This window comes from Chanos chanos, chromosome 5, assembly GCF_902362185.1.
Source record: "Chanos chanos chromosome 5, fChaCha1.1, whole genome shotgun sequence".
Classification (NCBI taxonomy): domain Eukaryota; kingdom Metazoa; phylum Chordata; class Actinopteri; order Gonorynchiformes; family Chanidae; genus Chanos; species Chanos chanos.
The window spans coordinates 5,063,516-5,132,904 of record NC_044499.1 but is presented as its reverse complement, the minus strand read 5'-3'; the positions used below and the strand labels follow the sequence as shown (position 1 = coordinate 5,132,904).

The window sequence follows — 69,389 nt, the reverse complement described above, 5'->3', positions numbered from 1 at the left end:
TTTCATCATATATTTATTTGTTTATGTGCTGGAATACTTTCCAGTAAATAAACAATTTAATATATTACCAAAATATAACAGGAGAGTGTTGGTCTGCCATACCTCATAGAACATGTATGCTGAGAGACACACCATTGCAAAGTTATACACAATCAGGACAGGTTTGATGCTGATTGGCCGTCGGTTAGCCATCAGCTTTGGGCCAAGCCATATGATAAGCAGGTAGCAAAGAAAGATGCACGTGATTGGCACAGGAGAATAGACCAGGAACCAATTATCTGTCCTCTTGTCTGCAGGAGAGAAGTACACCTTTAAACGTCTTACTCAGATTAACTGATAGGAGTCTTTTAATTAAAAAAAAAAGGTATTGTATTTTTATGAAATATTTCAAAGTACTAATATAACTTTTGTGTGAATATCAGACTGAACTAATTTTGTAATAAGAATGCCTTGCATGGTAGGAATGCTTCAAAATGCTTTAAAACTGTGATTTTGAACATGTTAAGTGCTAAAAAAATATATGATGTGTAGTTGTTGATTTAACTGAGTAGTCATTCTTGATTTTTAGTTTAGTTTCTTTTATGCAAAAAAAGGTTCTGGCTAAGTGCGCTGACAGCAGGAAGGCTATGGGATTTTTGTATACCTCCATTCTCTAAAACCCAGTAGTAAAAAAGCTGGAGTCTCTGCCACACGGAGATTGTTTGTGATACCTGTGTTAAGAGATTGTCATCAAAATGAGCTACTGTTTCATAGATTACGAAGGTTAATTTGTGGGTTAAAAAAGGAGACTACCGTATCTTCTTCGCAAAGACAATTCAAATGCCTCACCATTGCTGTCTTCATGATCCAAGTGTCCAACGATGTTCAGACGATGCCATCTATTGACGAGACGAGTATCGTGCAAAACGACAGCGCGCTAACCTGTGTTTTAATAAGAAGGGCGTTTTAATACGATTTTTCCCCCACTAAACATGAAAAATTCTGCACTTACAACGCCGAGACACGCGTTTAACAGAAGTCACTGGGTCATGAATACGATAAGTAGTTTACTGAGAGCATACTGCCTCAAGTAGGATTAACGCAATCCTTTACACAACTTTGCCTCTTCAATCTGCGCACGTTATTTCGAGAATTGCATGTCTGCGAGTAATGTGCACATCATAAAAAATACTGCATGGAAACACGTTTTAATGTCAAATAAGTAAGACACGAAGACGTTGTTAATTGTATAGTCTCCTCTTCTGTTTTGCTGAAAGATAGTCTGATTAATTTATCTGCACCATCAAGAGTCAAACCGATGAAACGTCCGCCTTAAATTAAATTAAGTAAAATGACATTTAGAGAGCGCACTAGACCGGTACTGTTTTGGCCGCATAGTCGTTCTTAAATGACTGAAAGACAAAAGAAGAGAAATTAGTAATTAACAATTAATCCTATTTTAAAAAAAGGGGGATGTTTTGCTTATATGGGCTAGTTCGAGCTATTACGTTTGAGAGAAACAAATATCCACGCGAGCTAGAAACATAACTGAGTTCTCAAGCAGGTTAATATGCGTTTGAATCCGTTGTGACAATCGGCGAGTATGGGCATAAGCAGATGGTTGACTTTATTCAAGGCACAAGAGCCGGATCTCCCGGCTTTGGGATCATCACCTGAAGCCCCCCTTCGTGATGAATGAAATTGTAAATCCTATGCCTTTAGTATAAACACAAATGTCATTTTTTTTTAAATAGTGCGACAAAAACACTGATAAACCAAACGTCTGCATTAATAAAATGTTATTAACATTTAGACAAACAAAAAAATTGTTTTGCAGATCAGATGACAATGTTAGTACATTAATGTGTTATGAAGCAACATTTTAGACAACAAAAGGACAAAAATCATTTTATTTCAGTTCATGGAAGAGGTCAGAATAATAACAGTTGCTGGTGTCTCAGGATCCTAATGGAACAATAAACATTTATGTTGCCCCCCCCCTTTTTTTTTTTACATTTTCTTTTAGGGTTTCAGAAAATTTGTACACTATTACAATCTACCCTTTTCACTTAACAAAGCTTCAGACTCAAAAACACAAGTTATATAATTAAGACCCTTCTAGTACATTCTTAGTCCAATACATTCTTATCAGTTACGTGTGAAGAACGCTCCAGCTCAGAAATTCCCCCACGGAACAAGCTCGGCATCCGTGTACAAACACCAGAGTCAGGTTTACAGTGCACACTTCATCAAGAGCAGCCAGGAGAAATTCAGGACTAACACATACACTCACACGTGACCCCCCCCCCCCCGCTACACACACACACACACACACACACACACACACCCAAACACCCAAAAGTGTGATATGAATTGCTGATTTCAGTTTGAGTCCAAAGCAGGTTTATAACATTGAAAAGTGAGACAGTTAATCAAAGAGATCTATATAATACTATAATTATGATAGCTGAAAAAGACCAAGAGTAAAAGTTAACGCTAGATGACGCACGTTTCATTCAGAATACATATTCATATAGATATAATCATAGGACAAAAGTCCAAGCTACAGTCAAACCAAACCTAAAATAAAACCTCCACTCACTAACATTAGGACATGGGTGAGCAAGCCTTCCTCTGCAGACTTAATCATGCCAACCTCCCGACAACCCCCCAGGCATCTACAGGCAGGGTCCACAGGGCCTTTGACCCCCCAGGCATCTACAGGCAGGGTCCACAGGGCCTTTGACCCCTCAGGCATCTACAGGCAGGGTCCACAGGGCCGTCGACCCCTCAGGCATCTACAGACAGGGTCCACAGGGCCTTGATCTGCTGGACGTGGACAGGTGTGTTTTGGGTTCTGTTGGTACTAAGTCTGCAGTGGAAGGCTTGCCCACCAGTGCCTGGGGACGATGGTAAACTTTAGCGGGGAATCTTTAGCGAGGCTATACAGAGAGCTTAGCAGATGGACCCTCTGGGCTTTCACTGTGGTCATGACTTTGGGAATCATGAGCTGTGTGTACGTTCCCCTGACCATGTCCCTGGGCCTCTGACAGGTAATGACTATGAGGACGTTCGTGGTGGTGATGATGTGTGTGTCGGGTGTTTGGGTGTGGAGAGACAGGCGAAGTTCCATTGGACCTTTTGAGTTTCTCTCCCATAAGCAACGTGTTGTTGACAGCAGCAGTAGAGTTCAGCTAAAAAGGGACAATATTTAGGTGTTACAGAAAACAATGTATGGATTTGATAACAATGCATAATAATAATAACAATGGAGATAAAGAGATAAGTTCCAGTTTTCTGAGACAAACAGACTTCATGTGAAAGAAAAAAAGACAGCAAAAGACAGTCTAATTAATCTGTATATAGAACAAGGCGTCATTGCGTTATATTGGGTTTTGTATGTTTTTAATACGACCTAAACGAAGGCAAAACCTGCTCTTGTGAGGTCGCCACAGCGTGTGTGTTTAGGCGATGTGAACTACCGCGCCGTGTGTATTTATGCGATGTGAACTAACGCGCCGTGTGTATTCAGGCGATGTGAACTAACTCAGCGTGTGTATTTATGCGATGTGAACTAACGCGGCTTGTGTATTTAGGCGATGTGAACTAACACAGTGTGTGTATTTAGGCGATGTGAACTAACTCAGTGTGTGTATTTATGCGATGTGAACTAACGCGCCGTGTGTATTCAGGCGATGTGAACTAACTCAGCGTGTGTATTTAGGCGATGTGAACTAACTCAGCGTGTGTATTTATGCGATGTGAACTAACGCGGCTTGTGTATTTAGGCGATGTGAACTAACATAGCGTGTGTATTTAGGTGATGTGAACTAACTCAGTGTGTGTATTTAGGCGATGTGAACTAACACAGCATGTGTATTTAGGCGATGTGAACTAATGCACCGTGTGTATTTATGCGATGTGAACTAACGCGCCGTGTGTATTCAGGCGATGTGAACTAACTCAGCGTGTGTATTTAGGCGATGTGAACTAACGCAGGGTGTGTATTTAGGCGATGTGAACTAACGCAGTATGTGTATTTAGGCGATGTGAACTAACTCAGCGTGTGTATTTAGGCGATGTGAACTAGCTCAGTATGTGTATTCAGGTGATGTGAACTAACACAGCGTGTGTATTTAGGCGATGTGAACTAACTCAGCGTGTGTATTTAGGCGATGTGAACTAACGCAGCACATGTATTTAGGCGATGTGAACTAACGCAGCACGTGTATTTAGGCGATGTGAACTAACTCAGCGTGTGTATTTAGGCGATGTGAACTAACGCAGCGTGTGTATTTAGGCGATGTGAACTAACGCGCCGTGTGTATTTAGGCGATGTGAACTAACGCAGGGTGTGTATTTAGGCGATGTGAACTAACGCAGTATGTGTATTTAGGCGATGTGAACTAACTCAGCGTGTGTATTTAGGCGATGTGAACTAGCTCAGTATGTGTATTCAGGTGATGTGAACTAACACAGCGTGTGTATTTAGGCGATGTGAACTAACTCAGCATGTGTATTTAGGCGATGTGAACTAACGCAGCATGTGTATTTAGGCGATGTGAACTAACTCAGCGTGTGTATTTAGGCGATGTGAACTAACTCAGCGTGTGTATTTAGGCGATGTGAACTAACGCAGCATGTGTATTTAGGCGATGTGGACTAACACAGCATGTGTATTTAGGCGATGTGAACTAACGCAGCATGTGTATTTAGGCGATGTGAACTAACTCAGCGTGTGTATTTAGGCGATGTGAACTAACTCAGCGTGTGTATTTAGGCGATGTGAACTAACGCAGCATGTGTATTTAGGCGATGTGGACTAACACAGCATGTGTATTTAGGCGATGTGAACTAACGCAGTATGTGTATTTAGGCGATGTGAACTAACTCAGCGTGTGTATTTAGGCGATGTGAACTAACTCAGCATGTGTATTTAGGTGAGGTGAACTTACGGTGCAGTTACAGATGTCTCTGACGTAAGTGGCTATGATGGCTGCCTCTACATACGGAAAGTGGAGAAAACTGTACGGCAGAACAATGTGGAAGGTCAGCAGGCCACACCTGCAGGGAGCAGGGACACACAGGGGCACACAGGGACACACAGGGACACACAGGGACACACGGGGGCACACAGGGATGGGGTGAAATGAATGAGAGGGGAGAGATGTGAGGATGGGGTAAAACGAACAAGAGAGGGGCAGGTTTTCTTTGGTAAATACTTTATGTCTGTACTTTATGTTTAGAAAAGATTTTATATTTGTTGTACTCTAAAAACTGCAAATTTTAACAGTTGAACAGTGTTGTCTGTCATAGAGCACCTTAAGAAGTCCACCACAGTGAGGGTTTTATACCTGTCGTACACCAAGAAGTCATCTTTCTCTCCCTGTAGGGCCTTCCAGACGTCGTCTTGCAGCGGAGTCTGCTGGTAAACTGGGATGTCCTTAGCCGCTCTGCGTTTTAACTCCCAGTACATGGCCCTGGACTCGGCGGCCTGCTCGTTCACGATGAGAAACGCCACCTCGGTCAACCCGCCGCGGGCCAGCTTGTCACGCAGGTTCCCTATTCTTTCACAGGCAAGAAAAAAAAAATAAAAAAAATAATCATTTCGATGACCAGGGATTCAAGCCAATTTTCTGTTCATTTTTCAAAATGCAGTTATAGAGCATAGCCGTATCAATACGTTATCCTAATTAGGTTGCGGAGGGTGCCTATCCCAGTGCTGATAGGGCGAAAGGCAGGGAAACACCCTGGACAAGTGACCAGTCCATCGCAGGGCAGACACACAGACAAACACACTCACACCCTAGGGGCAATTGAGAACCTCCAATTTGCCTGATTTACGTGTCTTTGGACTGCAGCATGCAAACTCCACACAGAAAATGTAATCTTAATATGTGTAGCCGGTGAAATCGTTCTTAAATTGTGTAGTGGATGAGTTAGATGCTGCAGTGGTCCTTTGAAAAACAGTTTTTGTGAAGTTTTATGATATTAGGAATATTTCTCAAGCATTGGCAAAAAGTGGTGGTCTATAGTTAACATTATTGATTTTTTTTTTTCCACAGCTGCCTATGACATATGTATCACACACACACACACACACACACACACACACAAACACACTCACACTCACAAACTCTCTCTCTTACTTGGCAGCCTGCGTGAGACAGAAGTGTCAGCTTGCTTTCAGCAGAGCGACGACCACCACTTTCCCCTGTAGCTCAGACATGGGAGCCTGTCCTGATATGTCCCAGCGTGGAGCAGGCTTACAGATCCGCGAGGCATTCCTGTCTCCCTCCACCTCCAGCGGTGAGGCCAGGAGCAACGCCGGGAGAGCCGACAGACACAGAGCCCAAAGACCCTGCATCATGGCAGCAGAACCTCACCTCCTACAATAGGCACAGCAAAAAAAAAAAAAAAACTCACCTCCTACAACAGTTACAGCAAAAACAAAACAAAAAAAACTCAACTCCTACAGCGGGCACAGGAGAAAACCTCACCTCCTACAGCAGGTACAGATAAAAAAACCCTCACTTTCTACAAAAGTTACAGCCAAAAACCAGACCTCCTACAACAGTTATAGCAAAAAAATCTTACCTCCTACAACAATTATAGCAACCCCACCCCACCCCTACGACAGGTACAGATAAAAAAAAAAACCTCACTTCCCACAAAAGTTACAGCACAAAACCACACCTCCCACAACAGTTACAGTAAAAACTCTTTCTGCATTTTTTCTGCCTTGTTTTATGATACAGTATTGATCCTGAGGAACACAATGGCCAATTACAATACTATTAAAATTTTTAATGTGAGAACTAGCATTGAAACTAAACAAAACTGTGGCACTTCTCAAATGTTCAGTCAGAAATGCAAAGAATGCACAAACCTCTCTCCAAGCCCTCTCAGTGATCAATGCAAAAACAAGTTTCATTGTTTACTAAGCACTTTTTAAAGGTTCATCCTGCCCTGAACAAACAGAGGCAGCCAATGAGGTGGTGGAAAGGAGTTTGGCCTTACTACACACATGTTTGACCACACTGCACATGTGATCTCTTCATTCTAGGATTACCTTGAAATCTGGTCAGTGAACCTTCGCCTAATGTCCACGTATAATCTGTGTTACAGAACCACAGCAAGACGGCGGTGGAAAGCGTTTAGCGAGTCAAGAGGTAAATGCCCTTTAGATTCATCTTCAACTGAGAAGAGTGGACGAGGTGAAAACCTTGGAAAAAAAATGCAAAAGAAAAGAACCATTAATATCTTGATGACAATGAATTGTTCCTACGTGTCTGTGTAAACATGAAGTGTGTTGTATGCTTTATTAAGATGAAAAAAGGAAACTGTTTAAACTTGTTTTGACCGCTACGCTGATGTTTGGAGGAATTTGTACCTTGGACGCACTGGACACACACCACTTAGGTCCCAGTTAGCTGACTGTGTGTGTGTGTGTCCCTTTTTTTTTTTGTTTCATGTCCAAACATTTTGTAACCAATGACTCGTGACTTGGACGTTGAAGCAGAGGGCAAGAAAAAGCGCAAGGGGGTGAACCTTACACCTTGCGTACCCCTCCCTCTGTTTTTATAAACAAAGCAATGTGCAGTTTCTGCATCAGTTACCACTCTGCTGTCAATCACATTTTGCCTGGCAGGAATGCATCAATAAACAACAGAGTCCCACATGTCCCCTTCCAAATACGCACACATGATCATTTCAAAAACTTTTCTTCCCCTCGTACATCTTGTCTTGTCTGAATGAAGCATTTGGATCTCAGGAAGCGCATATTTCAAACGTTCCGATTTAGCCAGCAGGACCGACAGGCACGCAAAAAAAAATCAATCGCAGTTGCACAAAAGCCCTGTGAGCTGCGTCCTTTGATTGATTGCGCCAGAGTCCAGGTGGGGTTGGAAACGGGCCTGGTTCTGTCTTTGGACAAGGCGAAGCGTATTCCTACAGGGGTGTGACTGAGCACAAGACACCCTGACAGCTCACCACTGGGACGGTGTGGCTTTGGGTCCAACCGTCTGAGTTCCTCATCCTCCCTCAAAGACCGTATGAAATATTACCACTCCCATAACATTCATTCTTTAGTAAAACATCCAAAAAAAAAAAAAACCCTTCAAGAGTGCATTCAACTATGCAGAGTGTGGTTTAACTGTTTTCTTTTGTTTTGTTTTTTTTAACTTCAAGTGTTTGGCTGCTGGAGACATTAAAAATTGAACAAATTTCATAAGAGGAAAATTGTTCCAATGTTTATCTTTCCTGTGAAATGTATTTTTTTTTGTTCTGTGTTCCTATGAATGAAACATATTTAATTTCTGTGCGCTAGCACCTTAGAAGACTTCAATCTGAAAGGCTATAATGTGAAGCTAAACGTTTCAGCGCTTCAGAGTCTGAGAGAATTACCAGACATGAAAAACTTTGGTATTTGGTAGTTAAACTACATCAAAGGGAAGAGAAAGCAAAAATGTCACATGAAAGGAATTTTTCATTTCACTGATACGACAGCCAAAGTAAAGACAACACCGCTCAGTTCCCAGGAGATGTTTTATTTCTCAGAATGCTATCTTTGTCTCACTGAAGGCATTTAGCAACACGGTGATGAACAATTTGTTTCTTCGGCAGTTTTGACAAAACGACGATGGTTTCTATCCAGCATGAGTCTCTATGGCAGAGGAGGATTTTTTTTTTTTTTTTATAAAAAAAACCAACCAACGGTTCAAAGGGCATTTCACTGTCAAATACTTACCTTTCAATTCTCCTGACAGAAAGAACAGGGAATAAGTAAATATCATGAAACACAAAGGGAAACTTACCCTCAGTCGAGGGAAAGAGTTATAAATGATTTAGTTCTGTGGCACTACATGACTAGTGAAGCTGTTGAACTTTGCACAGTGGTTGAATTTTTGTGTGTGTGTGTGTGTGTTTTTTTTTGGTGGACAGCGGTGTGCTGTTGTGGCTGATAAGTTATTTAAAGTTCATTTGTGAAAGGGTGCAGGTGTTTACTGACTTTGCATCGACAGGTCCTGTACAGTCAAAAACGCAAGGGTAAAAAAAAAAGAAAAAAAAAGAAACAACCACATCCTCTTTCCTCTCAACACTCAACTAATGTGTTATTGATGCAAGACTTTGTTTCAAAGGAAAGCAAGTCATTAATAACCTATCTAACTCCTTGAATGAAAAAAAAAAAAAAAAAAATTCAACTGAATGAAACACAACTGAATGACCAACCTCAGTTAAACCTTCACAGAAGACAGCAGCTGAAAATAACTTAATCACGCAAATGCTTCCCGACTTTCTTCTCATGGCATGAATGTATTGCTATAGATTCATTTCTGACGTGTAATCCAAGCCAACGTGTTTCAACCAGAAATAATTAAGTCATTCACACACACACACACACACACACACACACACACACACACACAGGACAAACCTAATTACAAAAAACACGCAGCTTTCATGTCATCACTCCGATAAGTCCCTCGTCATTGGCTGCGTTTCCCTCCGACCCGTTGCATTCGGTAAGGATGCCCAGCCCCAGCTCAGCCAGTTCCTCTTGCATGCTGGTCGTCACCATCATCTTAGGCTCCAGGCGATTGCACAGAGTCCTGTAGGAAGGAAGCGGGTATCCCAGCTCTCGGAGAAATTCGTACCCTTTGACCCCGACGGCGCAGCGGATCTTGCGAGCGGTCAGGACAGTGTCTTGGGACCAAACGGCCCGACGGGACCGCTTGGCCAGAGTGAGGGCCCGGATCTGATCCTCGTACAGGAACATCTGCAGACCCCTCTCGATTTTATTCAGCTTCTGAAGGCGCTTTTTCATATCCTCTGCCTGTATGACAGAGACTTCACGTTACGGATGAGCAACAGGACAACAATGTGGATAAGATAACCTAGTACACTTCTGTACTTTAGGTGAGACTGTGTGTACTGTTGTTATTGGAGGTATTTCATCTAGCGACTTTAGAGAAATAAACATTATCTTTAAAAAAAAAGAAAGAAAAAAAAGTTAAACAACACATAATATAAAGATGGAAAATGACTAAGGACATAGTCCCATTACAAGTGTGGTCCATAAAGGTTAGCTGTCTCCACATCTCTTTATTTGTTTAAACAAAAGGTCCCTTTGAGGGAACCAAAAATAAATGAATGTTTATGGAAGCACTTGCCTCTCTCTGGAGTCTGGCTATGTGTTGCTGCTGTTGCTCCAGCTGGGTCTTGTAGTGCTGACAGAGAGAACAAGGCCGTTCTTCTTCAGCCCTTTGAAGACCTGCCTCGTCTTCTAAATCCTCTTTGGGTTGCCTGCGAGCGTAACCATGGTCGCCAACATTCAGGTCCTTCTCCACTGAATGGAAGTTTAACAAGAGCCAGGTTCAAATTATGATAACACTTGACTATCGAGTTGACGACTAAAATTTGAGTTCTCGTATTTTGAAATTGAAGAAAAGCGTGGTTTGCTGGTTATTTTGTCAAACGCGGTACGCTAAAACTGCCTTTAATAAAATAAACCAAAAAAATCTTACCTGGCTCGTGTTTAATTGGTAATACAATATGTGGTGTGATTGGTGAGGGGGGGTCAGGCACGTTGAATAGGGTTGGTATAGCATTCGGTTTGAGTTTCCTTCCCCCTGCTGGCGATCTGGCGATTTCTTCAAATTGACTCTCTTCAAAATGGTCCTGCAAAGCGACACAATTAATGCATACAGTGCAGTAGTTGAGTTTAATGCCTGACGGACATCCTTTAAAACTATACAGGCAAATTATAATTCGCTCTCAGATAACATGTGCGAAACAGCAAACTTTATAAACTCAACTTTATGCGAGTGTCGGCTAACTACAACAATTGATCCAGACTTGCCTGACACAGCCTGGAGCAAGGGGTTGGCACAAAGTCACGCCGACAGTTTATAAGCCATTTCCTCATACGTACAGGATCTTTCGGAAAGCGAAAGAGTTGTTTTCCTATTGTTGTAGAGTTAGAGCAGTTTGGAGCAGAACATCCACCCATAATTTAGTTGATTATAAAATGTCTCGAGAGAACTGGCTAACTAGCCCTACGAGCTAGTAGCATTAAGTGAACGTTAACGCTGATACGTAGCTAATGCTAGTCTTTTGCTGGTGGTAAACGTGTCAAAATAACTTGGCACTGGAATCATAAACAGTATAAAATCTTTCAAAAGGCCGAATATATTGGCTATCAGTTCTCTACATCAACTGTCGTCTAAAAATACTTAGAGCAACATTGAAAAGAAAGCCGTTTAGATATAAATGAAATCCGACTTTGTTTGAGCCAAAATGGCGCTGATAAGGGCCACTGGCGAGTCAGTGGAGTAAAGCGTCTGTGTATGTGCCTGAAAAGAAAGTTATTCTACAGAGGCCGATTGCAACAATATCAGCGAGAAATGTGAGCGGATTGTGAACGACACTCAATCGAATTTGTTCTTGAAACGTACGGAAATGTAAAAACCACAGTTTTTACACGAGACGTATAATTAAAAGTGTATTCGAAGACTCCTGCCGAGGTCCTTTACCGCTTAATGACGTATATTAGTTTCATAAACTCACATGTGAAACTTGAACAGCGACAACCTTTAATTATCACTTATATTTTTGTCAGTGGGATTCACCACAGTGAAGGAAACCGAACAAAGTAATCGAACACGGTGATAAGAGGGCACTTAAGAGGGATGCGTAGCAAATGCGGTCGTTTCCTGCTGAAGACACAGATAGCCACATGTAGTGGCTAACGTTAGCTAGGTTTCTGCAAAGAAGCGCACCTGAAGGTTCAGTATTTGAACGGTTTCAAATTTTTTTCTTCTCTGAAAACCCAAGGGTGTCTTGTCAGCTATTTCATATTGTGCATAATAAATTTGCGATTATATCTCACACAAACGATGATTTTATAAGAGTTATATAACATTTTTTTGCACCACTGCGCAAACCGAGTCACGTTTCTATTCAGTAAACAAGCAAGACTTGCATACTTTGTCCTTGGTTCGTGAAATAGATAGAACTCTAAGAAACGCTAACTATGACATCGCCGATGACAGTTCCAGTTATTGACGTCCAGAGCAATAATTTCAAGGAGTTATGGCCTGCGATGGTGCTAGCCATTAAAACGTCCTCGTTCATCGCCTTGGATACGGTGAGAGTGACCACTCTTAATTGTAATCAAACCAGTGCACTGGCTGTAAGCCAACTAGTGACTCCAGCGCTGATGTAGCCAACTACGGCTCATGTTAGCATACGTTTAAAGAGAAATTAAGTATGGAAATTATTGGTGAGCTGGATGAGTATTGATAATTCCCTTTGTCTTTTTCAGGAACTTAGTGGTCTGGGTGCAAGGAAGGACCTACTAGCTGAGTACGTTATCCCTGAGTTTTGTCATTTTATAGTTCTCTAACGGTGTTAAAATTTTTACAACAGTTTTTTTTAACTGTTGCTGAAATGTCTAAGAGTCAGGCTACTTGCAGCACTTTTCTCACTGGTGAGAATTTAAGATGTGGAAGTCTGGGATTCCTGTGTGTGTTCACTGCTGTGATATGTTCATTTGTAGGTCCATTGAGGACAGGTATAAAGCTATATGTCATGCCGCTCGCACACGCTCCATTTTGTCACTGGGCATCGCTTGTTACAAGAAACTGGATGACAAAGTAAGTATCTAAAAAAAAACCCCATTTTACGCGCTCTGGGCCAAGGTCTGATAAAACAGTGACAGACAAGTGTGACGATTCCCATTTCCCGTTTTGCAGGCGGACACCACGTACCTGGTCCAAGTTTACAACCTAACATTGCTGTGTACAGAGGAATACATCATCGAACCCCAGTCAGTGCAGTTCCTGGTTCAGCATGGTTTTGACTTCAACAAACAGTATGCACAAGGCATCCCGCATTATAAAGGCAACGATAAGGTTTGGATCCATCTGTGTTAATGGTGATAGTGGTGATTAATGGTGTTCGTTGGAAAGCTAGTTTGTCCTCAGTTGGTAAAAGAAATCACTTTGGTCAAATTTGAATGAAATGCTCACATGATGACTCTCCCGCAACACAGTAATCAGTAAAATCAAAACATATTCTTATGGTCTTACTTATCATCCACTGTTGTGTCTAGTACCACCTCTAGACAGTAGTCATTTGTGGTCTAGATGTTAAAGAACCGGGCTTGTGACCCAGGTGCCGGTTCGATTCCCAGGACTGACATCCACGGCTGCGTGCCCTTGGGAAAGGCACTTAACCAATGCCCCCCCGGGCGCTGCCCACTGTTCCTGCGTCTAGTGTGTGTGTTCACTACCCGTGTGTTGGATGGGTTAAATGCAGAGGACAATTTCACTGCTCACTGTTCAGTGTGTGTGCAATCACAGAGATTTACATTACGTTAGTACTCACTTAACTTAGTCTGTTTCTCTCTCTCTCTCAGGGGGGTGATGCCCATGGCATAAACATGCGTTCGTTATACGTGGAACTCCTCCGGGCCAGTAAGCCCTTAGTGGTCCATAATGGTTTGATTGACATGGTGTTCCTGTACCAGTGCTTCTACGCTCACCTGCCAGAGAAACTGGGCACCTTCACCGCCGACCTGTCCCAGATGTTTCCCTCCGGCGTTTACGACACCAAATACGCCACGGAGTACGAGCTGCGCTACACGGCCTCCTACCTGGAATACGCTTACAAGAAATGGTGTGTTGTACAGTTGGAAACAACTGATATAAAGCCACAGGTATACGGTCAACATCAACGACTTTTCGTCGAGAAACTGTCAAGCGTTAGGAAAGAAGGACCCCTGTGAGGGGAGCGTCGTCTAAGGGGTTCGTACGTAAATCCTCATCCTCATGTGCTTTAGCTTCTGCTTCTGTTGTTCTCTCCACAGTAAACTGGACAATTCCAGATCCATCGAGGGTGGTGGGAGTGGACCTCGGATGTTTCTGGAATTCTGTAACTACGCTGGACACATGCAAAACTACGTTGACTACAGACCCTGCATAGACCAGCAGAGCCAACAAGCCCCCCAGAACATTTGTGTCCAGTTCTCTGTGAGTATTTTACCACCCAGTCGACGTTTCGTTAAGGTTTAAAAAAAAAAAAAAAAAAAAAAAACGGTGGTGGAGGGTCCCAAGCTGACCTGTACAACTCGGGCCTTCAACTCACCCAAATGTTCTCCTGACCAGGACTAAGGCCAGAACATCGTCACACTCATTTCATCTCAGCCCTCTTATGTGCACGCTATACATGCAGCTCTATGCATGTGTGAGATCATCTAACCTACGCAGATATACAATAAGCACAAAGACCAAAAAAGGGTCCCAAATGCCACTAATTAGCTTATGTGCTACACACCCTCATTTCTCGTGTAGAAAATCTAGTCCTTCACCAGAAGGCGAAACCAGCAGGACTTTTTGATTCACAGGCCAGAGTGTTTGCATCTGTCATAGCATATGATAATGTTACCGTCATGACGATTAACTCTGTGGAGAGTATATAAACATTGCTTTAGCCTTGTGACGGAGCCTCCCAGAATCCCTCCTTTCCAGCAGAGTTTCACACTCCCAGGAAACAACAGTGTTGGGGTAGCTATATAAAAATGTATTCATTTCTAACCTCACAGATGAAACGATAGAGTTTTGAACGATTATTCTGCTCTATTCGACAGGCTTACGGGTGGTGTCCTAACGGCTCTCGGTGTTCCATGTCACATGACACCGACCTGATCATCCAACAGGACGAGAGGAGTAGGGAGGACAAGAGGAAGAAGAGAAAACGTAAGAAGAAACAGAAGGCAGTGCAAGAGGAGGCGAACGCGCCAGTGGAGAAGGAGCGCTGCGCCTCCCCCGACTCCAAACGGGCAAACGTGGAGGACATGGAGCAAGAGGAAAAGCGGCAGGACCAGGAGGGGACGGGAACGGGAACGGGTCCCCCGGTCCCTCAACCTGTGTCGGGAGCCGAGGCCGCGGATAAGAACCCGCCGAACACAACGGCCGGAGAAGAGAACAGAAACAGCGTTTCAGAGTCAAAGCCGGACACCAGCGACGGGCCCCACAGCGCGACGCTGACCCCGGAGACGGGGGACGGTACGAAGGACAGGAAGCTGGAGGGGGGCACCCACAGGGCGGGGTTTGACGCTTTCATGACCGGGTACATTTTCGCCTTCGCCAGCTGTCTCGCGGCCAAGCCAGAGGAGTCGAACCCGGAGTCCTGGGTCCCCGGGTGCGCGAACAAGCTTTACCTGAGCGGCAAGTCAGTGCCTCTGCACGTGGCCAAAAGCACCTTCTCAAAGTCGTCGAAAGCTCACGTGCGCAAGATGGACTTTGTCTGGGGGAAGAGTGGCCGAGAGAACCAAAACGGAGGACACAGCGTGAAGTGAAAATCCTCAGCCACTTTCACATTATTTTTTTTGACGAATAAAGGAAAAATTACGTTTCGTAATACCTCTGGTCTTTGTATTGCTTTTTTGTGTGTGTGTGTGTGTGAGTGTGTGTGTGTTTAGATTGAGACTGGTCTCAGTTCTTAGGAAAAGTCCTACTCGGCTAATAAGAAGGCACCATCAGTCTGAACACTGATTGTATGTAAGGAACCTATCTGCAACAACACCTGTTCAATCAGGTGTGGCTTTAAGAAATCATTTTCAGCTACGACAAGAAAACTTCTACAAAGACAAGTCTTTTCGGCACAATGTGGTTCATTCATCCACACCATTTCTAAGTCATCTTAGAAATGAGACAATTTCAATTTATTATTTTTTTTAAATGATCAAAAATACATACATGCAAGTATAACATAAAAAAATTAAAGCTTTACGAAAAAAAAAAAGTCCTGGTCTGTCTTTGGTTGAAATTTACATCTCAGATTCTGTTACAAAGCAAAACTGTGTTCAGAGAACAGTCAGGACAAAGAGAGAGAGAGAAAAAACTGTTTAAGGAAGAAAAAAAAACTACAAAAAACAAAGTTTATACATTTACAGAAATCAGTCCTTAGCATTAATCAAGTTATTAATAACATGCTTTACACAAAGTTCACAAAAAACATGGCAGTAAGACATAGTAAAATTGTTTCATTATGTTCTCCACATAAATAGCAAAATAGATCCTCTCTGTAAAACTATCCTGCTTCGGTTAAATTTGTTGCATAGAAATGTAGTGACAAAAAAAAAAGTTCAACCCATTAACTTTTTTTTCTTTTTTTAAACTTCAAGTGCAATTTACATTTTAAGTAGTTTACAGACAAGGACTTTTTTCAGAAGACCTGACAGAGTACGTGGAGGTCGGTAGGTGAAGTGGTGAAAACGACCTTTGCCTGACGAGCGCAGATTGGCTGCGCATTGCAGTTACAGCGCTAGTCACTGATAAACAACGCATGCGTACAGAGACGACGGAGTCGCTGACAGCAGTTTTAAAACAGAACTGAGTCACGTCGTCATATATTGCAAATAAAAAGAGAAAGAAAAAAATCTGCCGTTTTTATGTTCTCCTGAGACTGATGCGCTGTCAAGTTCTTGTGAAAGAGCTTTCGAGGCTAAGACTTCTCTCTTTCAACGAGTGAATCAGGCGACCGGTGAGTTTGGAATGTTAATGTCAAATATCGGTAGTTATGTAGCTGGCAGCCCTGTGCAGTGCAAAAACTTGAAAGCGAAGACACATCAGTAATTTTCATAAACTTTGTACACACACGCGCGCGCACACACACACACACACACACGCACGCACACACATCTGAGCTATCGACATCCTTGAGCAAAAAACCTGACTCGCTTATGTTTACTGTTTTTATGTTTTTGTTTTTGTTTTTTTTTTTAATTATTTTTTCTGTGAATCCCTATATTTCTGACCACCGGTCAGTCAAAATAAATACGTTAAGGGAGACAAAAGCATTTAGCTTACTGCAGAAGCCTGACAAAGTGCCTTGCTGGATAGAAGAAAATTCAATAGTGCTTTATTTCGGGAGGGAGGGAGGGGTGGGGGGGCGGCTGAACCTATAGTACATTCAAACTTGTAAAGTTGTGTTAGATTAACCAAAGCCCTTGGCTCTATGTAAGGTTTTAACAAACTGTAGTCTTCAGTCTGATCTCCTGTTAGCTTGTCAAAACACATCACTCACAATAAGTATGCTCTCAGAATCTACGCTTTTACACCTCAGAATCCAGTTCTCAATGCTGTTTTACCCTCAGTGTAGCGGGTTTCCTTTGTTTCTTTCCGAAAAACAAGAACACGTACACCTTTTTAAATTCTGAATGTAATCTCTTAATTGTGTGGCATCAGTTTAGACTGGGGGCGTAATCAACCTCCACCCTAGGAGAGGCCCTGTCCTAGCCCTGATTTTACTCTCATTTTAACCAACTCGCTTCTTTGAGAGAAAAAAAAAAAAAGAAGAAAATCCACCCAAATTTTGCAGGTTTCAGAAACTCTCTGAGGCCGTCAATCAGGTGTGTTCATCGATTGGGGCTGGAGGAAAAAAATCCTCAAACAGATGGTTTGATTTCCACGGAGCACACCTCCCTTCACGGTCGACGGACATCAGTGTCGTCTCCAAACGACGCTCAAAAGGGTCTCTCTCGGTTTAAGAATCCGGCTTCCGTCCCCCGGTGCTCGCTTTTGAGCGATCGGACGCGACTGACTCCGCCCTGGCCGATCAGATGTCACACCTGGAGAGGACGTTGGGGGACCTGGAGGACCTGCAGGACGTAAGGACGATGGTGCCGAGATCCTGCGGCTCCACGGACAAACCGATGCCCAGGGAGTTCTTGCTGACCGAAGACGAACTCAACGTGTCCTCCTGATCTTCGGCGTCCATGTCCTCACACGTGACCAGTCTGTCCACGGTCCCGTTCTGCAGGAGGCTGAACGGTGAGTCCAAGTCGTTTGCCGGGCTCCCTCTGCTACTGGAGCAGTCCATAGCCTCCAGTTCTCCTCCGTCCGACGCCGGACACGTCCAGCTGTCCCGCGACGACTCCCCCGTCTCGGACCGCGGCCGATACGGGGGGATCTCCGGCACCGAGTACTTCTTAGCCCAGCTGTTCAGGGGCCTCTGTTTCCCCTCTGTCCCCGGCTGGCCCGCCTCGCTTTTGGAGGCGGCGGAGGAGAAGAAGGCCTCGGCCAGAGGCGGCTGGGGAGAGACGGGAAGAGATCGGCACTGTCGCCCCGGTAACTGCCACTGCTCGGGCCACGGGGCAGAGGAGGAGGAGGGGGCGGCCGCGTAGCCCGGGTAGGGCGGAGTCTGGGTCGTCGCCAGGCTGCTGTGAGGCGAGTGCAAATCGAACATGAGCGAAAATACAGATTTGCTGGGCATGTCGTAAAATTTGATCTTGCCCCCTTTGAGGTCCTCCCGAGCACTGAAAGGGTTGATTTTGGGGACCCCCCCTCGCGTCAGCCCCCTCGGGCCCTGGTTGTAGTATGGGTCGTGGACGTTGACTTTGCGGCTTGGCTTACGGGAGAAGATATCCGATTGGCTCCTGGAGAGCCAGATGTTGCGGCGTGGACGAGGAGATTTGGGCGGGATTTTGTCGTCTTGGAGACCGAGAGGGTTTGACCTCTTTATACCCTGCAGCTTATCACCTATGGGAAGAAAAAGAAGGGGGAGAGAGAGAGAGAGAGAGAGAGAGAGAGAGAGAGAGAGAGAAAGACAAAGTGGGTGAAGAGCCCGTGAGTGCAAATGAATCACAACAAAACAGAGACAACTGTGGAGTATGCACACAAGAGTTAAAGACATGGCTGTGTGTTGTTCTGTCCACCAGGGGGAGCCAGAGACACATCTCTGCATACCTCACCCATGCTGGGTTTCAGCCCGCAAACAAAAACATGACACAGGCCTCAAGCTGAAATACTACACATACCATGAGAACAATGTCGCGAGCATACCATTTAGAGGCAACGAAAACATTATGACAAAGCACGGCCGGACAAAAACAAGAAATTCCCCCAAAAAAACCCCAAAGACTCAGAAAACAAAGTAAGCCCCAGCTGTCTTCAAGTAACAAACAAACATACCTGCTCACAAACAGAGCATGGTCAGAGATGTCAACTTAAAACTGAATGATTTATCGACAGATGTCACCTTAAAACTGAATGATTTATCGACAGATGTCACCTTAAAACTGGGCTTCAACTTTCGACCAGTCTTCGCGGTCAAAGTCTTTTTTTTTTTTCCCCTCTATGGCTACAATCATGCCTACAGAAGTGCCAAGAGGGAAATCAGAGTATGTGAGTTGTCTTTTTTTAAACAGGGTTAGTGTAACCAAAGCCCTGCTGGCAGACACGCTGTGTTACATAAACAGCCAGGGCCTCTCAGGCTCATTAAGAGGAGGACACCTCCGCCTGTCCGCTCGACTCATCCAAAAACCCGCAGATGTGCAGGGCCAGCAGATTACGCCGGGACACATCCTCCGCGTTCACACGGCCATCCAGCACTTTACCGCTTCCTCGTTCCAAGAAATCCCCACGGCTCCGGGTGCTACGTGGAAACGAGGTGTCGGATGGCGCGATCTTAAGCGGGTATCAGTCTGGCCCGCACACTCGAACACACACACACACACACACACACAGACACGCACACAGACACAGACACGCACACAGACGCACACACCGACAGACAGACACACACACACTGACAGACACACACACACCGACAGGCACACACACACACACTTGTCGGTCGATGGGCGTGCTAAGATTTTATTGCTTGTAAAACAAGCAGTCGTTTTCACAGCAGATCAAAGCTGCATCTGTAAGTCATTCAGTGCGTGGAGAGACAGGTGTGCTGTAGCAAAACAGAGAGCTTTCATCTGGTGGAGTATCATTGACGACTCTTTTAAATCAAACAGACCTCTCCGTCACACAACACTGGGCCTCCTTTAGGAGAGAAGCAGACTGTGAAATGGATAGTTATCCAGATTACACTATTTATGGCACTTAGTGCGATTTAATAAATTTAAAGTTCTTCTTTTATCTGTGTTTTGAAGCTTGATCTCCAAACTAAAGTGGAAAAAAAAGAAACTCAAGTGGGGAAAAAAAGTTGCTTAACTGAAACGGATTTACAGAGGTGGGTGGTTGAACGAGCTTTCTGTGTGTGTGTGTGTGTGTGTGTGTGTGGAGGACTAATTCCATCAATGCCCCTTTAAGGATGCTCTTTCATGTCTCTCCAGTGATGCAGAGATATGGAGAACATCCTGGAAAAAAACAAAAACACAAAGAAAGAAAGAGGGAGGGAGGGGTGCCCAGGCTGACTCACCTTTGGGTAAGGTCTTCTTCTCCATCTCAGAGTTGATGTGAATCCGCTCTCTCTCCGACTCCTCTGCTTTCAGGCGACAGAGGATCTCCTCTAGCTTTTTCACTATGTCTGGGAAGGAAGGCCTGAGCTTTGGGTCCATCTGTAACGGACAGAGATGCAACGGTGTCAGGTTACAGCCGTCACAGTGCTGATCGAGGATCAGTTTCCCAATGGTCTACACAAATGTGTCTGTAAGGATTGTGAAAGGTGAAAACTGATCTCAGATCAGTAATCTGAGTAATCTGATCAAACTGAATTCAGAGTCTTTATCCAGACGGCAGTTTGGTCTATTGCCCGTCACAGACGTTATCTAAGAGACAAGGGCGATAGGAATAAAGCTGTTTCTCTTGTTCTTCTCTGTCTGTGTGTGTGTGTGTGTGTGTGTGTGTGTGTGTGTATGCTTACATTGCAGCAGTTGAAGGCAAGCTGTAAGAAGTCAGGAGGACAATCTCCCACCATGTGCTGAAAAGCGTGATAATCCAGGCCAAAGTTCTGTCACATGGAGATGAAAAGAGGCAGACAGAGAGAGAGAGAGTGAGAGACAGAGAGAGAGAGAGAGAGAGATACAGAGGGGAAGAGGTAAAGATAACGATGACAAAAGCAAGAGCAAATAAAAAAAAAAAAAAGAAAAAAAATGTTTGGAATGCTCTCCACGATTTTCAGTTTATTGTAGAGATGACTGAGAGATAGCTGACCTGATTTATCAGACCGGAACCAGACAGACACTCAACTCTCCTCACACTTTCCCCACTGCAGGGTACATGCTTACTACCAACCATACCTAAACATACACCACACACACGTGTGTACCGTACGGACGGAGGAAGGACTCACCTCGGTGCGGGGTAGAAAATCCGGATCGGCTTGTATCCGTGCGATGACCTCACATAAGATGATGCCGTAGGAAAAGACGTCGGCCTGAGAGGACAGAGAGAGTTCAAACTCACACTAGACCAGAAACTGGGGCTCTGGCTTTGACTTGGAACCACTGCTGCTGTTTCTGCGAGTGTGCTGATGCATTGTGGGTGAAGAGGAGCGGCCTACCTTTTCGTTGTAGGGCTCGTCTCTCAAAACCTCTGGAGCCATCCAGAACGGAGAACCCACAACTGCAAGCTTTTCACCATCAGACCTATACACACACACACACACGCACACACGCGCACGCACAGGACCATGGGTTAAAGACAGCACTTTCTGTATTTGTTCACAACACTCTGTTAAATTCCAGTAACCAAACTGTCAAACAGTTTTGAAAATCATCGCAATTATGTGCTAAGAAGTTCACACTTGAGTACAAGCCATTAGTCATTTTTTAACCTGATCAAAAAGCAACAAGAGTGAGAGAGAGACGGGGGGGGGGGGGGGGGGGGGTGTTGATAAAGCGAGGGGGGTGGGGGTGATAAAGTGAGACAGAGGGGGAGGGAGGGAGGGACAGAGAGAGAGAGAGAGAGTGAGAGTGAGAGACTCACTCTGAGCTGATCTGGTATAATTAGCTGCAGTAAGAGTTGACCTCAGGACGGCATGTTCCAGTCAAACTATCATAAGCTCTCTGTTACTGACTGCACTCTATTGCTTTCACATTAGTCTCTCTCCTCCTCCTCCTCTCTCTCTCTCTCTCTCTCTCCCTCTTTCTCTCCCTCTCTCTCTCGAACATATATCAAAATCATCTCAAAAAGAGTTCTGATCTAGGATCTGTTTTTGTCTTTCCTATTCCGAAGAAATACAATTGCCTGTGCCAGGCGGCAGCTGATCCCAGATCAGATCTTACTCCGAGATGCTTAATAACATAAGGACCCTCAGCCAGCGTGGTTTAATTATGGGATGTAGGGACAGAAGCAGCGATGGTGTCTCATATTCACTCATTAATCTACCCTGATGGCCAAGCAACTTATGACTGGGGGTAAATGTGGTTTAGGCCAGATCTGCTTGAGTGTATGAGTGGAGAGGAGAGGGGCTCTGCCCATACATGTTACGCTTTAGAAACATCACCACAGTGGGTTTATGTTGGTTTGGCCGGGTGGGGGCCATCGCGGGGGCAGAAACGGAACGGAACGTCCGGGGGGGAAAAACGGTCGCGTCTCTCACTCACTCGTGACTGGGGATCTTCTCGGCAAGGCCGAAGTCTCCGACGATGGCCGTGTAGCCGTTTTCGTCCGATTTGATCAGACAGTTCTGGGAGACAAACAAAAACAGACGTGACCCGTGTTATTCATAAAACATGACCCAACCTCTAGCCCGCCCGCCCACATGCAATCATACCCCTCAGCCACATAATAAATCTTCCCTGGTACAGAGTGATAAAGTCTGGACAGGAGGTCGAGAGAGCCCTCACAGGCATCACATCCAGTATCAGTCAATACTGATCTCAGAACAGCCTGAGTTATGAGGCAACAGAAACTGGCATTTCGAACAAGAACCTCGACCGACATGCCAACATGCTGCCAAGGGAGAGTGAACAGCAGGGTCACCGAACCACACACCATGTACTGTGATAATGTTCTCACACACACACACACACATACATACATACACACATATGTAATACATGTCGATAGATGTGATACATAGAAAGATAGATGTTGTTCAATCCTGTGCAGGCACACTGGACTTGAGGGATTACAATATATTCTAGTTCCAGTGTAAAATATTTCAAAACTGTGTTTCCATTGTGGACTGTGAGGTCAGATTTAGTTTCAGCCAATCTTAAATGGTGATGATGTGAATGTGGGGAGAGGGGGAGAGAGGGGGGGGGGGGAGAGAGGGAGGGAACAGGTATGGAAACAGTGTGTTCCCAGAGCAGGTGGGTGCTCTAATGGGAAAAAAAACCCTGCATTTAATGTGCTGACAGAACAATTCAGACTCTTTCAACACATTTAGATGTTACAGAATGAATAGTGTGTGTGTTTGTGTGTGTGAGTGTGTGTGTGAAACAGATTTGTGTGTGTGTGTGTGTGAGTGTGTATGTACGTGAGAGAGAGAGAAAGAGAGAGAGAGAAACTTATTGTGCGTCTGTGTTTGTGTGTGTGTGAGACAGAAATAAACAGCTAGAATGGTTAGAGTGAGAGAGAGGGAAATACTGCCTGCTTGTATGTGTGTCTGTATGTACAAACATGCATGCATGTATATGTGTGGGTGTGATAGAGAGTGTGAGTTCCGGTGGGTGTGTGTGTGTGTCTATGTGTTTGTGTGTGTGTGTATATGTATGTGTGAATGTGTGTGTGTGTGTCTGTGTTCAGTACCTTGGAGGTGAGATCCCGGTGGAAGATGCCTTTGGAGTGCAGGTATCCCAGGCCCATGGCGATGTCTAAGGCCAGCTTCACCCTGGTGGTCCAGCTCAGGTATTTATTACTGTCCAACAACTGCTCCAGGTTCCCGCCATTAATGTACTGACACAGACACCGAGGCAAAGAGAGGACAGAAAATAGATGGCATGATGCACTTTGAGCTTAAACGTGCCTGATGAGTCAAACTGTTGCCAAGAACCAAAGAGCTCGCCCAGTGTTTTTAACATCACTGTAATAGTTTACAGTTTACATTTAACTCTCACGTCGAGTTCAAGTTATCTCAAGTTAACCAAACTCCAAAGTCCACATCACCTGAGTGATTAGAAAACAGTCTTAAGTCATGAGTCTGGATGTTTTAACTGATAGTTTCTCCATAAACTACACTAACACCCTAAACATTATCAGCTGAAACGTTCAGTCTTCTCGTTGTAATTTTACTGTTGTAACAAATTTCCACGGCAGTGAAATAAAGCGCCAGGTAATTCTCTCTCGCACAAAACACAAACCAGTTAACCTTTCCCCTCCTCTTCTCCTGCAAACACAGCCAGCCAATCACACGCCACAGCACCCAGCGCTGCAGACCATCTCTGACCTGTATCGGGGACGTGTATACAAATCCCCAGCCGTTGGGCTCGACCCTCGTGGGGACGGCACTCGGTGGAAACAAAAGCAACCAACCGAATCAATTTACTGCGGAAAGCTCTAAATATAGTAAGCGCTACAGCTGAACGATGACAACAGACACACAGGGACACACGCTGGGCAGATTCAGCAGAAGAGCAGAAATTGTTAAGGGGGGGAGGGGGGGTTTGGTCGCAGGCCTTCTGTTTCACCGTGCAGACGTCCCTCCCCGGTGAGCTAACCTTCCCCCAGGAGTCCTGACATGAGTCAGCTGTTTAATGTCACACACAGACTCTCAGTGAGAATGGCAGAGTATGAGTGCATTCCACAGACAGTTAATACATGACAGTACACTTATCCATCTGTGTATCTATCTATTCATCCATCCATCCATCCATCCATCTATCTATCTATTCAGTCAATCAATCAGCCATCCATCAGCCATCTTAGTGGATCATTGGTTCATTCGCCCTGGTTCATTCCTTTTGCGTTAAATCTCTACTGTCTCTTTTGTCGTTGCCTCTTAGTCATAAGCCCGCTCTTTACCAGGGGAACGGCCGTGTGCGCTCTCTTTAGCCGATCAGCAACCACAGTGTTTACTGGACATAAACAGCGGCCCACCAAACTGAATCTGGAGCCCTGTGGTTTGGAGTACGTGGGCAATCGTTGTCTTGATACTCTGTAGTTGACCCCAAATGACTATCTGTTATTTGTCTTTCTAATTGGCTCGTAGGTGGTTTACACTGTTCAGGCTACAATCAAAAGTTCACCATTTCATTGTGTCTCTCTCTCTCTCTCTCTCTCTGTGTGCGTGCGTGTGTGTGAAAGAGGGAAGGAAAAAGAGATTAATACACCGGGATCATGCGAGGTCACCGGAATCTTTGCCTGGTTTAAACTGTAAATCGAGCAGTTCTCTAAAACGGTTATCTATTCCAATGCGGCCCAGTATCTTTTACCGTTTAATCTGAGTCGATGAGATTAACCCGCTGTGTCTTAAATACAAACCGCCTGCTCCAAATACTACGGCTTACTCATGCAGAAGCTTACGACGGGACGACGGCTCAGTCCGCTTTTTCTCGACAAAAATCAACTGTCAGACATCCCCTTTAGCAGGTCTGCTCTCACATACCAGACGCTGGTTAAAAAAAACAAAAAAAAAAAGGTTCGAAAGAGCGGCTCGTGCTGAACAATTTGAACGCGGGGGGGGGGGGGGGTGTCAAAACCCGCGCTCTTAACGATTTTCAACGCGCACTTTGAACTACAGTTCAGATTTAGGATCAAGCGTTTCAACCACACCTTGCTAAAAGAAGTTATTTAAACGGCGTTCAGCTGTGGAGAGTAATTACCAGCTCACTCTCGGCTTGTTTAGATGATCCCGACCCGAGCGGAGCGGCTCCTGTCATACCTACGAGGTTAGCCTATGTGTCAGGACAGAGCGGCGCGAGGATGTCATGGAATGTTTATTTTCGACAGGAGGTGCAGCGAGTGTTGGTAAATATGCCTGCACCTCCTGCTTCCGACCGACTGACACCCTAATATATCAGATTCTAAATTTACAGCCCCACTCTCTCTCCCCCTCTCTCTCTCTCTCTCTCTCTCTCTCCACTTTGGGCGCGTCTATTTTCACCCTGTTTACCTCTATATGAGTAGATACAGGGCGCAACACGCTAAATTGCGATGCCGAGTGTTACATAACTATTAGTGTTGGTTTTAGAAAGACATTAAAAAAAAAAAAAAAAAAAGTGAAGTAACCTTGCATGTAAAAAGCAAGAAGGAAATTCGATTAGAGATGATAGTCGTGATAGAGAAACTTCCTCTGCGCTTAAGGCTGGGCTTCAATGCATTTGTATGCAGTCTTAAGGCCAGATTTGCTACTGCTTAAAGAAAACGCAGGTATGAACATTACATCGTATTGACTGATCATGGTATTTGTGAAGGACCAATCACATTGGGTATGGTAAGTTATTGGTAAGTGTGCATTCAAATAATGTTAAGAAGTGCAAATACCATTTGTAAATATGGCCCTTAATGTGTATGATGCGTGCGTGCATGAGTGTGCGTGCGTGTGTGTGTGTGTGTGTGTATGGGCGCAGTCCTTCTTAACTAAAGCCCTATCACGCCACAGGGTTAATACCACCCCACTGAAATCAACCAGTCTTCCCAGTGGGCAGTCTTCTCCTTCTCTACCCCCCCGACCCCAACCCCAGACACCGGGACGCTGAAAAAAGGATAACTCCGCCCTTTTCCCCATCCATTCCTGCTGAGCTCCTTGGCATCTGGCGTCTGCCCAACCTCTCGAAAGGGTTAAAACCATCAGACAAATCCCCCTCCCCCCCCCCCCCCCCCCCCCCATCTCCTCTGATGAGCAGTTCCTGGCTCTCGCTGACGGAGCGATCTGATTGGAGGAGAGATCCAGGGGGCTGGGAACAGGGCCTATAGTCTGGGCTGATTGAGGCGATCAAGTCACTGGTGCGTGACTGCGCACAGCTAATCTCCTTTGGTTAAACAGTAGGGTCTACAGACTATTTGGAACAAGGCTAAAAACAGGGTAAGGTAAAAAAAAAAAAAAAAAAAAAAAAAAAAAAAAAAAGCAAAAAGCCTACGACGCCACTGTGAAGATGAAGAGATGGCTCCTGAAGGAGAGGGGGGAGCTCACACACACATTCAGAAGGTAAAACATCTAGGTATCTGAAGATATTACATAACGTTTTTTTAAAAAAAAAAAAAAGTTTTATCCAAATTGACAACTTTGGCCACAGCAACAAAAACACCACCAACAACAAAAACAACATAACCTGTAAGAAATTCCTAATCCCGTGTAACTACGGACCCCGGTAGTTTCCTCAGCAGTAGGAATACCACAGTGCTCGCGTTCCATTTGGAATAATGGTCTAATCCCCCCTGAGGGTTTGGGATTATCCGTGATTATAATTGCTCTAATGCATTTGCGCAAACGTGTATCAGGCACCACGAAAGCAGAGCAAAGGTCAATGGGTCAAACAGAGAACAGGCTCTTTGGCTTTGACCCCAATAGGAGCTTTGCTTCCTCTTGCTGATCTTTCTCAGGTTTAAGGACCAATCGGAGGAGAAACTCTGAAGAACGAAACGAATGAAAAGTGTTTGTGGGTGGTTGTTTTTTTTTTGTTTAATGGCTGATCGTGTAACACACTCTAGGACGAAGGGGTGAAAAACCACCAAAACTGATTGTTGTTAAATATTTACCAAGGTCGGGTAAGGGGCGAGAGATCGTGAGGAGACAAGAGTCAAGCGGGTATTTTCACATTTTCAACCTCACTGGGGGGGGGGGGGGGGGGGGGGGTTGGCCTTGTCTCTACATTCACACACACATGAGTCAGATGCCAGTTGCCACATTCTGGCCCTTAAAGATGCCCTGCTAAGTCTTTTCCCTGGCCTGATCAAGGTCAATCATTAGCACGAGGTTATCTATTTGGAGACACACAAGCGCACGCGCACGCACACACACACACAGAGTCACAGGAGTTCAAAATGAGGCTTTTCCTGAGGGAACTGACCAATTGCTGGTAAATGAAACTCTTCCCCCCCTGGAACAAAGACAAGCCTGTGTTTTGCTCTGGATGCGTTTTTCACGTAGACCTAATGAATCATATAGTTATGTCGGCTGCGTTAGCTGTGTTGCACGACCTGTTTGCCTAAAGCACCAACAACTGCATCCTCTGGTGATTCCCCACATTCTGCTAGGACTGAAATTGAAAGCTCAGAAAGAAAAAAAAACAAAACAAAAAAACTCAATACCCTTGTACATTGTTTATTTTGATCTTCATATTAGCTATCACCATAGTAACCACAGTACCTCCAGAAACTGCTGTTAGAAAGCTAATGCAATGCGTAACAGGAAAGAGAGAGAGAGAGAGAGACAGAGAGAGAGAGAACATATAAGTACAGCTAAAACTATATACAGAACAGAACGGTTTCTGAATCAAATGTTTTTCATATCCTTTGTTTTTAAAGCTATATCTGCATCTTCCCTGTACATTGTGAAACCAGATCAAATTTCACACAGAGGAGGCTCTGTGACAAACCAAGCTTATCAAAACTGGTTCTTGGTTTCTGAGGAGACCAACCGCCCTTACTAACACAGCAAGACAGACTATTGGGTTTCAACCCTGTCGCTTGCTCACGGTCATACAGCAGTGTGTGAATACATACAGGGCCATGCACTGAAAACACGATGCAAGTATGAACTACCACTCCTTTACCAAACATGACAAAACCTCATTCCATAGACTCACGCTAACTGTTCATATCTTTATTCTCAAGAAGAGAATTTCTGGGAAATTTGAATGCTGTGTGTGTGTGTGTGCGTGTGTGTGCGTGTGTGCGTGTGTGTGTGTGTGTGTGTGTGTGTGTGTGTGTGGGGGGGGGGGGGGGGGGGGGCGGGGGTCACATGGGCCTGTGTTGACATGTTGGTTTTAAAGGTTACATTCCTTTGTGCATTTTTTTTTTTTTTTATAAAGAGTATCCTTTAATGGCCTCTTCTCCATCCAACAAACACACATTCACACACACACCGGACATTTAATTAACCGCACTCCTACAGCATCACATACCAGGATGGCGTTTATATTTAGCCGATGGTCTACAGACAGCAGAGCTGGGCAGCAGGTCTCCTGGACAAGGTCTTCCACATGTGTCTTAGCCAATGCTGACCACAATCATTCAAATCCTAATTTACACATATTTTTGTAGCTTTATCAAAAGTAAGCTTTTTTTGAATCTGTCTAAAGGTTTTGAAAGCTTTTTTGTTGTTGTTGTTGTTGTTGTTGTTTGTACTTGTTTGCGTGATAAAACAGTGTAAGACAATGCGGGGGGGGGGGTGTGCTGTTCGCTCCCTTAAGACCTCAGTGAAGAGTAAACATGTTGTGACATGCTGGGGGCTGTCTCTTACCTCCGTTAGGGCATGGAGCTGGCCTTCCTGCACACAAACACCCATGAACCTGCCGGAGAAGAAGAAAAACAAACATGATAGACACACACATCCATCCATTCATTCATTCATCTGCCCCACAAAAACACTGAACAAAAAAAAAAGAGAAAAAAAAAACATCGCCCCAGGCAGCAGAGGAAACCAAACCTATAACCAGAACCCTGAACCAATGACTAGAACATTGTTTTCTTTTCCACGCACGCACGCACACATACAGACTCACACCCACACACGCGGACAGACATGGACACATATGCGCGTGTGCGTGTGGATGGAGACACACACACACACACACACACAAGCACAAACACAGTGAGAATTGATTCTCCCTGTCTTTGAATCCTGTTTGAATCCTGTTCATTCAGTGTGTATAAATGTTTGCAGGATGGGAAAGAAACTCCCAGCAGCCGTAAGTCACACACGGACTCCGACTTCTCTGTCTGTTTATGACTGTATGACGACGTGTATGGAAAACGGCATTAAATTATTTTTACTACAGGGAGAGATTTGTAATAAAGCATCGTATCAAAGACCAAAGGCCAGGGAACAGTTCTGCTTACGAAGGGAGAGGTATGGATTTCAGGGCTTACGTTTGGTCATCACACTACACGCAACAATAACATTTAAATATTGAAAGAAACAGAAATAAATACAAATAAATAAATGAGACCAAAACAAAATTAGAAAACAATCTCGCTGTAAGGACAAAAGCGACGGACTTGCTGCTTTAGAAAACAAACCCATGACACGCCGTGGCTGGGAGAGCGGTTACATATTTTGCTCACTACTGGGCAAGACCCGACAGAGAGCCAAAACAACAATGTCATTTTCTTAGGAGTATAATTAGGACGCCCAAGACTCACTTTTTGACCCGCGTTCCATCTGTGTACACACATATTTGTGTGCGTGTGTTTGTTTTGTGAAAACGGGCTTGAGGGAGACTTAGGGTAGCCTGTTTGTCCCACACACACACACACACACACACACACACACACACACACACACAGAGACAGACAGACTCACGAGACCCTCCACACTAGCCTCAGTTGTTTGGAGTCTGGAGAGTTGCAGACAAGTAAGGTCAGGGCTCTGCTTTAACTGCAGCTCCTCAGTGGGCTTTCTTTAACAAACACCCCCTCTCAGTCCACTTGTCAACACTAGAGCTCCACAACCCCCCCTCCCCTCCAACTGCCTCACACTAAACAATACTCTGATTGTGACACCAAGACACACACACACACACACACACACACACACACACTCTCTCTCTCTGTCTGTCTGTCTCTCTCTCTCTCTCTCTCTCCCCTCTACCCACAAGCTATAGGGCACATTGTCTAAACACATGAAACCGCGGCTGACGGTCATGTCATAGGGACAGCAGTGGAACTAAACGCGACCGTACTGACAGAATGTTCAGCTTCACTAAAGGCCACTAAAGAACCGCCCCTCTCGGCCTCAGTACAGAGCTCCGTTCCTTTCCACTGTCCCGCCCCCCTCTCTCCTTCATGTGCGTTGCCTATAGCTCTCTGTTTTTTCCATGACTACAAAAGACCACATTCTGAACGATGAAATACCGTCGTAATCAAAACTAGATCCTTTGTAATGGGATGAGCATTACAGAGCGGTGATGTTTGACCCGACACGCAGGCATTAATCATACACCGTACGCATGTGACCAGGTCATCCAATCCCTAAGGCTGGCATTTCAGTTCCAGCTACTGTTTGTGGATTTCTGACCCGTTATCCCTAGAACGCAGGAGAAAGAGGTCACACACACACACACACACACACACGACCATTTCACATCACAAAAGGGATAAAGTGACAGACATCCAGACTGAAAGCTATACGGCCCCAAACCATTTCTCTCTCTCTCTCTCTCTCTCTTTCGCTCTGTGCATGATGAAACATCTACAGATCCCACTGACGCTGAACCACTTGCGGGAAATGAAAAGGATGACAGACTCAGGAGGCAAGACTCCAGCCGCACACCGATAATGGCACCATTTCACTGAGATCTCCCAAACACAATGAGACACCTTATTTACATTCATGTGCCTTGTTTGTGACGTTTTTTTTAAAAACGTCATGGTCAACCATCCCTCGATTCTCTCTTTTATGTAATAGTCGAGTTCAAACAAACAAATACATAAATAAATTATGTCTCTATGACAACCCCAGGAGGGGAAGTGGGGCATTTGAGGTTGATTCATAGACAGTTTGTTTTTTTGCTTTTAATAGAACAATTCCAGTATCACTTCTCCATAGCAGTATCCTGAGTGTTTTTATATAAAAACAATCTTTCCACACAGGACTGTGACTAACAGGAGCTGCAAACATCTATACTGAAATTTAAACTTTGGGCCTAGATTGGAACCTAGATTGCAACTATAAACTTGACTGATACACTAATTCCAAGTTGCTTTGATTTCAAAACGTCTGCAAAATACAAAATTGTAAACTGTATAAACGTATTATGTGTATATATTTTATGACTCGTTTTTTTATATATATTTTAATCACACAGAATGTTAGAATTAATAGAATATCGACAGAGAGTATTTCGTATGAAAAGAGGAGCACATTCTGAGATTGTCTGGGACAGTAACACTGCGTTTCTTCCGACCTCACTGAAGCTGAACATTCTACTGGCTCCCACCGTCAAAGTTCCGCTGTTTCTCTATTATGACATCACAGTCTCGCTCTTCACTGTGCTCTCCCTCAGACCAAACCTGAGTGCCTTTACCCACAGCGTTGCCGTGGTGACGGCTGCGTAGGCTTGTGTGGTGAACTGACCTGAGGATGTTGGGATGGGACAGTCTGTTCATCAGCTGAACCTCTCTCAACATGTTGGCACGGTTACTACTTAGCTTATTCATCTTCAGAGCCATCACCTGGTCTGACGCTCTGTGACGCACCTGAGAGAGAGAGAGAGAGAGACAGAGAGAGAGAGAGAGAGAGAGAGAGAGAATGGTAAGCTCCAGTGAAGTCCTGCCCCACACAGCTCTCACAGAAAGCTGACACTGATAACTGTAAGGGGACTTTTCAGGAGGTGGTGGTGGGGGGTCCTGATCTGACTAATGAATTCTGAATTCATGGCTGTGCTGTATTACCTCAGTCGGTTTCCTATTTAGTTCAAAAGAAAAATAAATGAAGCAGATATGTAAAAGAGGGTAAGGATGAGTGTAGTCCTACTTTAGACAGGTGCCAAATGAGGTCATAAAAAACCAAAAAAAAAACCCCAACTGAAAAAGCCAAAAGTGACACATGTAATAGTCATGACAGGAAGACAGGTTAACACTTCAGGCTAACAGACCGCAAACAGTTATATGCAGTTGCCACACAGACTGAGCCGTTCAGCGTTCCCCCCCTAGCACCAACGAAAGGACACAAAGAGTGTCAACAGATCTGCTCTCGAAATGGAAGTTTACACAGAGAGTGAGTGAGAGAGAGAGAGAGAGAGAGACAGACAGAGAGAGAGACAGAGAGAGAGAGAGAGACATATCTCTGTCTTTCGCAAGAACTTCGAGAGCAGCGGAGTCGTTTCCTCATGTCTTAGCATCTGCATCTGTCAGAGAATATAAATAAAAAAAAAAATAGACCCTACCGCAGGAAACCGTTTTGACAGAGTGTGAAAAAAACAACAACAACTGATATCGGCCAACAGTAACTTCCTAAAGCAGTTATAAAACAGATATAAAAGCAGGCCACAGGAGCAGATAGAAAAACAGCCCGAGGAATTAATGAGACACAGTGTGTACACAGTCAGCACTTTAAATAGCTCTTTGGGTCCAAAACAGCTACGATTATAAACTGTGCTATTATTGGCGGTTCATTACCATGACGCTACATCACTGACATATGGGTACTGACTCAAGTGAGCAAATTCATCGTGACCATGTAGTGTGGTGTTAGAATCACCATCATTTTGGTTTGCGTGAAACCTACTTGCCCTCACTTGCAAATTCCGCTCAGAGATGATGCACACACATCATTGGTCTGAGCTATGTGGTTTGGCCAATCATAAGCCATTAGTTTGTCATGTCCTAGAAAAGTCAAAAATGAATGTGATGACTGGAATCTAACATTCAATTGAATTTTACTACGAGACTGAAAAATAAGAGTTCCACTTCATTAACAGCAATGGTAGCCTCTGCTCTTAGCAAACTGGAAGTTTTCTTTGCAATTCTAGAATGTTTTCTCTTTCACTTACTGTTGTTCTATCATGATGTCTTCACTTTAGAGTTCATTGCCAAAGAGACCGTTGCTCTGGAAACATTAGAATGCTGCGGTGTCTTGGCCACAGAAGCTCCATCTGTATGTGCCAGAGTAACCAGGCTCTCTCTCTTGCTTGTTTTTAAAGCCCAGTCACATCCCCTGACCTGCAGCCAACCCTGCTCTGTGTTTTCACATAACTATATCAGGAGGAAAGTCACACTCCTGTTGCCTGGCCAACATGTATGTAGGCTTACTCTCTAACCATAATCTAGCATACCTGCACAGATATTCATCAGAGTTTTGATTCAGCTCAATCAGGTCAAAGCCCTTCCCACACTGCAGAATGACCAGGTTACAAACCTTTTCTCTGTGCATTCTGAGAGGCTCTTTCACGCATGTGACAGCCTCTGATGTACATATGCTTCTCAGTACCTATTTAGCTATGATTTTAGATGTTTAAAGCACAACAGAGATAAGGAAGGAGAGTCAGAGAGAGAGAGAGAGAGAGAGAGAGAGAGAGAGAGAGAGAGAGAGAGAGAGAATATCTAGGCAGAGTTAAAAAGGAAGTTTGAAGTTGGTGTAAGGGAAGCAATGTGCACACACTCACGTGCACCAGTGTTCAGTTCTGCAATGCGTGAACAGTCTGATCTGATCACGACGGTTTTAATTCCTTTCATTCCCTTTTGATCAAGTGCAGAGACCTTTTTTTTTTATGGAGGGGGGAATTCCCCGACTTAGTGTGTGAAGCAAACAACAACGTTATATGCGATCTATTAATGAAACTCACATTATTCTATTTCATCTCCTCTGATGTCCTCTTAAAAAAAAAAAAAAAAAAAACAGTACAGTGCAGGAGAGGCCTGGTTACAGATGGTCCGTCGGACAATCATATCGTACTGTGTCCTCCTGCAGAGAGACCAGTCTGTCCAAAACACAGCCTTACACACTGCTCCTGATATATCTCCACGCAGCCAATCTGCCCTGCTATCACTCACACCATCAGAACTATGGCTGTACACACATTCAAAGACAGGCTTAATGTGAGTCACCGTATTCAGTCAAATAATGTCTTTCTGTCTGTGATATCTGCGAACTGATAGGGGGAAATGGTACAATGTGCTATACAGCTGTGCAGGGAATTTTTTTTTTTACAGGTTTTGGGGGGAAAAAAGCAGGTTCAGTTGATTAGAGCGTCAATGTGGCACAAACAGTGTAACCACAGGTTTCACATCAATTAAAAAGAAAAAAGAAAAAAGAAAAAAAGAAACTGGTGCAGTGAAACTGACCAATCAGCATGTTCATGGAAAAGCAACTTACAGTAATGTCCAAAATGCTGAGCAAGGCTAAGAAACACCAGGGTGGTGACAGTGAGCCAGCCAACCACAGACCTTGCTAAGAAAGTTTTGGTCTAGAGTTATCACAAAGCTTCGTCACCATCTGCATTCCAACTGGCATGAGGCAATGACAACACTGATAGATGTTCCCTCATACATATTGGGCATGATGCTGCATGATCTGGGATTTCTCCCGAGCACTGTCCAAAAAATCAAGAGGTGTCCTCTAGAGTTTGGGTCAAATGGAGAGCAATACAGCATCCCAGAGACAGTGAAAAGAGTCAGACAGCCTGGCATCTCATCCCCCTCACACGCATACACAGAGAGAGGGGGGGGGGGGGGGGCATTAGGCTCCATGTATTAACTCTGATATGCCCTTCGCCATGCACGAAGGTTGCCCCCCACACCCCCCTCCGGACTGCAGCCAGTCAGCGCAGCCATGCTGTAATGGGCTCAGACAAGCATTATGAGATCTGACTCCAGACCATGTAACCCCTCCATGGTCTATCCCAAGCCTTCCTCTCGTCACACACACACACACACACACGTTATGGCTCTGTGTAAGAGTTAAAGGGGTGGAACACAAAACCCAAGAATTAAATAATGATTAACTCCAATGTGCAAAGTTAAGCGAATTTGTAAAATAAAGAAATCAAACACATCACAACATTTTGACAATGTTGACAAAAACTGTAAATGATTTGACAGTTGGCTCTGCCAAATCCTGTTCAAAGTCCTGAAAACGAGTGCTCAGCCGGACCATGTGATTTCTCAAAACAGCGACTAAATTTATGTTTCTAGAAAGTTCTGCCGGTTTCCTGACACTGAACGCAAGAGGTCTGCTAACCCTCACCTGATCATTTTTCGGCACATATTTCTCTCATGCTGTACATGTCACTAGCCGGACCCTTAATGGACCGAAGCGAATGACCAGCTCCTTCGTATAATTACACTACTGACATGGCCATTCTAGGAATACCCGAAACACTAGCGGTTAGATTTACGCAATCATCCAAGCGTAACCTGATGTACAAATGCCCATTTATAACCGCTAGACGCTCTGATATCCACACTCAGACGTCATCGTTGTCCGGAGTGCTGATTATGTCGAATAGCGTCAGGTCTAAATTAAAACTTGAGATAGATCCAAAGCAGTGAAGCGCAGATCACGCTACCGATTCTTGACCTGACCACTGAAACTATACCCGCTATAGTCTTTGCAACGCCATCAAAAACCCTGGTCTGAACCAACACGAGCCCAAATAATTACAGCGAAAAATAAATGTCAAACCTAGTCTAACTTATTTATCAAATTATGCAGCTTAATGACCGTTGCATTGCTGGTTTACGTAACGTTGAAGTGACAGACATGTCATTGTTAAGATAGCAGTGCAGTAGCAGTTGGACTGAACTGGGGGCCGATGGGGGACAGTGACACATTAATTGATTAGTAATGGTTCGCGAGGAGCCATTTTCTCGGGGCTGATCCACGCCCCATAAGTGAACAAGGTTATTCAGCGGCACATTTGACCCAGTAGCACACCCTGAATACGCGGATGAGTAGCGTCCCCCTTGGATGGAAAATCATCACTTAACTGCTAGCAATTTACAATGATCGGCCGTAGCTGAATTCAAGCAACAGGGCAGTGTGGTAACTCAACATGTAAGTTAGGGGGGATTCTTAAATTCAACACCCGTTTAAAACGGATAGGCCATTTTTAAGTTACATTGTGGAGATATGCGGTTTGAAATGTTAGTATTCTTAAGCATAGTTTTACTGAACCATGTCTTGAGCGTGTAAATTATTTAAGTGGACAGTTTGTGCTTTTTTGCAGTTTACAAGGCGCTCGTCGAAACTAATTGTGCGACACTGACCTTGTAGACCTCTGAAAAGAACCCGGAACCGATGCGTTCGCAAATGAAGTCATCTAGGCGTGTCAGGCAGGAGAAAGCACTGATGAGGGCGCGGTAGGAGGAAGGACACACCCTGTCGGGATGGGAGGGGCCTGTCTCGAGCCCGCCCCCTCCCCCATCCAGGTCCTCCAGCCGTTCTGACCGCGTGGGGAACCCAGCAATGGAGTTGCGCTTGTTCCTGTCCATCGCTACTTCTGCACGACTAACTTGGTGGAGCAGACCTTAATAAGCCCTTCACATTTTACACCAGAGATCGACCGTCCTTGGCAGACCTGAAAAAAAGAGGAAAAGAACAATAATAAAAACTGTTGGTTTAACAAGAAAGAAAGGAAAACGCTCAGTATTAAGTCCAAACCTCCACAACTTTTCATTTGTGTTATCGTTTAGAAAAATTATTCAAGAACGGAACCTTCCATTTCAGCGACAGGGCTGTTTGTACAAACTTATTAAGCCTGTTACGTAAAAACTAGAAGTGACAGGAAAGACTGAATGATGGTTTTTTGTGAATTAATACCCTCCTAAACCCTAATCTCTGTCCAAAATAACACCCTGTCCTGTTCATTCATTTTGACAACTGGCAGAAAAACATTAATTTCTCTCAAGGGTTTAATCTCTTTGTTAATGCATGATTGGGTCTCCAGTAGCATCTCTTTGATGAGTTCACCAAAAACAGCTCTGACTAAGAACTTCTGCACTATGATAAATGTTCCCAGACACTGATTACAAAACAAGGGTTCTGACCATTTTTACAAAAAAGCCATGACCAACAAGAAGATCACATCTGGTGAAATCAGTGACAGCTTTTAATATTTAAACATGAAGACAAAAGTGATAACAGCATTTAGTCAGAACACACATTAAGTCCCCTAATCCCTTATATGTGTGCTGCTAAAACATGGGCCGAACTAGTGAGGTAGTTACAGACAGATGTGAGATGCAAATAGATTTGCATACGACATTTCATCAACACTCCATGTCAAAGTGTACAGCAACATGATGATGAAAACAAAATAAAAACAAAAACAACGCCTCAGATTTACCTAGATGATATCTACAGCTTGTTCAGGAAAATGCTGTCACTTTAAATAATTGGGATATTCATATTTCCTTCATTTCTTTCAAAAGGAGAAGCCTTCCATTTACGACAGTTTATAACTGCGTCTCCTTGTTTCCAGAGCGAGGGTTCTGTTGTAAATGTCCGTCAGTAACACAGGTCATTAGTTTTTGCATGAAAGTGGCTTTGGGGATCGTCTATGGTACTACTGTCTACGTCATCAGACAAGAACCTGGTCTCCAAATTCTGAGAAAGTACATAACTTCAGTGGGGAAAGCAAATTTCCCCTCATTCAACACAAGAAACGCAGGAAACAGACGTGGGAAGAAAAAAGCTCCAGGACAACCCGCCATTTCAACAGCCCACAAAGAACATCACGAAAATCTGAAGTGTGATAAAACAGTCATTTAAACAGCATCTAAACAGAAACGTCCTTTGTACAAAAATCAGTGACATCTCCCAACACTTAAGCAAATGCGGAAAAAAAGAAAAACAACAAAACAAAACATAACATTCTTCAGGTCTGTGGGCAGTCCCTTGCACTTGCTACAGGGCAATAAATCTGCAGAGTAACATGATTCTGTGGAATCTTCCCGCTCTGTGGCATGTTTTAAGGTGAGGAAAACACTCAAAGCTCTCTCTCTCTCCGCCCTCAGTGAGATCCAGGTGGGTCTCCTATGCTTTAGCCTGAGGCAGAAGGATTTGGCTTCAGTAAACATGTACCCGTGTTAAATAGGTTGCACGGTGAACCACAGCTCACTTGAGGGAACAGCATCTCTCTCTCTCTCTGTGTGTGTGTGTGTGTGTGAGAGAGAGACGATCGTAACAGAGACTGGAATGATGAGAAGAACGTTGAGGACTGTTGCCGTGTGATCATCCGATTGTCTGTCACAGACTGCACTTGGCATAGATATTGTTAAATTGATACGTGCAACGCAATTAAAAGGGAAAACAGGCCACTTTTTTCATACGTGCATTTTCTGGTTATCTGTGCTCATGCATGGGACTTGGGGATAGTAGATGGTGGAACTTATGCAGATGCGTAAATCTGGCACCAGAGTAGTTCTGCGGTAAACATTAATAGCCGAACCGGTTATGAAATAATCTTAAGTTCGCAAGTCAATGATTTACCTTAAGAACACGAGACCATATAAACAAGAACCATAAAAAAAGGGAATGAGACAGTCGATTTGGCAATAAGCTGTAAATTGCTCAACACAAGATGCAATAAATCAATTTAATAAATCAAGAGTTCGGTAGTTTCCACTAAAAAATATAACCTATGTATTTAAAGTACACACACACACACACACACACACACACACACACACGCTTCATGAAGGACAGTTGACTTTTTCAGAGGAATGTTCTGGAAATTCCAGCATGGAACTCATCTTTCACTTGCAGAAAAGTAAGAGTCACTTTTTTTTTTAGAGAAACATTGTAGCTCAGGTGACCGGGATGGCAGCCAATCAGATCAACAGGTGAGTGGGAGACGGTACAACAACGATAACAAAGACAGTCACCTGACCCCAAACAGTGAGGGGGTGAAGGAGATACTGTTTTGCTCTAACCCTGTCACCTCCTCATCTAATACCACCTAAACAGGTTCAGACAAGAGGGCAAACGCAAGAAAGCAAAGGGTCTATAATTAGAATTGTCGAGGAGGTGGGAGACTCCAACGCTCAGTTACTTACTGAAGAACTGTGGTATTTATAAAGCTGTTTGAGCAGGCTTTGTAATCTGTACGTTTTACTCCAGTGAGGGAACTGAACAACATGCCTGACATTCCACAGACTGTAAATTACCAGGGAGGACTTGTGTACTCCGGAGGAGGAAAGGGCCTTTTCACTTGTGTCAGTAAACTTAAGATCCAATCTGGATGCTACGTGATATTTCAACAGTGACAAGCCAAAGGTCTGAGTTTTGAAGAAAATCAGTCAGAAGGATTTTAGAAAACAGTGTGACAATAACTAACTAAACCGGGTCGTTCAAAATGATAAAAGGACAATAAAACTTGGGCAACTTCTCAAAATATACAACACCTTTATATAACAGCGTTCGTATTTTCTGTCTATTTATAGAAATTCATTTCCTCGGGCCGGTTCCATGTGGAGCCATGATTTCCGCCTAATTGCAAGGTGTGAATGCGTCTCGTCCTACTAAACAGATCATGATCATACAACTTAGCCGCGAGAATATAAAAAAAAAAACTATGCAAAACTGGAATGAGTCTAACTCCAGACTCAAACGCCAATGCTGTCTGACTCACGGTGTTTTGACAAGCTGCAGGGACACAATGCAACTTGAGAGCGCTCTGTTGAATCGCAATGCACATCGGAAGTACACAAAATGTTGCAATCACAGATCACTCTGTTGACAGTTTTGAGGCTCGCCATAGGAGTAACTTACAGGGTTTCTTTAGATAAGTTTTGAAAACGTCACTGACGCCGTAAGAAAAGTTAATCAACATTCGAGAATATGCACTCCACAAGAATGCTAACTTCTAACTTGAACGGACGGCAGTGACTCACTGTGGAAATATATGTATATATATAGATTAACCCCGTTAATAAAATCAAGTTGAATGCCTTACCTGGTCGCTTGCCTTGCAACTGAAGCAGAATTTGACTGTTTGGTCGAAAGGCCTCGATAAGTCCCATCACAACGCAATTCACATAACGAAGTGCACTCACGCCCACAAACTACGATTCTGGAGGCACAAAGTAAACTTCAAGAGGGCTCGTAGATTATCGGTTAGCTGCGCTGAAAACAAGTCCAAAAATACGACAGCTAGAAAACTTTAAGACGAGCTAACAGACAAAACCGACTCGTAAAAAAAAAAATAACACGACAAAAATTACGCGTCTAAAAATTTCACGAAAAGACCACTGCGTATCTTTGTCACGTTGCGGTCAGCCCAAAATTAGAGTGGCGGTCAGGCAAAAACAAACAACACACGGCCAGCGTTTTCCAGAGTATTCGTTCTGTGCTCTGTCAGATCCTAACTCGGGTCTTTTTCACGTCTTCTCGTCTCAGTTCTCCAGAAAAAAATGCTAAAAGAAACGTTTTTAAAGCCTTTTTCCAGTTCAAATGTGACGACTGTGCTAAATTCTACTCACATACTCCATAACAATTGCCTCTCCCCGTGGACTTGACCTACGATTTTTACCAAAGTATTCGCATTGAGAATGACGTATTGGAGCACCAGCGAGACAAGAGAACGATCCCTAAATGACAGTCCTATTATCCAATCAACGAGTGCGTCTGGGGCAACTTGGACGTGTCTTTTGAATGAAGGAAGTGCTCGACACCAATCACATGTTTCCAAAACCAAGCATTTCACCAATAGCATTTAACATGAAGTCTGCGTTCCGTTGCCTGTTGGTGATTGTATAGCAACGTTATATCGTAAGAATAATGTATTTGAGTTCCAGGCCTGTTCTTTCATCCATGCAAGCAGATGACTTGATCTCAGAATAGTGTGAATGTACTTTATATTACACATAGTTCTTGCATTATCTGAGGCTATTTTCACGGCAAATGGACTGGATGTTTTGTATCTTTTAGTTTTTCATTTTTTTGTTGCTTTTTCACGGTGTCGTGTAAAACAGGGAACATTTCAGTATATTTCACGTTCTCTTCTACGGCGAACAAAATCGAACCACTCAAATCAGTTAGGTTTTGCTGCCCTCTACTGAAATACACTTCGAAAAATAATTTCCATTCTCGGATAGTCAATATGTACTACTATCACATGGATGCAAAGTGACTGCCACATTATTGGGACTTTGAACAGAAGCGTGTTACATGTATATTTATCAAAAATGAATAAAGCTGAAAAATGGATTGATAATGTGTAAATAAGAGTTAGTGAGTTTACATACACTACTTTAAAAACTATTAAACCAAATGAATGAATAACTAAATAGCCTACTCACACAGATAGTTTGTGGGGGAAAACTGATATTCTTGTAACTCTTCAGTTGAACCTCGTGTTGTAAGATTAACATACAGCCATTAAGCCATCCAATAATAAAATAAAATATTTGAAAAACTACAGAAAATTCAAGGAAAAAAAACAAAACAAACCAAAACAAAAAAACAAGGGTATACTCTCCCTCTAAAAACACTTCTCTGTGTTTCTTTTTTGCCTAACATAATCTGTTGGTAATATATGATGAGGTCAGCACAGAAAATGAAATGAATGCATCTCATTTTAAACTTTTATTTTCTTATTTGCTCTGAAAAAGGCAAAATTTGTAACAACATGGTTTAATCATATAAAAACAAATAAAATACATTCAACATTATATGATGAAATTTGACGACTGAAAATAGTGCTTGAAAATTTGTCACGCACTTGACTCACTTGTTCGTCTCCTCTTCGTTTGGGCTTCTACCGCCCCCTGGTGATCACATACTGAAACGAGCTTTAAGGTCTCCACAAGGAACTTCCAACACCATCAACCTCTAATATTTTGCGTTTTTCACGTCATGCACAGAGTAACATATTTTAATGTGAACAATATTAAGCCGCGAATTAAATATCTTACAGTGTTTAAAATGTTTAAACTGTAGCTATACAGAGCTGGACCCCAGAAAATAGTTCAAGCAAAACATTCACCAGAAAAAACGGATGATTCATTTTGTGTTGATCCATCCGTTTTATGCCCGACAGTTTGTTGTAGCAACTAAAGGTTACAACCCAGAAATTTTACAGTCGTCTTTTGTACTGGTATTTGTTCTATGTGACGTTAGGGCAATATTTTAAAGGTGTTTTTCAATTGCTTAGTCATATTCTGAAAATTCATCTAACTTGATGTTTCTACATAACCACAGCTTTCTGCATGTGCGCATATAATTTTTCTCCTCAGAGATCGGTTACTGCATTACTAAAAGAAAAAAAGAACATAAGGTGGAAATTTAAAATAAATCTATAACCGTTTGGGTCAATAACACTTTAACTGGGTTAAAAGCCCAACCACGTGTCCTCTCGTAGCCACGAGTCCTGGCAGTTAATCGCATCGGGAGCAAAAGTGCCCCACTTCCGCCCAAACCAGCGGTATTTCTCTCCCTCGCTCTCTCCGAGAAGCGATCACTGGTTCGGCTCGCAACGACACACTCCAAAGATCCCCTTTAGAGATCGCTAAAAAAAATGACATGAACTCATTTTAACTCCGAACGGAAATACCAATACGTTGAAATCAAAAATACGAACACACAGAGGGTTATTGTTTTACAGTACAAAACGAAAACAAAAAACCAGGATTTTATTAAAGAAGCATAAAAAATAAAACTCTCGATACATTTCTTATAACCGTCAAGTCAGTTCAAATTATACGTGTATACAATTGCTCCAGCTCACGGTTAAAAGGTCCATAAACTTTCAAATAAAATATATTTCAATTTTAAATTTCTTCAATAATTTTTTCTTATTTTGTTATAAATTGCCTATATGTTGTACACAGGAAACAGAAATATGGAAAATAAAGATAAATTTGCAGTAATAAAAAGGGTCACATTATATTTCTGGGATATTTATGACAAGGTAAGCAAATAAATTGTAAAAATAAAAATGTGTAAAAAGTTTTTTTTTGTTTGTATATTTTTTTTTTAAGAAAATTATTAGCTAATGCCGGGATGGCTTGAAGACATGCAAATAGTTAACTTACAAAGAATGATACATGTTTTAAAAACTACATTTTAAACCTTATCATCAGTTTGTACTTTCTGAAAAAAAAAAAAAAAAAAAATCCCAATGATTGTATTTCAGGGTATTTACAACAGGCCTGAAAACCTTGTTATTGAAATAACTTTTGGTTCTGCATACAAAACAATTAAAGCCCCAAAAAACAAAACAAAACAAAAAACAAAATAAAGGGGGGGGGGGGTGATTCATGGGGGAAACAAATGAGACTCGCACACCATCCCAATAAAATGCTATGCCCAAGAATCTCTCCTCTACATCACTCAAATACACCCTGTTTAAAACCATGAATAGATCAGGGAGTGTGTGTGTGTGTGTGTGTGTGTGTGTGTATGCGTGTGTCTGTGAGGGTCAGGCAGGTCAGGGCTCCCCCCCCCCCCCCCCGTCCTCACTATTCCAAGCCTGAATTCAGTGCTGATTGGGAAGCAACGTTGGCCCCTACACTTTTTACTGCCCCCCCCCCCCCTTTCCCTGCCTCCCTCCCTCCCTCCCCCCTCGACAACTTCAGCGTATGCTACAGACTCTGCCCACATTTGTACCTTTTTGCCGTTGACAGAACGGCGCGTTTCCTAAAAAAAAAAAAAAAAAATTCTCCCCTGGGGGCTGGTTTTCAAAACCAAAACACTTGAAACTATCTTACTAAGACCTAAACTCATCGGATACAGTCTATCATTTTACATGGGAGGGGAGAAAAAAAACCCCCCAAACAAACAAAACAAAACAAAATAAAACAAACAACAACAAAAAGACAACTTCCTTGAAAAGCCATCATGGCAGCAGGCTCAGTACTACACATACTTAAAGACAACTCTTTTTAACCATGCCACTGTTTCGTACTTTGTGTTACGACTCAATCACAGAAATTAATCTTTTTTTTAAAAATGGAAGAATCAGAGATAAGAATTCCCAATTAAACAACAGCTACAGATCATGGCACACGTTGCAAGCTCCACCGGCACCAAACTCGGGCTCCCCTCTGTCTGTTTGTCCGTGTGAAATCTGGGCATTCATCTCTAGGCAGATATCCAGTCAGTAGTGAAACACACCACAAAGGCACCACAGACGCGCGTCTGACTGAAACTCTTTGACCGGGCACTGTTCAATATAGGCGAAGAGAAAAATCAAGGTTTTAAAGACCATTAAGTCACACACACGCATCCTCATACAGAACCACATGAGAAGGGGGAAGAAAAACCCATCGTGGACAAATGTTTTGATGAGACTGGCTCAATTTCATACTCTATTGTTTCACAAGTGCCGTAGCAGACGACGGAACACACACTAAAAAAAAATAAAAAAAAAAATCTTACAAGTACATATAAAACAATGACATAGAACCCCCTTTTTCTGTAAAGCTTTGTTACTTGGGCATCCAATTTGATTTTTTTGTTGTTGTTTTTTTTTGCCTATTCAAAGCCCTCGCTGTCCATTTTGGGGTTCTTGGTCTAACAAGGTGCCGGACGGTAAAAATAACGACACTAACTTACTAACTAACTGCTTAACCGGAAAGTTCTGACTACCACTTAGTGAACACATGTCTGCTGCTCCTGGAAGTGACTGGAAGCCCTGATTGACTTAGCTGCCATACTGGTGGAGGGTTTTTTTTTTTTTATTATTATTTCCTGGATATCGCTGATTGATGATGACCATGCACCTCACTGCAGGGAAAAAGAAAAAAAAAAGATTTTTCCGGAAGCCCTTTTTAAGTGTGGTGGTTTTCATGGCTTTTCACTCAACTTTCTAGCGGATCTAAGAGAGTTACTGATGACAAGTGTGTTCACCATAACGTATTAAAGACATCAATGTTGAGCCATGGAATTAGGCAGGCGTGTATGGAACTACCAAGATGAGTCATTGCCCTTTTGTGGGGTGGGGTGGGGGGGGGGGGGGGGGTGGGGGGTAAGTTGATGGCTGTTTTTTTTCCCTTCCTTTACAGTGTGGGAACAGCTTTTCTGAGGGGCGGAAGACCAAAGTTTCTACAAAAAAGAAAGGCCCCAACTAGGAGATTAAAAAACAAACATACAAACAAAAAGATTAAAAATTGAACATTGCAATGTGTTGCTCAGGATTTTTGCAGTGCACAAATTGGGATGGCTCCACAACAGTCTGCTTAAAAAAAAACAATACCCCAATAAAAAAAAAAAAAAAAAAGTTTTTAGCCACTCTTCTCCACACACACACACTCTCTCTCTCTCACACACACACACACACACAAACACACCCACTCCCCTTACACAACATGGTGAAACATTCTTGTAAAGTTACAAACACCTACCTATTGTATAATAAATCAGTTAAGAATAATGTGGTTAAAAGCAGGGGAGTCAGTAGGGCGAGCAGCGGGTCAAGCTGTAGCCATTTCCACCCTCCACAGCAATAACCAAACACATCTGTTCGTTTTAAAAAAATACAACAGAAACACAATATTTCTTCTTTAAAAACAGGACATAACTGTAACAGATAAGGTCAGCGAACTGGAAGGCCAAGCCAGAGCGGCGGAGCGGCATTCGGCGGTGCTTATGTCTACAATACTCTGAAGTCCTTTAAAGTTGGGGACAGACCTGGAATGAAGACGTCTCTGACCTGTCGGATTAATGCAGTAAACGCAAAACCTGTCTGCGGTGAGAAAAGTATGACATAACTGTCTCTCCCGGGAACATTGAGTCATTTTGACACGTGAGACAAAGGCTCAATTTCAGCTATCCAGAAAACGACTTAGTGCCCTCCAATGGGCTGGAGGGCGAACGTTTCTTTTTTTTGTTTTTGTTTTTTTCTTCTTTAAGGTTATGAGGCAAGAGAAAAAAAAAGTTCAGAGATAGGCCACACACACCGACCTCTAGCATTGTGTTGATATTTCTTATGCAGCGTATACTATTCTATTTATCTATCTTACAATGAACATTAACCTTTACGTTGGATATCAATTCTTACATGTATAAATATTAAGTGTCATTCTTCACTGATGCTATAACAGAGATAATTCTGTAACGGTTTTGGTCTGACGAGTGTGCAGATTCCTGCGGATCTGGTGTCTTTTCTTTTTTCTTTTTCTTTTTTAACAAGCCGTTTTTCCTGGTGTCACGAGACGATGACACCCGTTACCATGTGACACGACGCTGCCACTCGAAAGCACGACAAAGCAAATGAAACTGCTACCCCCCCCCCCCCCCCCCACCTCAAATTAAAAAAAAAAAAAAAAAAGACTTACTAGGAAAAAAAGTGCAGATTAATCAATGCAGCGGCAAGTTGAAAAAAAAAAATAAAAGTCCGCCGGAGGAGATGTCTGAATGAAAAGCGCCACATGACCAGGCAGAGATTCAGAGGCAAGAATGGGGAAAATAATAAGAAGGAGAAAAAAAAAATTAAAAGATTTATATATGGACAGATGCACCTCTGTTCAAGTTACAAAAAAAAACAAACAAACCCCAAAACAAAACAAAACAAATTCCTAAACAAAGATAAGACACTAGTTTTGTTTTTTTTCCCGTTTTCTCCTTCACACCCACAATGAAATCTCAGTTCCAAAAATAGAAAACCCACCCTGCAGAAACTGCAGCCATGGACATGAGTACGAGTCAGTAATAACAAGGTAATTATAATTCTCATAGTTATTATCATCATCATTATTATTATTATTATTATTATTGATATCAATAAATCAACGTCAGAATAGTGTCATATCTAATATGGTAATTATTGTTGTTCCTATGTAGGCAGGTGTATGAAGCTCTTCATTGTTCTATCCTCTAGCGATCCCTAGACGCCATCTGTAGTGTTTTCTAAAACTGTAAAATATACAGGAGGTTCTGGGCTAGGACGGCGTGGGGTGGCATTACGAGTAGATGCGGATGCACTGGGTGGCCGGTGTGTGGCACACCGGGCACTCCGGCTCTTGCGACTGGCAGATCTTTCCGGCGCAGTCCATGCAGAAGAGGTTGTGCCCGCAGGGCACCAGCGCGGCCGTCACCTCGCTCTCCAGACACACGTAGCAGTCCCGGTTGGCGCCGGGCACGACGGCGGCCAGCCCCCCGGCCTTCAGGCGCCCCAGGACGCCGGCGCCTATGCCCATCCCGCTGCCCCCGCCCTCCGAGTCCGTGGGCGAACCTCCGGGGAGGGAGGAGGCGGAGCAGGAGGAGTAGCCCGTGGTGCTGCCCCCGCTGCTGCTGCTGCTGCCGGCGGAGAAGGAGGTGCCGCCCGTCTGGAGCCAGGACAGGGTGCTGAGGGGGTCGCTCTGCGCCCGTCGCGCCAGCGGGTGCTCCAGGCCCGAGGGGTCAGGAGGCAGGGTGGGCGAGAGGCGGGGGGTGATGGCCCCTCCGCTCAGGCCGCTGCTGTTGCGACGGAGCTGCTGCTGCTGCTGCTGAGGAGGCGGAGGAGGAGGAGGCTGCGGCTGCTGTTTGCCGCCGTTGACGAACGGCGCCCAGATGTTGGCGCCGCTGAACTCGAAGCCAAGGTCCTCGGCGGAGGCGGGCGCGGCCAGGCCCGGGGCGGGCTCCCCGCCGAACGTGAAGCCCGAGCCGGCGCCGGCACTGCCGGCGCTGAACGGGCTGGTGGGACTGCCGCCCTCAGTGGGTCGCCGCGATGCCGAGTACGTGTCGGAGCTCAGCCCGCCGTTGTGAAAGGGCACGGGTGCCATCTTTCGGCCGGAGTGGTGAACGGACATGGGGAGTGGCGGAGGGGGCGGTGGTGGAGGTGGAGGGGGTGCGGCGTGGCCCCCGCGAGACCACAACGTGCCCCCCAAGCCCAGCGACCCCAGTCCCTCCAGGCTGACGTCGGTGCCGTTGCTGTGGAAATCGTTGTCGCCCTGCAGGTCCACGAACGTGCCGGTGCGGAGGGTGATGTGCGTCTCAATCTCCTCGCGGGCCCTGTCCACGTTTTCGGGCATCCCCGTCACCTCGAAGACCGGGTCTTTCTCCCGGCTGGGCGTGACGATGTACGTGTGCGTCTGCTGCTGGATCCGTTTGATCGTCGCTCCCTTCGGGCCCACCACCAGTCCCACCACGCGGTACGGCACCCGCACCTGGATGGTGGTCTGTCCCGGCAGGTGCGGGGGTCCCGGGAGAGAGCCGCACCCTCCCGCTCCAGACCCGCCCGCCCCGGCTTTGCAGCGCGAGGCCCGGATCATGGAGAAATGTTCCGCCGCCGAGGCGATCTCCCGTTTGGCCATCTCGACGTCTTCGCGACGGCCCGTCACGATGAACACGGGGTCTTCCCCCCGAACGGGGGTCTTGATGTACGTGTTAGTCTTTGCACGTAGTGCTTTGATCTTACAGCCTGGGAAACAGAAGCACATTGACATGTTTTTAATAAAACTTTTGAACGATGTAAAGACTGGAGTGTCATATCCAAAGTGGCTGAAATGTTTGAATGTGTATACTTGAGTGTATATACTGATGCTGCACTTGACCTAGTTCACTGCAATGTGTAATATAAAGAATGCTAATCTGATTACATAACAGTACACAATATTACTTTTATAAAGGGGAACAGGTCTGCATTAAAAACAAATCTTATATACACATTCACTGATAAAGCCAACGCTTAGGAGACAGATTAAAAGTAGAGGGTAAAAGGCATCCTCTGAAAAAAAAAAAAAAAAAAAAGAACTTTCATGCAGCGTAGGCCTACATAAGAAGTTAGCTGTGTAGCACTGCTAACCCGGGGAGAAAAAGAGATGTACTGTGTCTTTAAATATGAAGCGCTGGACTGGCGCAGCCAATGGAGCGCGCGGTGTGTGATGTCATTGAGGGAGACAGAAAGCATGGCTTTTTCAAACAAAGAGAACAATGCAACAACCATAGCGCAACCGCGCCAGGCGCGCCAAAGCCCGCAAACTTTTCATCAATATTTACAATCACGCATTCTAGCATCTATTGTTCGTGAATATTTAAAAAGAAAACCTAGATATCTCCTTCAACTCACTTGCACGGCACCAGTAAACACCGCCCAAAAACCCCGTGCAATGTGCGATGCGGTCGGCCCTCAGTGACTTACATATATACACATACATAACCAGCGTGTTCCATAACAGGAAAAGAACAACAATAAATAGCTACTCTTAAGACCAGCGATAACAAAACTGTCTCGAGTCATGTTCATTAACAGAGGATACGGGGGTTTATGTCATAGCTAGCACAGGTCGATGCGTTTCTTTTGTTTGGGGCAGCGCTCCTAGACATGTCCAGACTCCGACAATCTGCCGCTTTGTCTGACCCCTCCGGCACCCCTCCCCCTTCTGGCTACTTCTATCCACCGTACATTGGAAGTGAATGGTAACTGATAGTCGCTTTAGTGGTGATGTTCTAATAGGGAGGGGGAGGCGGTTAAATTCCCTAACGACGAATAAAAACGTCCTATTATTTGCAACAATCAGACAACTCAATAGCCACTTAGGCCACGATGCAAAACTTCAGCCAGCGAACAAAGCCATTCAACCGTCTCCAGAGTTTTAACTATTCCTCGAGCCCCTCTCTACACATACAAAAACGCCGTTGCCTTTATCGTTAATTTCTTATTTTTTGACGATAAATAATGATTATATAAGGTTCACTGAATGACTAATCGTTACCTTGTCTCCCAACTATTTCCGCGACGTGCTCCGAGCTCGGGACAGGTACACATTCAGTCATGTTAACGCTTCTCTTGCGGCTGCATAGCACGGAGCTTTGTTCCCCGAGCATGGAGTGTGTAGTGTGCGGGCCAGCCATGTGGTATCCCCCACTGCCGTAGTACTCCGGGGATGGCGAGCAAGAAGTCGGCGATTCGCGGGACCCGCTCGAGGGATGGTGGTCGAGCATCTGTAAATCGACATAACCGCCACCTCCGCCTCCCACGCCATTACAAGTCTCGGACACAGTGCCCGGGGTCCCGTCCAAGCCGACTCCGCAGTCGACTTTGTTATCCAGAGCCATGAGTGACAGCTGATCCAAGGCAAAGCGAAGCACCTCCTGGTGGTCTTCTTCCCGGGACTCCTGATCCGTTTCCCGGGACAGGGTGACCCCGCTGGACTGGCTACTCACAACCATATCGTGATCCATGATCTCAGGGTGAAACAAGGGGCTAGGCATAGTCCCCGTGGATGCACATCAGACTAGGGGCTCTGACTGTGTGCGAACTACTCTGTCTGATGGGCAAAAAACAAGTTCATTACATACTGAAATTAAAGATCACAATCCTATAATCAACACAAAATACAGGCTAGGAAGTTGTTGATTAACACATAGCAATGTCTTGTTTTGTGGACTAATCTTCTTTTCATGGGCACCCTACACTTTTGGCTTCTCCCTTTCTCTCTTTCCTCGCTGCTTTGTCCTTATTGTTTCTTTCTGTTGTCTGCCAGTTGGCAAAGTCGCTAGCATGGTTGGCTAACTCTACAGTTAGCATAGTTTCATGTTATGGCAGTCTGTAATCATTCGCTCTCATTAAAATAATTCAAAGAAAAAAACCTTGACATTTAGCGAGGCAGCACCAAGGACCTACTCTGACGTTATTGGGGGTTATGCCCAAAAAACACAGCACGACATTTAAGAAAGAAAGTGTATTTTTGTTGTTAGCCAAGTTCTTAGCACAGCTAGATGGTAAGTCACGTTGTCGCCGCCTTTGTTTGTGAATAACAGCTAACCGAGTCTTAGCACAATTGTGAACAAGTTAAATTTTTAAGCAAAACATAATCTGCTTTTACATAATAAAAAAATCTCAAACTTACTTTGCCCTTTTCGCTGCTTCTCGTTCTTGTCTTGTTCCCGTTCTTTCTTTGATTTTTAAGGGATGATGCAGAGTGGTGGCTAATGTTAGGCTAGCAGACTTGCTAATAATTTTTGGGGGGCGTTGGAGAAAAAGATTTTAAAACCATACGAGAAGAGACAGGGGTTCGACACTGACTGATATCCGATGTTTTGCCTTCCAGTCACCCTATTTATCGCTTCGGACACTTTCTTCACATCTCCATGCAAAAGCGATCCGGTAAAATTAAAAAAAGAAGAGTGTGTAGTCTCTCTCTTTCTCTCTTTTCCCTGGTCCGCCGCCTTTGTCTCGCCAGGCGCGCGCCGCTCTGCCTCTCCGTCTCTCTCCGCACACGCCGCTGACGTCACCCGCCACACAACAATGGGTTCAAAGGCCACGCAACACAGGCCAGCATCACAGGAGAATTCTCATCCTCCCAACATCATGGCAACAACAGAATCCGACTGCATATAGGATGTTCACATCATATACGCTCATTATTCTGCACATAAATATCTCATAAACCTACTCGCTCCACTGCCCCCTTGTCTAAGAAACAAAGCCTTGGGTTCATTTTGAAAGCAATATCAAATCACCAATACTGATCAACACCACCCCATCCCTGCATTTTACACAAAGGAATCTATTTTGCTGTTTTCTTTTTTCCCCTCGTTCAGTTATCCATTTTATTTGTTTTAGAACACACCTGCAATGTTAACTACACGAGAAGCCAAAACACGAAAAACACAAATGCAGATTGATCAGAAATTTCATTTATTTGTCAATTTACAAAAATTAAGCAGCTTTTTTCCTATTTTTAAACCATGGGCGTCATCTCAAACAATTTGGATCCAATTGTTTCATCCATATAAACTGCATCAAATACAAAATAATAATTTTCATACATTATCTTCATGAAAAGCTATAGTAATTTGAACAAACATTTAATATTGGCCTCCTTTGTACACAATACTCAAATGTAAAACATTTTATGTCTGGACAAGAGTACACATCTTAAAGTCTAATCTTCCGGGAGCGCAAATTAACAGAGAGAAAGAGAAAAAAAAAAGAGTCTAAAATGAAATGAGAGCTCCCTGTGTGAGTATAAAACCATGAAAGACTCAGTATTAAAACAAAGAAACGAGGTCACCTAACGGAACTCGGGGGTACACTATTAAACATGATTTCTCAGTTTGATAACATCAAGCCAAAAACTAAAAACTGTCCAATAAGATGAGGAGGTAGAAGCATTCCTACTGGTCAGCCCTGATTTTTGACCTGACATTGTCCAGCTCAGAGATCCTCCACAGCGGAATACGCCCTCTAATGGCGAGAGGTGGTATCAGTCACAACAAGTGAAAACTGATGCACGTTCGCAAACGAGAGTTAAAAGGTTTTAGCGTCCTGTTCTAATCCGCAATTTTTCCGATAAGAATTATACAAACAAAGAGGAATTTTAATGAGGTCTTCTTAATAGCTAAGATGGCATTATTATTATTACTGTTATTATTATTATTATTATCATTATTATTATTATGCAACAACCACAGGAGAAAAATAAAAGAAAAACATTGGTCTGTTTTTCGGATATTTAATTCAAAAACAGACAAAAAAAAGGACAGAACAAAACAACCTCCCCCCCTCCCTGAAATGCTACACCATTAACACAACACATAAGAACCTGTAAAACTGAACATAAAAAAAGGAAATGACAAAAAACAAAACCAGTCAAAAAAAACCAACTCAGCACCATGTTTGTTGACCAATCCAGTCCAGTCCAGCTAACTATGGCCCATGATACAAGCATGAATCTCTGTACGGTGGTTCCATAAAAATTGTAGTTAGGCTGTGTGCATTTTTAAGACAAGTACAGCCTTTCGTATTGTAATCCTTCACAATGAATGAACAACAAGTCTAGCACATTTGTAAATATTTTTGATTATGCTTACTGAAGTAAAAAAAAAAAAAACCCTAAACAATATACATAATTGTATGCATCATTGCAAAATGTCACTTTTTTGTAACACTTTTGTACCTGTTAAGTTCTCAGTAAGATTCGTGTCCAGTCCAATTAGAGTATTAAAATGCTTCAATCAGAATCACACCTAATATATATTTGTACTTATTTGCCCACTCAGAATATTTATCTGTATAAAGGGTTTTGTCATTCTTCAAAAGAACTCCCTAATAGTAAAACCAGTTATCAGAAATGCACCAATATGTTTTTTATTTTGTTTTGTTTTTTGAAATTGTTAACTACTAAACAACTCAGAAGAGAGAAAAAGCACCAACAGTTGATCTGCATTAAGTTATTTTACCAACCTACACTCCTATCTTCACTGCATTCCTCTGACATGGGACTTTGGGCTTCTCTACATACTTACGACCCCTTATACGCGTACAGACACTGTAAACACCATGTAACACACATTCCAAGTCAAACCCTTACGAAAGCAACAAATGAAGGGAAAAAAAAAAATTAAAAAAAAAAACTCTCTTAACCGATTAAAAAATAAAAAAAAGATGGAGAAAAAATACAAAGAAGAAAGCTAAAAAAAACACAAGTTGATGTAGTATGGTAAAACATTTGGAGGGCAGCTTTGAAAAGACCTTCATGACGAAATAGGACGAAGGTGTTTTGCGACTGCTCTGACGAGCAGAGTGTTAAGGGAAGGCAGAAAAAGAGTGTCTTATTTTCCTCTTGTTTCCGTTTGGTATGGAGTGCAGCTCCTGGCTTGTAGTCCTGTGTTGGCATATGTGAGTGTAAATGTGTGCATGTCTGTGGAACACTGCACTCTACACGACTCCTCTGTGCCCTGTAACCTGGGAGAGAGAGAGAGAGAGAGAGAGAGAAACACCGGTTACCTTTTCTTCTTATTGCTTTAGACTTTGAGGTCTTAAGGACTGGGTTGACAAACATTGTGCAACAGGTCAGACTTTTAAAAACAGGGTTCTGAGGATTTCAAAAGGAGGATTTTGGACTGTAGGACGAAAAAGACCTCCCAGGATAGTATTTATATTTTGATTTAAAGTTTTTACATTTGTATTGCTTCTCGGTCCACCGAGACACTTTGAGCACTTGTGTGTTTCAGGATGTGGACAAACAAACAGCCCATTCTCACCTGCAGTTTAAAAGATATCTCTCTCGCACACACACACCTGTACTGACTCCAGAGCAGTTTAAAAGGTATATCTCCCACACACCTGACACCTGGTTGGTGACGCATTCCTGTCTTACATCAAAGCTGCTCTAGATGCTTGTCATTTACAGGAGAGCGACAAGTCAAAAGAGTTTTCTTTAACATTTTCTCTACGCATGCACTCATCTTTACACACCGTCTCATGCATGTGAATGAACCCTGGTACTGACTCCATTCAACCTGTGTTCATCAGTGAATTCAGTTTGTTTAGCAAAATCAGGCAAGAGACAACAAAAAGGTTTTGGAGCTTAGGGACATTCTGAGGCATCACCCGTACTAACCCACATCATAACGGGCTCAGTTTAACCCATTAAGGCTGCATGCAACATTTGCGCGATCCCTTTAAGACCGTGTGCGATGTTTGCATTGGTCTCCCTTTACAGTCGGATGCCATGTGAGCGCGTTTTAGATGACGTCATCGTTTTCAAGACCCCTGACAAATGAAACACATCTGATTCGCTGAAATACCAGTGTGTGTGTGTGTGTGTGTGTGTGTGTGTCTGTGTGTGTGGGGTGGGGGGGGTGGTGGTGGTGAAATGCTTGTTTTTGTTAGTTTGTTTTCAGCATGAAATGCTTTGCTTGTTTTCCTAAGCGCATCAATGTCTCTCTCCTCGCTCAGGTCGTCAGCCATTGTCACTGTCTGAAGCGCAACTTTAAATGCGTTTTTGCGGTCCCAAACGAAGACAAAGAGTCTAAGATGGGCTAAAAATAAACAAAGCATTTCGCCCTCCCTTACGTGTATTTCAGCGAATCACGGTGCACTTCATCGGTCACGGGTCTTGAAAACGACGACATCATCTAAAACAGGCTCACATGGCACCCAGCTCTAGAGGTAGAAGCATGCAAAGGTCGCAAAGGGGTCACGCAAATGTTGCATCTGGCCTTAATGGGTTCATGCTCAACCCTTGTTTTGGGTTTTTTTTCGCCCCTTTTTTCTCTCCTCACCTCGGCTATACGGTCTCCATGTCCTCGTTGTTGTTGTTGCTGCTGTTGTTTTCCTCTTTGAGGGATTCAGTATCGATGGCAGCTTCCTCTATGTGAGCCAGCATGTCAGCCATCAGAGCCTCCTCCAGCCTCTTCCGAACATTATACACCAAGTCCTCCTGCTTCCTACAGCACAACAGTCACCAGCAACACGGCTCTGTTTATACGCTCACATTTACAACACAAACCAGCACACAGAGACAAGGCCGCACTGTACTGCCAAAGATCTCCAAGCCTGGGACATGAACTCTGCACAGCACTCTCTCTCACCCTCTTGAATGAGTGTGAGTTGTTGTAATCGTCACCGAGAGCAGATTCAGCCAGCGTTCGACTGCGTCTTTTATGCAAAGTGGACATTTACACTTAAGTAGGCTTCAAAAGCTCTCACTGACAATCCAGAATATCTCCACCGACATGAAGAGCAGCGATACAGAAAACACAGCACGACACGACTCCTGCTACGTTAAATAAAATCAAATAATTCCAACGTACGGTAACCAGACAGCGTAAGACCTAGAGATCCACACAGTGCTGCGGAGTCGGAGTCATTGAGAAGTGAGAGGCAGTTATTGGGTTACTGGAGTCGGAGTTGGCAAAAATGTACCGACCCAGACTAAATGTACTGTATATGCCGACGTATGAGTCGACCCGGTGTATAAGTCGAACCCTAAAGATTAGAGGAGCAATACAGGTTTAGACCTCTATTTACCGGAAAAGTCAACCCCCAAAATAATATAAAACTTTTGGGCCTAGGCTAGGCCTGCAGACTCACACGCTTATAATTTGGGCCTAGGCTGGGCAGCAGAGGTCAACTAATAGTCCCGTTTCATATAAAATGATAAATGTGGTTTTACTTACTGTATCCTGTTATATGATAGAACGTTCCTGATTTTCTTTTACAGTATTTTTATAGTTTATTTCTTTAATATCCATTTATTTTATAACCTTTTGAAAAAAAATGGCCTCTTTTTTTAATTCTCTAAGTTTTATGTTAAATACTACTCAATGTTTGTAACTACTCTAATAAATAAAATTCTAAAAAAGCCACAATGGCATAGCTACAGCCTTTAAACCCAAACTTTAACAGGTCAGAGTGCTAAAGAGTAGCCGGATGATTCACGTTGGCAGTGATGAAATGCCTTGTATATTGTGTACTTTCAGTCAATACAGCAAATATAATTAGTCTAATTACAAATAGAGGAGTCAGAGTCGGTGGTACCATAAATTGAGGAGTTGGAGTCAAAGTTTTTGTCTATCAACTCCACAGCCATGCGTGTAATCACCGCATAACGCAAACCAAAGGCCTCCGTGCGTGTGGTCTTTTAAATGAGCGCTGAAAACAAGCCATAAGTCCACAGAGGTGTGAGTGAAGCGTGTGCGCGTACCTGATGTCCTCGTCGGTGACCATGAAAGCCTTGCACAGCGGCTGCGTGGTGTTGAGCCACACCCCCGGGTTCTTCTCCACGGCGGCAGACAGCTGACCCGTGATGGGGGCGGTGCTGGTGTGGAGGGCACTGGCAATGGCTGAGAGCAGAGTCTTATCGGTGTAGCCTGGGCCAACCCCTGTGGTGGGGAGGGAGACATTTTCATACATCATGCAACTCACATCCATGAAGAGGCATCTATACGAAGAGAGCCATGATCGCCAAAACTGCCGCTGTCTGAAAGTCCATTAAGCTCCAATAGCACCTGCAGACTTGTCAAGTTTGAATAATGAAATGTTAGTTGCTGTCTAGTTTAAAGTTTCACGAAGGGGGAAAAGTTGTATTCACTACATACTAAGCCGTTCTTCACTACCGATGTAATCAGCGGCTTCTCTTACAACGTGCATGGGCAGAGCTATGCTTTGGGCTGTGAGCTGCGCTAAGACGGCACAGTCAGCATTGCGGACGGCCTTTTGTGACGCCGTTTGAGACGTCTCGGTTCAGTTCTCACGCTGTGACACGTCTCTTGTTTATGAAGCTCACCCTGAAGGCCTTTAGGCAGGTCCATAGTCTTCACCAGTTCCTCAGCAATGTCGTATGCATTGAGTCCACTCAGCTTCTTCTCCCAGAACAGCTGTGATAGAACAGCGACAAAAATCCAATGTAAGCACACAGAACAAATACAGAGGTCGGTGTCTCTAACAGCTCTGATCTGGCACCTGCTCCTTTTCTTTTTGGTTGATCACATCATGTCGTCTCTGCTGCGTATACCAAACGTGTTGACAGACTTTCAAGTGCATCAGGAAACCAACAAAGGCTGTGTAAGTCAGAGTGGCAGAACACATGTGAAGTAAAAAAACGAACTATTTTCTGTGAGTCTTGCCCTCTAGCATTGAAACGTCGTGTAGGTCTTTTGCCTGCGTGTTGAGGTCTAAAGTCACATAATCATATTTACAAGACACTGTGAGGACTACCTGTCTCGGTTGGTCGACAGCTTTCTGAGGGTCCGTCTTCACTTTGTTGGTGGGATGATTTGTAACCTTGGTGACGGGCTGTTTGAAGATGGATGCCGTCTGTCGGACGGGCAGGGAAGTGTTGAGATCAGGCTTGCCCTAAAGAGGAAGTGCAGACACGTGCCATTGAAAGAAAAAGAAATGAACTAGAACGTGTTTGGACTAACAGACATTCTGGGAAGAACAATGGGTTCTCTGTATGCAACTTTACACAGCCTTCAATGACATTCAGTAGTTCACCTTGATAGTCTGTAATGCATTTCTATCTATAGCTAAAGCAGACAGGCAACACCTGTCATGTAAAAACACACATCATCGCTCTCTCATGCCCTTTAGTTATCTCTTCCACTAGACACAATGCACAAATTGCACACTCCAGGGTCCTATTCGACCCATGAGTAGAACTGTCTTCTTTATTATGAGTGACACTACTGATGGCTGTCACTGGTTCGTCATCTAAAACATCTGGCAACGTCCAGTAGGACAGATGATCTCTTGACAGTCAGACGACCACCTACCCGTCTGAATGCAGAAAGAGTACCTCTCTGTCTGTTACAGAGCGTCTATTACTGCAAGGTAACCAGTGTCAGACATTTAAAGAAACCTACCAAGTTTTGCATGGTTCCAACCCTCCCAGCACTTTCCACGGCTCATGATCAAACACACTCTGCCTCTCCTCTCCCACTCACCTTGGTCTGACTGTTGTGGTCGTAGCGAAGCCGCTGCCTGTTCTTATTCAGTTTACTCATAAGCATCTTTCCTGTGCGGAAGTCAAAAGAGCTCAGGTCCATTGAGTTGCCAAGGTAACGGGCCAGCTGTGGCTTGCTCCGGAACTTCTTCCCAGTGGGGCTGAAAGTGGACACAGACAATTCATAAAAGAGAACGATGACAGATCTGTTAGCAACATTACGATATTTAACATCCAAACTCCAATTCATTGTAATGTACCGTGTTTGGAAGTAGTAGAAACATTATGTAAAACCTCTGCAAAGAAGGTAGGACATAAATGGCACACATTTTGACTGAACTAATTCCAACATCAAGCTAAAGATTATAATTCATAATAAATTTTTAGACATCGCGAAAAATCAAGCTTCCCTTGATATCAGCAGCTTGTCACTGATTTTAATTATGCATATCTTGTTCGATAGTGTTTTACGCCTTGAAATAATTCTTTTCAATAAATGTGGGAACCAGTGCTCTCGGGCTCACGGAAGAATAGAGTGGCTCGAGCCTCAAAAGCTTCAACCGTCATTTGTTTACTTTGACAATATTTGATAAACAGCCAACGCTACGGGCTGCACTGCAATAACTACATGACTTCAACTAGAACTTCCTAACCAGTTAACCGGTATTCAGTAAACAGGCCGGGTGCAGTGAGGATAAAATAATCCTAAACATTAAAACTTGCGTGGCACACTACTTTCTGTAACCTACACTGACTCGTGGGTAATCTACAAAAAAACAGCTTAGCTAACCAGGTTGCTAACACTGACTAGCATGTGAAAGTTGCATAAGAACAATGCTCCAGTGAGGGACTCCACAAAGGTGCACAACATATGGAAATAATAACGCAATGCAATCAGCTATAATAAACCACTTTAGACACTCGTTCTCGCTTTGTCGAAGGTATTCACAATGAAGTAGATACAGAGTTAGCCGCAAAGCTAGCTTAGTTTAGCCTCCCACCTTGTGCTAACCCAGCTAAGTATCTAGTTAGCTAGTTAAAAGTACAATTTAAGGGTAAAACATTTAGTTTATGTTAAGAACAAATCGCGGCACTGATATCGAATTACAGGTATAGGAAACGCTGGCTAAATTTCTCATTCCTGCATTTAATGCATTCCTGCATTTTTTTCCGAAAAAGTCAGGAATAGTAGGGGGTAGTAAGACAAACGTTAGCTATCTGTCCCTGGCTAGTCCAGCAGCAGTACCTAAAATAATAGACATCGCTTTTCCCCGCGGACAACCCCGACTTTCTGGTCACTTCTTCCCTTTTCCAACCATTCGGGAGAGCCGAGCACTCCCACCTTTTCCTCTCCATCCTTCTCCTACGGCTTGGGCTTGAAATTTGGTCGAAAAACAATACAAAACGATGCTGAATCTACCCCTCTTGTCTTATCGCACACCACTGTTGTCACCTTTGCGACCCCTCTCTCTATCCATTTCTTTACCGTCCAGTAGTTGGAGTAGTTGTCACAAAAGCGGATCCATCCGCCGATGCATATCTTAGTGTAGCGAGCACAAGACACTAAAGTACGATACATCCGCAAACTGTGAACATAAAATAGTCCAAGAGGACCCCTAACGGTGAAACTCGATCGTCAGTGAGCCGTCTGGATTTCTTTTTCTTTCACGTGATGTACAGGTAAAAACGGACAGAAGATTGCAGGTAAGTAAATAAGTAAATAAATAGAAACAAGAGTTTACTTTACAATGGATATTTTCTACACTTTCTACATAAAAGTGTAGAAACAGAACCATAGGATAACACAACTACAGATGCGTAATTCAAAATGGTAAGAATTTCAAAAATAAGCAGAAATCTCAAAAAAAAAAACTCCAGTAAAACATATTTCATTTTTATTTATAGACAAAGACGATCATTTACAGGAAAATAAGGGACACGGCAGATAGCAGGACACAATGAGAAAGAGAATATATGACAATAAGGTATGCCTTGGTCAGCAAATCCATCATTTCCATCTTACATCCGGGTTTAAACAGAGAGACAGAGTGGCTGGTCCTTTCCTCCAAGATCACAAACACTCACTGACACCCATTCCATTACAGACCAATCATGACTTGATTTGTCGTTTCACAGTTACATCAGCCGAATATAATGACATGGTGAAACATTCTGAATTTTCCTACAGTGTGAATGCAATACAGTTCTGCTACAGCTGGAGTGATGCGTCAGACCGTACATTAGCATTTTGGCAGCTGTGAAGTATTTGGATTCTGCATTGCTACAGAGTTCACAAATACATTTAAACAACCATTACAAAGGATTAATCACGTTCACAGGAAGCTTCTTTCAGATGAGGAGCAAAATGAATACAGGAGTGAATGCTCACGTCACTGACTTCTGCATTCACAATCAGCACCACTGACATGATCAAAGTCAAAATTAACCAAAGACGAACTCTTCTACTGTTAAGAACAAATATATTGTTGTTGTTCATTAGCTCTGATGAAATAAGAGTCCAGTATGATGGTGTGAGGTGGTGTCCAGTGTGTGTCTGTGTCATCTCCGGCTGTGATGATTGATCTGAAGTTCAGTCTGTGCTCGACTGAGTGGACTGACCTAAGGACAAATCGCATCATTTGTAAAGTTACATCAAACACATTCAGAGAAACTCTGAAGACAGGCATTCATTCACGGACATGGACATGCAAACATGGGATGGACAGAATCCCGAATGTTCAAAAAAAAGGATACAATAGGTCCAAAATGTTATGATCATTTCAGTCCTGTCGCATTAAAGCTTTGTTTGTAGAACTTCCCTTTCTACTGGCTTTCCTCTGCTCTACCCGAGCATAGTGAACTGGACTGCTTTGAGGACACGACAGAGAGGCACACAGTGTGGAGACATGCCTCTGGAGAGATATTTAGATACAGTTCTTAGCTTCTGCATGAAACCTAAAGGTTTGCATGGTCACCTTAGAGACGGGACGTGTTAGGTGTGAGAAGAAATAGCAATAAAGAGACTGTTTGATTTAAGTATTTGTGCCATGCAATTAATGGCCATTTTACAACGGCAATGTCCTGAACAACACAACAAACATCTCATTACTTAGACTTAGGCAGAACTGATCACTTCACACCTGTTCTGGAAACATAAGCTGCTTATTGACAATTTGAGAACAACATATGGTTTTCATTGCCGACACCTTGTCACCCAGCAGAGAATCACTTAAAAGAGTAGATATATAATGCTGTGTATACAGTAAGGTTTTGTTTTCAGCCCATTAAACAGAAGCCTCGTTCGCTGACGGTAAACAAATTAAATATGATTCTCAAACTTTAAGGAATGACTAAGATCAAATCCGCCTGATGTTTTATTCCAAAGAAAACCAGCATGAGAAATCTCTTGGTTACTATAAATCTAGTAACCGATCTCCACTTACTATCACTCTGAATACTGCTAAAGCCTATGGTCAGGCTTTAGAAGAGCTGACTGCAGTTAAGCACTGATAGCATGCAAGGAAGTATTGGAGTGTCAAGACAGAAACACTGATACATGTCCAGTAAGGAAGGAATGTGTAAAATGTCCCTTTGTAGTCAAATTTAGGGCAAACCAGGAGTCAAAATAAGGCAGTGAGAGGCGTACTTTTAATGAATTGTTTGAACTGATTTTAGTGGACAGCTAAACACTCACCAAATGAGACCTGTTTGAAACTATTCATCTTTCTTGAATTTGCCGTTAACATATGGAACGTAATCCAGGATCAACCTCCAGTCTGTGAAGTGGACCAAGGCTACCCCTCCCACCGTTCCCCATACTGCTAGTGTGGGGACCCTGGAAAAGGACAGAAGAAAACGTTAGGGAATGTTTTAATAATGAAATGAAAACAGTTCGGACCTTGTAATGGTACTAACAGTTTGTACTGTAAATTTTATGATAAAGTATCCTACTCTCTCTACAAAACGCGGAGGCCAGTCAGCGAGCTCTCACTGTTATGCCTATTTATTTATTTTTCACAAAGACGCTACCAGAAACGAGCACAGATATACGACCTGTATGAAGTCACTGCTAAGTCAGTTAACTAACAATCTGGTTTCACTGATAGCACTAGCACCACTGAAAGTAATAAGACTTGAGTTGGCTGCAATGACCGTCTTCGGTCCTAAACTGACGCAAGGAACAAACGACGGTACATTATGAATCCAGTTAGATGAAAATATACAACACAAGCTCCTAAAAACACAAACTAAAGAACTATGACAGTTGGCAAGAGGCGTCCTGCAAAGATCATCAAGCTAGCCCGCTAGCTAGCTCACTTGGTTAGTCTGCTATTTGGCTAGCCGCTTAACAATCCTACCTTACTGCTAGCTAGCTGAGCTAGTACGGGCAAGCGGCTAGGTCGAGACAAGGGCATACTAAAAAAGTAAAGATGGCATGTTAAACAAAGTCTCCACACTGCTCCAGATTACCCGGAAAGTCTTACCATGATTTGGCGATAGCGATGTATTTCTGTCCTATTAATTTGCCTAGCATACTGAGGCGCGCGTGGATAACTATCAGTGACAGTCGAAATAGAGCTACAGAAGGGCAACCCACGGACCCTGGCAACTGAGCGAGGCGAAATGCAACGAACCTCACCTACACCGGAACTTATTCTTGCACATATTAAGAGTCTCTTACGCTCATACGACGTTCAGTGTGCAAAAGAGTACGAGTGTGTGTGTGTGTGTTAATGTATGTTTTATCTGACCGAAATCCCTATATTAAGAAATAATAATAATACAAGCTTATTTTATGCCCAGTATCACTATTTATAGTCTCAATGGGCTTTACGTGTCTATAACAAAGTCAAATCAAAATTATACTGTCCATAAGTTAGAGTTAAGAAGTGTTGCTTCCTTTCAAAGCAATCACTAATCACAAATGATAAACAAAAATATTACGCTTGTTTCAAATCTAACATGTTTAATGGGTCAACACTACTTTCTGATAATGTAAATGAATAAAGAAAAAAATGTTCAGTATTTTCAGCAAATTAAGAGAAACACTTTGAAACCTTGCTATGGTGTGAAAATTTAACTTGATTCGCAAAATGTATAGCTAATATACAGGTAGTTTTACAACATGCAATACGTACACTGAACTTTACTTAATATCTGGAAACGCCTCGATTTCATAGAACAGTAAACTACATCCTCGGAGCTACTTAAACTTTATTATTATTTGAACTTTATTTTGAAGACCACATACAGAACAGGAAGTTGGTATTATGAGAGCGTGTTCTCCGTTTTACAACGTTGTTGCTTGCTTCACATGTCGTTCTTTATTCGTGGCCGGTGTCTCTGAGCTCATCAATGACAGCGACGAAACAAAACATGCGTAAATCAGCAGGTCATGCTGACTGTTCATCTTCGAACTTCGTTCATCAATTGTTTTGTCTTCGAATTCGTGGTAATAATTTGCCAGTGTACCATATTTCAGTAAGTGAACACATCTGGCTTTAAACCATAAAATAAAACAGGGGGGAAAGAAAAAACGTATGATTATCATTATTATTTGACATTACTTATTTGAGTGTATAGATGTGTGGAAATGCACAGAGACGAAAGAGAGATCTTTTTCAAAAATTTTATTACAATGTGTTCTTTATTTAAGTATACAAGATCCCAAATAAAAAAAAAAAGAAGCAGACGCTGAAAAAAAGACATACTCCTGTTATTAAAAATGGCACGCTTATTGCTACGTTATATACATGACAGTTCTACTTTATATATATAGGTATGTATGTATGTATGTATAATTTTCTCTATATATAAAATAGGAAACCGGAGGCACTTTGGGGACAGAACAATAAATTCCCCAATGTCTTGAGTGATATTCTGCAGTTTTGTGTGTCAGGAGAGAGAGTCATCAACCTCCCATAGCATCTATAATAATAATAATAATAATAATAACAATAATAATCCCTTGTATATTGGACAGGTACAGTATGGGAAGGTATCTCAGAAAAGAGTTAAGTCTACTCATGGATTAAATAATTTAAAAACAAAAGTATCTCCACACAGAGGTCAAATGAAGTCCAAGACTAAACTTAATCTTAATCTGTGATTTGAATTTCCAGGTCCACACAGTGGGACTTTAGAGATCAATGGGACATGACCATGTCTGGTTTTGAAATGAGGAAATTCTCCACAGAAATACATATGTAAAGATAAATACTGTTCAATTCAGTTGAATTTGGGGCAATGGATCAGCATCAGTGACCATCCTTGGTTGCCTCGAAAACTGGAGATACAAAACAAAACCACTCCAGTTTTGGGTTTAAGGTCAATATCTCGGCCTCAGCCGACGTACAAACTGACATGTCAAGTGGTTTAAAAAGAGAGGGGACGCATTCTGTGACATTATTCAAACCTTCCGGAAAGGTCCATATGCCTACAGAACTAAGTGACTGCCCTGAACGAGTGAAAATACTCTGCAGACATTATTACAAAACTTTCTCTTAACCAGCACTTCTTAAATATGCTTGCTTCTTTTTTTTTTTTTTTTCTTTTCTTTTTGTTTTTTTTTTTCTGGATTGCATCATTGGTCTCCTCCACAACAGGACTTCACACCATTGGTAGAACTAAATATGAAAAAAAAAAAGTACTTTATTTGCTCAGTGAGGCAAAAGTGTATTTAGGATGCACTACAGAAATCCCAAGTTCTTGTCATACTTTTTATGTGAATTTATAAAATATACTCAAGTAAAAAGTCACAAATAGTGTGGCATTTTCTTTTTCTTTTTTTTTTTCATTAAAAACCTGATAACAGGACTGAACTGAAAAAAAAAAAACAAAAAAAACTCAGGCACTAGGTACATTATCACTCTCTGAGACTGACACAGAGGTCAAGATAATGAAAAAGGCAACCCTACTCTCCTGCTTCCTCATCAAACATTCTCTTCCTGCAGATCAACTCCAACATGTACAAGGACATTCCTATGAAAGTTAACCCCACGGTGCACTTAGAGGACATTCATAGATACAACATTTATACCAATGTTCACATCAGAGTGCACTATGAAGACATTTATAGCAACATTTATCCCCATGAAGTGCCATGAGGTTGTGTATATATATAATCATCATTTACTCCATAGCGTGGTATAAGGATCTGTATATGGACGTCTCAAAAACAGCTGTTAAAGGGGGGGAAAAAAAAAAACCCTCTGTCATATGTAACAGTTTCCTGAACGTGCTGTCATTTGATACAGTCGGTCATATTGCTTCAGAGTGAAATTCAGAATGGGACAGTATGACGAAAACATAGTGATGCTCCATTCTGTGAATGTTAGTGAAGTGAGACTGATGAGACTAAATGTATTAACATACTACAGACAGTAATTCAAACCTACTGCTCATATACAATCATCTGGGGCTTGGTATGTGAAATAGAGGGACAGCGTTTCTGTCCTCTTTTCAGAGAAGACCACTCTCTGATACTGACACTCCTTATTCAAAACTCAAAACTGAAATGAAAACGGGTGGGGGTGGGGGGGGGGGGGGGACGGGGGGGGGGGACATTTGACTTTGTTCCTGGCATCACTGACAGTTTTGCATTCACTTATCTAACATCTGGAAAAAAACCCCAGAGAAAACTACTTTATCATTGTCGGTTTAAACAAAGAAACACGTAAAAAGACATTTATAAAAAAATATTAAAGAAATAAAAAAAAAACAACAATATTGTAACTTTAACATTGTGAGGACCTTAACATAAAGACCCTTTGTAATTGTTCAAACCCCCACCATCCCCCTTTTTTCATCATGAGGAAAAATATCATCTCGAAAGTGGCAGTTGATGCTTACATTAGATGTGCTATTAGATCTCCAACACAATGTCCTTACTGTGAGAAAATCCATCTTACTACGTTTCATTTTACATAGGATTCTATGTATGCCACAAGCCATAGAACTCAACAAATGCATATTTGGACAGACCAAAAAAAAAAAAAAAAGTGTTTTTCAAACCCAAAAAACAAAGTTAGAAAAACATTCAGCACAGCTTGAGGAAAAAAAAACCCCAAGACTTATGCGTACAGCTATTCAAAACAAACGACAGAAAACAACCAAAGAAGTGAAACTGGGGACGTCTGTGTCATAAAACATGACTCTGAAATCCACAAGCATCGTCGTGAATCAGTACAGGATCGCATGGAAGGTTCGAAGGTTCACACAGATTTGTCAGACGACACAGGCTTGCAAAGACATTCCAGAAAGTTCTGTGTGGGTTTTGGAAGGAAAGCCTGCACTTCTCCTCTCTGCTTTTCTTTCTTTTTTTTTTTTTTTTTTTTTTTTAAGTCAAATCCCCCCTGCTTTCCTTGACCTGTCATTTCGCTCGACGCTTCGTCGTTCGACCTTACAGAGAGAGAGGCGGTACGGTGGGCGAAGTCTGACGTATCTCGAAGATTTCGACCCATTCACACGTCAACAAGCACCGTACGAGGGCTGATATGATCTGACCCTTATGACCTGATGCTACTCTCCCTCCATCGTGGAACATGGAGAAAAAAAAAAAAAAAAAATCATCCTCGGATGGTTCTAGAAACGGAGATGTTTGGGATTGAATCTGAATCCATCAAACAGAAACGACTGGTTCCTTCAGCAGAGTCCTGGATCTGCTTTGATGAGGAGAGAGAACGTTGGCTGGATGGACCAGCTCTGAGCACTCAGGAGCAGGACTGCTAGTTATAAAAAGTGTGTGTGTGTGTGTGTGTGTGTGCTATAAAACAGCACAGTACTTAAACAGAGGGAGAGAGAGGAAAAACAGCACCGTGTTTTAAGTACAGTACCTGCCCTAGGATGACACTGCTTGCGTAATTGTGATTTCCACCGTTTCAGGACACTCGATGCACGAGACAGGACTAAGCAATACGGTGGGGAAATCCTGTTCCAGAACTCGGAATAAGATGCCCAGATCGTCTGGCAGGAATGGCAGAGTTTTTTTTTTTTTCTTTTTCTAATCAAAGGCAGTCCCCGTCCTGGTGCAGGCAGTATCTGAATGAAGTCCGCTCAACAATGAAATTTGCTCCCGACAACGTAGGCAATTTGTTTATATAAACAAACAGACGGGGGGGGGGGGGGGGGGGGGGGGGGGGTAAGCAGAAAAACTCAGGTCTGTTCTGTCTGTGTGTCTCGCGAAGTCTTCTGAGTTTCAGTCTCTTTTTTTTTTCTGTTGTATTCTGGAAGGGTTAACGTGGGTATGTTTCCCATGTTCAACAAAACATTGTGTGCGTGTGTGTGTGTGTGTGTGTGTCCTTGCAGGCACATGTTCATCGTGTGTGTGTGTGTGTAGATATTTGCCGTTATTCGTGGGAGAGAGTGTGGGAAAAGGGACATTTGTCAGTAAAGTTTGTGTAGAAATACACTCTGAAGAATTCTGGGAGAATAAGGCCACATGTTTTGAGAACTTGCTCTGCTCCACAGGATCTGCAGAAGGAAAAAGGAACCACAAACTGAAAACAACATGCTACAATGTTCTGTAATTTAAACGGTCCACACATTGCTTCTGCAATGACAAACATGTCTCTGTAATTCGTAACTCGTAATGTATAAAAACGAAGCACCAAGGATTTTGGTTTGACCTTCGCGTGTAACCTTGAAAAACCTCACCTGAGATCACATGTGGCTGACGGGGTTGTGTCCGTCCCCGCCCAAGCCGGGGTGTCCTCCGCCCAGCGGCATCTGAGGGTCCGCCCCAACACCTGCCACCTTCTCCTCCTCTCTCCTCTTCAGACAGGCAGCTTTGGGGTTCAGGTTACGTTCTTCAAGAGAGGGAAAAAAAAAGGCAAAGAGTGTGTGAGGGAGAGGCAGAAACTGAACACAGAGAGAATGTTGTGAATACTGCTGAGTAAAGCAGAGAGAATACGGGCGGCGCACAGGGGCCTGTCACGAGCTGAGAGAGAGAGAGAGAGGCATGGGACAGCGATGGCAGCCAGCGTCGACACACAGAATCCAGAGGCAACATTTTACCCAGGTAAACAGATAAACAAGTAAAATGTAAACATGTTAGGGTTTGGAAAAGACAAAAGGAAAAACAACAACAACAACAAAAAGAGGACTGAAATGTAGTGATTAGAAAGCTCTGACAAGATGCAGGGAATGACAAGACAGGAAAATGCAGAGAGAGAGAGAGAGAGAGAGAGAGAGAGAGAGAGAGAGAGAGAGAGAGAGAGAGGAAGAGAGGAAGAGAGAAAGACAGAGGCTGATTAGTGAAGCAAAAATAAAGGTCTGTGGTTTCCATGGCAGCAGCGTTGGCGGTGTCGATTTTGGCAAAGACTGGCTACGCTCCTCGTGCTTGCTCCCTTACTCAATTCGCAGCGACATCCCTGAGCCAAAAGGTCAGAGGTCACCGGCGGAGGGGGCCGAGGCACGAGCGTTGGACGGAGGAGCAGAGCCCTACCTCGCACCTGTCTCTCCAGCCCCAGGATGACCTGGACGGCCTGCTGGAGGATGACCAGTTTGGTCTGGGCCTTGTCGGTCTTCAGGTGGAGCTGGCACATGCGGCCCAGTTCCCTGAAAGCCTCGTTGATGTCGCGAACGCGGATCCTCTCCCTCGCGTTATTGGCCAGACGGCGCTCCCGGTCTCGCTGCTCCTTCTCCTCAGCCGTTAGGCACTCCTCAGACACGCTACTGCCAGGGGGGCAGGGGGAGGGGGGGGGCAGGCGGTAAGAGCCTCGTTAACCAGTTAGCCCACGCTCGCTCAAATCAGTTCAAAACCCTCAACGTTCTGACACACCCATAACCTGACCGTTCTAGAGCATCCTATACCTCTCCTTCACTGCATGTCTACCGCTACAGGATTCTGACTGCTTTCAAAACATACAGCATATATATATATAAGTAAAATACACGTGTGTGTGTGTGTGTGTGTATATATATACACACACACACACACACACACACACATACATATGTATGTGTGTGTGTGTGTGTGTGTATATATATATGTATGTATGTATGTATGTATGTATGTATGTATGT

At 43.4% G+C, this 69,389-nt stretch overlaps 9 protein-coding genes across 10 annotated transcripts in view; 1 reads left to right on the top strand and 8 right to left on the bottom strand.

Annotated features, from left to right (window-relative positions):
* Positions 1-843, bottom strand: part of elovl8a (ELOVL fatty acid elongase 8a) — a 4,325-nt gene extending 3,482 nt beyond the window's left edge. The window contains exons 1-3 of the mRNA XM_030773524.1: positions 829-843; positions 644-710; positions 103-290 (exon numbers count right to left, since the gene is read on the bottom strand). Coding sequence (XP_030629384.1) covers positions 103-290; positions 644-710; positions 829-843 — 270 coding nt within the window. The remainder of the gene's footprint in view (positions 1-102; positions 291-643; positions 711-828) is intronic.
* A 1,027-nt stretch (positions 844-1,870) lies between these two features.
* On the bottom strand, positions 1,871-6,902 carry selenop2 (selenoprotein P2). Its single transcript, XM_030775934.1, has 5 exons — positions 6,869-6,902; positions 6,129-6,368; positions 5,334-5,546; positions 4,935-5,043; positions 1,871-3,173 (listed from the first exon to the last, which is right to left on the bottom strand). Exons 2-5 carry the CDS (start codon positions 6,347-6,349, stop codon positions 2,922-2,924), a joined length of 795 nt encoding a protein of 264 aa, XP_030631794.1. The 5' UTR covers positions 6,350-6,368; positions 6,869-6,902; the 3' UTR covers positions 1,871-2,921.
* A 2,505-nt stretch (positions 6,903-9,407) lies between these two features.
* On the bottom strand, positions 9,408-10,990 carry LOC115811694 (52 kDa repressor of the inhibitor of the protein kinase). The gene is made up of 4 exons (XM_030774016.1): positions 10,841-10,990; positions 10,506-10,659; positions 10,148-10,327; positions 9,408-9,810 (listed from the first exon to the last, which is right to left on the bottom strand). Exons 1-4 carry the CDS (start codon positions 10,988-10,990, stop codon positions 9,440-9,442), a joined length of 855 nt encoding a protein of 284 aa, XP_030629876.1. The 3' UTR covers positions 9,408-9,439.
* A 552-nt stretch (positions 10,991-11,542) lies between these two features.
* Positions 11,543-15,393, top strand: toe1 (target of EGR1, exonuclease). The gene is made up of 7 exons (XM_030774015.1): positions 11,543-12,127; positions 12,305-12,345; positions 12,539-12,635; positions 12,735-12,893; positions 13,400-13,659; positions 13,850-14,012; positions 14,630-15,393. The coding sequence occupies exons 1-7, from the start codon at positions 12,014-12,016 to the stop codon at positions 15,338-15,340; spliced, it is 1,545 nt and encodes a 514-aa protein (XP_030629875.1). The 5' UTR covers positions 11,543-12,013; the 3' UTR covers positions 15,341-15,393.
* Positions 15,394-15,785: 392 nt separating this feature from the next.
* tesk2 (testis associated actin remodelling kinase 2) lies at positions 15,786-40,758 on the bottom strand. Its single transcript, XM_030774482.1, has 11 exons — positions 40,223-40,758; positions 36,534-36,844; positions 31,903-32,024; positions 29,068-29,116; positions 23,475-23,621; positions 22,325-22,407; positions 21,280-21,364; positions 21,070-21,153; positions 20,641-20,727; positions 20,197-20,335; positions 15,786-18,524 (listed from the first exon to the last, which is right to left on the bottom strand). The coding sequence occupies exons 2-11, from the start codon at positions 36,756-36,758 to the stop codon at positions 17,602-17,604; spliced, it is 1,944 nt and encodes a 647-aa protein (XP_030630342.1). The 5' UTR covers positions 36,759-36,844; positions 40,223-40,758; the 3' UTR covers positions 15,786-17,601.
* A 6,410-nt stretch (positions 40,759-47,168) lies between these two features.
* On the bottom strand, positions 47,169-50,400 carry LOC115813309 (RNA-binding protein MEX3B). Its single transcript, XM_030775937.1, has 2 exons — positions 49,902-50,400; positions 47,169-48,607 (listed from the first exon to the last, which is right to left on the bottom strand). Exons 1-2 carry the CDS (start codon positions 50,398-50,400, stop codon positions 47,169-47,171), a joined length of 1,938 nt encoding a protein of 645 aa, XP_030631797.1.
* Positions 50,401-53,648: 3,248 nt separating this feature from the next.
* mbd3a (methyl-CpG binding domain protein 3a) lies at positions 53,649-59,810 on the bottom strand. Of its 2 annotated transcripts, none has more exons than XM_030774398.1 (7): positions 59,611-59,810; positions 58,366-58,525; positions 57,638-57,775; positions 57,207-57,297; positions 56,625-56,802; positions 55,201-55,365; positions 53,649-53,878 (listed from the first exon to the last, which is right to left on the bottom strand). In XM_030774398.1, the coding sequence occupies exons 1-6, from the start codon at positions 59,718-59,720 to the stop codon at positions 55,206-55,208; spliced, it is 837 nt and encodes a 278-aa protein (XP_030630258.1). In that variant the 5' UTR covers positions 59,721-59,810; the 3' UTR covers positions 53,649-53,878; positions 55,201-55,205. The 2 variants fall into 2 exon arrangements, with proteins under 2 accessions (XP_030630258.1, XP_030630259.1); XM_030774399.1 differs by having other exon boundaries at positions 59,707-59,810.
* Positions 59,811-60,244: 434 nt separating this feature from the next.
* uqcr11 (ubiquinol-cytochrome c reductase, complex III subunit XI) lies at positions 60,245-62,978 on the bottom strand. The gene is made up of 3 exons (XM_030773882.1): positions 62,849-62,978; positions 62,059-62,199; positions 60,245-60,983 (listed from the first exon to the last, which is right to left on the bottom strand). The coding sequence occupies exons 1-2, from the start codon at positions 62,896-62,898 to the stop codon at positions 62,079-62,081; spliced, it is 171 nt and encodes a 56-aa protein (XP_030629742.1). The 5' UTR covers positions 62,899-62,978; the 3' UTR covers positions 60,245-60,983; positions 62,059-62,078.
* Positions 62,979-67,526: 4,548 nt separating this feature from the next.
* Positions 67,527-69,389, bottom strand: part of tcf3a (transcription factor 3a) — a 21,899-nt gene continuing 20,036 nt past the window's right edge. Inside the window, exons 18-19 of the mRNA XM_030774320.1 lie at positions 68,019-68,170; positions 67,527-67,835 (exon numbers count right to left, since the gene is read on the bottom strand). Coding sequence (XP_030630180.1) covers positions 68,025-68,170 — 146 coding nt within the window. The 3' untranslated portion in view covers positions 67,527-67,835; positions 68,019-68,024. The remainder of the gene's footprint in view (positions 67,836-68,018; positions 68,171-69,389) is intronic.

Excerpts from the sequence above, each read along its gene's own strand:
- LOC115811694 (XM_030774016.1), bottom strand. The coding sequence starts at position 10,990 with ATGGGTGGATGTTCTGCTCCAAACTGCTCTAACTCTACAACAATAGGA. Across the intron at positions 10,328-10,505 it reads ACCAATTAAACACGAGCCAG|TGGAGAAGGACCTGAATGTT; the intron begins GTAAGATTTTTT and ends ACTTCCATTCAG. Across the intron at positions 9,811-10,147 it reads CAGACTCCAGAGAGAGGCAA|AGGATATGAAAAAGCGCCTT; the intron begins GTGCTTCCATAA and ends TCATACAGGCAG.
- toe1 (XM_030774015.1), top strand. The coding sequence starts at position 12,014 with ATGACATCGCCGATGACAGTTCCAGTTATTGACGTCCAGAGCAATAAT. Across the intron at positions 12,346-12,538 it reads AGGAAGGACCTACTAGCTGA|GTCCATTGAGGACAGGTATA; the intron begins GTACGTTATCCC and ends GTTCATTTGTAG. Across the intron at positions 14,013-14,629 it reads ACATTTGTGTCCAGTTCTCT|GCTTACGGGTGGTGTCCTAA; the intron begins GTGAGTATTTTA and ends TCTATTCGACAG.
- tesk2 (XM_030774482.1), bottom strand. The coding sequence starts at position 36,758 with ATGGACAGGAACAAGCGCAACTCCATTGCTGGGTTCCCCACGCGGTCA. Across the intron at positions 29,117-31,902 it reads TCCCATCCCAACATCCTCAG|GTTCATGGGTGTTTGTGTGC; the intron begins GTCAGTTCACCA and ends CTTCTCCGGCAG. Across the intron at positions 23,622-29,067 it reads AGCTCCATGCCCTAACGGAG|TACATTAATGGCGGGAACCT; the intron begins GTAAGAGACAGC and ends TGTCTGTGTCAG.
- LOC115813309 (XM_030775937.1), bottom strand. The coding sequence starts at position 50,400 with ATGCCTAGCCCCTTGTTTCACCCTGAGATCATGGATCACGATATGGTT. Across the intron at positions 48,608-49,901 it reads GGAAATAGTTGGGAGACAAG|GCTGTAAGATCAAAGCACTA; the intron begins GTAACGATTAGT and ends TCTGTTTCCCAG.
- mbd3a (XM_030774398.1), bottom strand. The coding sequence starts at position 59,720 with ATGGAGAGGAAAAGGTGGGAGTGCTCGGCTCTCCCGAATGGTTGGAAA. Across the intron at positions 57,776-58,365 it reads ACCACAACAGTCAGACCAAG|GGCAAGCCTGATCTCAACAC; the intron begins GTGAGTGGGAGA and ends CTTCCTCTTTAG. Across the intron at positions 55,366-56,624 it reads GTCACCGACGAGGACATCAG|GAAGCAGGAGGACTTGGTGT; the intron begins GTACGCGCACAC and ends GTTGTGCTGTAG.
- uqcr11 (XM_030773882.1), bottom strand. The coding sequence starts at position 62,898 with ATGCTAGGCAAATTAATAGGACAGAAATACATCGCTATCGCCAAATCA. Across the intron at positions 62,200-62,848 it reads ATCGCTATCGCCAAATCATG|GGTCCCCACACTAGCAGTAT; the intron begins GTAAGACTTTCC and ends GTCCTTTTCCAG.